Here is a 62,872-nt window from a genome sequence, read left to right on the forward strand (position 1 = left end):
TAGTGGAAGCCGTAGGAAGTGCAAACAGATCCATATCCTACTGTGCATTCAATAGGGACTGAGTTGAATATCGACCAACCTCAGATATCCCACTTCCGGGTTGGATTTTTCTCAGGTTTTCGCCTGCCATATGAGTTTTGTTATACTCACAGACATCATTCAAACTGTTTTAGAAACTTCAGAATGTTTTCTATCCAATAGTAATAATAATATGCATATATTAGCATCTGGGACAGAGTAGGAGGCAGTTCACTCTGGGCACGCTATTCATCCAAAAGTGAAAATGCTGCCCCCTATCCCAAAAAAAGATATATAAATACGGAAAAGTGGTGCGTGCATGTCTATTCACCCCCTTTGCTATGAAGCCCCTAAATAAGATCTGGTGCAACCAATTACCTTCAGAAGTCACATAATTCGTTAAATAAAGTCCACCTGTGTGCAATCTAAGTGTCACATGATCTGTCACATGATCTCAGTATATATACACCTGTTCTGAAAGGCCCCAGAGTCTGCAACACCACTAAGCAAGGGGCACCACCAAGCAAGTGGCACCATGAAGACCAAGGAGCTCTCCGAACAGGTCAGGGACAAAGTTATGGAGAAGTACAGATCAGGGTTGGGTTATAAAAAAATATCTGAAACTTTGAACATCCCACGGAGCACCATTAAATCCATTATTAAAATTGGAAAGAATATGGCACCACAACAAACCTACCAAGAGAGGTCCGCCCACCAAAACTCACGGACCAGGCAAGGAGGGCATTAATCAGAGAGGCAACAAAGAGACCAAAGATAACCATGAAGGACCTGCAAAGCTCCACAGCGGAGATTGGAGTATCTGTCCATAGGACCACTTTAAGCCGTACATTCCACAGAGCTGGGCTTTATGGAAGAGTGGCCAAAAAAAGTCATTGCCTAAATAAAGAAATAAGCTAACATGTTTGATGTTTGCCAAGAGGCATGTGGGAGACTCCCCAAACATATGGAAGGAGGTACTCTCGTCAGATGAGACTAAAATGTAGCTTTTTGTTCATCAAGGAAAATGTCTGGCACTAACCCAACACCTCTCATCACCCTGAGAACACCATCCCCACAGTGAAGCATGGTGGTGGCAGCATCATGCTGTGGGGATATTTTTAATCGGCAGGGACTGGGAAAATAGTAAGAATTGAAGGAATGATGTATGGCGCTAAATACAGGGAAATTCTTGAGGGAAACCTGTTTCAGACTTCCAGAGATTTGAGACTGGGATGGAGGTTCACCTTCCAGCAGGACAATGACCCTAAGCATTTTGCTAAAGCAACACTCAAGTGGGGAAACATTTAAATGTATTGGAATGGCCTAGTCAAAGCCCAGACCTAAATCCAGTTGAGAATCTGTGGTATGACTTAAAGATTGCTGTACACCAGCAGGAACCCATCCAACTTGACGGAGCTGGAGCAGTTTTGGCAAAAATCCCAGTGGCTAGATGTGCCAAGCTTATAGAGGCATATCCCAAGAGACTTGCAGCTGTAATTGCTGCAAAAGGTGGCTCTACAAAGTATTGACTCTAGGGGGGGGTGAATAGTTATGCACGCTCAAGTTTTACGTTTTTTTGTCTTATTTCTTTTTTGTTTTGTAAATATTTTGCATCTTCAAAGTGATAGACATGTTGTGTGAATCAAATGATACAAACCTCCCAAAAAATCTGTTTTAATTCCAGGTTGTGTCGGGTTCACCTAGGGGTCATAAAAAGGGTTTTACCCAAATGTTTGATGTATTAGAAAAAATGTATTATGCTTATGTTTTATTAATAGAAGGGGAGGGGTTAAAAGACCCCTCCCTCCTTACATTTATAGGGTTTTAGACTACTGATTAACAATAGATATATTCATTGTAGAAGTTTAGTATTGTTCTACAGTTGTATTTTAGTTCTCTCTCTCTCTGCCTCATTATAAAGAGGCCCTGAGACAGAACTCTGCAGGGGAGTGAAGGAGATAAGACTAGGTAAACATTCCACAATAGGTCAACTTTGGGGGAAGGGACATTTACTGCTAAGTGTTTAGCTAACAATAAAGGCCCTGTTAATACAGCTTTGTAGGCATGGTTTTGGTCCCAGGAGTAGAGGATGATGATATAGGCAGTGACATCACCAGGGCGCGACTTAGGGCAGTGACATCACCAGGGCGCGACAAAGGGTTTAACAATACCACTGGAGACCTTTTGGTGGGGGCAGAACTTACTCAGAAACATGCATGCTATGTTGCTGTTTGTCAACTTCTGTCTGCAATTGCATTAATAAAGGTTTTTGAATGATTTAATTAAATATATTGTCATAATGCTAATTTCACCAATGAACCAATGATTGACAAAGAAGGACGTAAGGAACGAACCCTAACAGTTGTAAGGCAACAAAATAGGAAAAATGCCAAGGGGGTGAATACTTTCGAAAGGCACTGTACATTTAAGAACTCTGATAAACCAGAGAACATAAAGGAAGAGGACCTTACAGCAGGGTATTCTAATGTTGATATTGTACAAGGCTGTGGGAGAGGTAAACCTGTTGTTTTATCTGAAGGTCTGTGTCTCAAATGAGCCCTTATTCCTAACTTTTGACAAGAGAACAAATGAGGCCCAAAACGTGTACACTGAATGTGGAGGACGTCATTTGAAATTTGCCTTGAGGCCTCTTTTTCTTCTGCTTATGTCCAGTTGTTTAGTTATCTGTTTCTGTTCCATAAGTAAAACATGTATATTCTCAGAGTCACAAGTACAATGCCATGTGTTACAGTTCTGGCCTTTGTTCATCCACCGTAGGAATAGAAGACAGTGCACAGAAAGAGTTGTTAAACATGATTTTACGGACAGTTCCACCAGTAACAAAATCCAAATTTAACATCTGTTTGCAGCTAATGAGGCCATACATAATTACTCACAAGAGAAGTAAACACATACACACAAACACCACCAATTACAGTTAAATACAGTAGCTAAATTACTTTTTATGATTAATATTCTGTAATGATGCAATTTACCTGGAGTTTAATGTAAACATACGTTGCATTGGAGTTCTCTTGTTTAATTAATCCAGGGAAAGTTCTTAATGAATGTAGTGTAGACGTACAAACTAGATAAATAACAAGTCCCTTCGGCCTCTCACATCGTCCTGTGGAAAAACAGGGACTATGGGATGCTGGTAAAATAATTGTATTTAAGAAGCTGCTCAGCTTCAAGATCACTGAGTGTGACCTGCACTCACTCAGGTAAGAGGTTAACCCTCCAATACTGCAAAATTATCATTTAGATTTTGTTTTTTAACAGTTGGATTTGTGGATTTGTCTGAAAATATTTCCGTAGGAAACACTATGTGAATTTGTATAGATAACTCATAGAGATATTATTTATAAATGAGCGTTAAGTGTAAATGTGTGTTTTGTTTACAAACTTTTATGTTATAGTAATCAGATTTCAACAGATTAGTGTTCAATCTTTTGGCTGGAATTGTTAAAGGCCGAATGCAGGCATTTTTATTTCAATATCAAATCATTTCTGGCTAACAAATAAGTACCTTACTGTAATATTTTTCCATAAAAATTGTCAAAAAGAAACAAAAATAGCTTTTCAGCAAAAAACTATTTCTCAAGCAATAATTTTTCTTGGACTGTCTGGGAGTGGTCTGAGTGGGGAGAGGGATGAATATGTAATCTGAACGGTAATCTGTTATTGGCAAAAAGGTTTGGAACTGTTTGTTATTGGTCTATATTAACAAATGTTACTATATATATATATATATATATATATATATATATATATATATATATATATATATATATATATATATATATATATATGTATATGTATATGTATGTATATTTGTGCATATGTGGCTATGTATGTATGTGTATATATATTTACAAAAAAATATATATGGGGGATTAGAAATTATGCAGACAATTACATTGATGGAAGTTACAATCTATCTGCAATATTAAAGCGGACCTTTAATAATGTAACTTTCAGGACAACTGGGAAATCGGGAAAAAAAACAAGGTAAAATCATGATGTCAGTGATCTCCAGGTGGCAAAGTCAGAGGGCTAGAAAGATGCCGGTTTCCAACTTGAAGATGGAAGTTGGAGTTCCAAGTTCCCAGTTGTATAGATCGAGGCATTATACTGCCTCGATCCATACAAATCTCCACCCATACAAAACCTCCCGATTAGAAGGTCTTGTGTAGATTGTATTTTCAACTAGCAACTATCAGGAAATAACACTGATCAAATTTCTTCAGACTTGTACAGTCTGCGTTTTATCAGCTGTTGTACAATATGATACAAAACACAGGAAAACAGAATTTTGACTGCATTGGGCCTGTAACGAAACATAATTGAGAGCCACTTGCTTTGAATTATTATACATGTTTGTGTTATATCACATTGAATATATCACAGATTTCCCCACTCTGACACCACCCAGGTTGAAAATCTGAAATAATAAGAGTTATATTTTTTGCTTCTATAGGCAACACTTTTCATAGAAATTATAGTTACACCATGGATTATTGTAGATACTTTCGTAACAAGAATATAACTGTACTAAGCCATGTTTGTTAAGAAAGAGCTTCTTCTATCTGTAGGCTACAAGGTATCAATGTATCTCTCTGTCTGCACCAGGTTTGTCTGAGGTCCTATCAGGCCCACTGGCCCAGAGGTATGAACAGCACCCAGTCCAGCCCTGTCGCCTTCTTCATCATCCAGGGCCTGGCCAGTCTGGGGGAGAAGAAGATGGTCCTGTTTATCATCTTCCTGCTGGCCTACACCATCATCCTAGGTGGAAACATCATGATCATCTACCTGGTACTGTACATTGTACACGCACAGCCAGAACCAGATCACAATAACATTAGATAGAGATTATGTTATAAGAGAGACCATGAGGTGTAGTTAGTGTAAGTAATCAAAAGGTTTTGTTCAGGTCCTCTCACTTAGAATTTGCTCTAAGTGCCCGTAGACTACACTATACTCCTCAGGAGTCAGGAGTTTTGTACTCTTGAGATTTATGGCTTGGGCCCAGAGTTTCCCCTGGTCAAGACATGTTGTCAGGAGAAAGTCTCTGCTGGGCCTATCTATGACATCACTGTCTAACCGCTTTCTTTATCTCGTCCTAAAGGTCCGGACTGACCCGAAGCTGGGCTCCCCCATGTACTTCTTCCTCCACAACCTGTCCATCGTGGACATGATTTACACAACGGTCACCATCCCCAACATGTTGTCAGGCTTCCTGACTGAGGTCAAGACTGTGTCCGTCCCCGGCTGCTTCCTCCAGATGTACTGTTTCATCCACATGTCTGTTACTGGCCGCGCCCTGCTGACCGTTATGGCCTATGACCGCTATGTGGCCATCTGTAATCCTCTCCGCTATGCCGCTGTGATGACCCACCCCGTCTGCCTGCTACTCATCATTGGGGCGTGGACCTTCGGCGCCATCTGCACCTTCCCAACCACTAGCATGGCATTGCAGCGTTCATACTGTGGACCCAACGTGGTGCGCCACTGCTGGTGCGACCCGTCCTCAGTGAGGCTGCTGGTGTGTGGGGACACTCAGGTGGACAGCATCGTGTCACTGTCTTCTGCTCTCGTAGCGCTGCTCACCACGGGTGTGCTCATCCTCACTTCCTACATCCTCATCGGTGTGAAGATAGCTAAAATGGGCGCCGCAGAGCGACTGAAGGCGTTTAGCACCTGTGCCGCCCACCTGACGGTTGTGTCCATTTCTTACAGCTCTGCCTCATTTGTCTACATCTCCTACCGTGTGGGAAACTTCTCTCCAGAGGTGACCCTCCTCTTCATCCTCCTTCTCCCCCTTTCTCTGTTCTATTGACTGTTTAACTCTACCATCAGTCACCTTCAGTCAACACTGTGAATCTTACATTCACCAGTTGAAGTTTGACTGATATTTGTGCCATTACTCTGGTTACCCATGTCCTCTCTGATTTGTCATTCACTGTTGATGTCTAATGGTACGCAAAAGGCATTCCCACCAGGAGATGGCACTGTTGTATTAATTGTGTGTAACATACTGATGCTCTTCAGTCATTGTAGATTTGTGTCATGGTGGCAGTACTGTGAAAATCCTAATAACAAAGTTGGGGTCTAATTCCATTTAAATTTCAGTCAACTAAGAAAGTATACGAAATTCCAATTGTAATTCCATTTTCCTAATTGAAAAGCATTGAGGATAATTGGAATTTCAGAGTACTTCCTGAATTGATTGGAATTTAAATGGAATCCAACCATCCCTAATAATCTTATGTATATGTTTATGGTTGAATATGATCAAGGTCATACTGTTAATAACGTTGTGATAAGGTTAGATAACGTTGTGTTGATGTTGTTAGTGCGTATCATTGTTGTTTAATAATGTGTAACTTTTTGTTTATTATATTGTGGTTGTGGGTATCATTGTTGCATTGCGGTTGTCTTAATGTTGTATTCATGTTGTGTTATTGTTGTAGGTGCGTATCATCGTGTCGGTGCTGTACTCGGCTCTGACTCCTTTCCTGAACCCGATGATCTACAGCCTGAGGAACAAGGAGCTGAGAGCGGCCATCAAGAGGGCCTTCTGCCGACACAGAGACGTCTCACCGCGGGGCCGCAAAACACTCAACACACTGTCCTGACAGCAAAACATTCAATACAATCTCCTTTAAAATAGTTTAGTATGGGCTAAAAAGTGTGATAATTTTCAGAGATTCCAAAATAATGCCAAGTCACTGTTTCCAATTATTGTTTGTTCTTTGGAAGGCAGAACAGCTAAATGTTTCATTATCATGCACTAAATAAACGAAACCGAACAATAACAGTGTTTACCATTTGGTTCATGGTGTAGGTTACACAACTGTATACAACTGTTTAATAGTTTTAAGTTTATTGATAAGAACCACAAAAATGAAATAACAACTATACAGTCCTGTTCAATCGCATTGTACAACTACCAGATACAATACTAAATGGTATGCGATTATACTTGTTTTTAAATCAATACCAAAGAAACAACAGTAATTGTTAGGTGATTATTGTGTAATTACAATCTCGCAATATTATTTCTAAATATCAGGGAAATAGCACACTGTCAAATAAAGTGTACCAACAGATTTTGGTTTTGTGCCTCTGCCTTCTCTGTAAGCATCACAAATTAAAATAAAACTTTGCACAATAAAATATTCTATGATGGTTTGCACGTGGAAATTAAATCTATAAATGATTAATGGAACACCCCCCAAAACGTTGCACCACCTAAAATAAATGTCAGTTTGAAAACATACAGTAGTGTTCTTCCTAGTTATGTATTTTACAGTAGATTTGCATTATGCCAGGAATTAAGATTTTTTTCCATCAGTACTAACCCAAACCGGGGCAGTTGTATATTTGAATTGTTACAACATGCTTTGAATATGCATAGCATCAATGAAATAATGGCTCTCAGCTAATGTTAGGGTCCAATTCAACAGAACCCTTACAGGTCCCTCAGGTGGTGGTTGAGAAGAAACTCCACCCTTGTTTTATGAACGCCACACACATACACTGCAGTTCTCATTATATTATATATTATTTATTTTCCCATCAGATTTAACACAAAATCCTGCATCTACCTTGGCTCTTTGAACACCCTAAATATCCTCTGTTTAATCTCTTTAGTCTGTAAACCATATATTATGTGGTTGACACAGGTAGGGACCACACTACCCAGCACACTATTCAGTTTGCGCAGGTCTGCATAGGCTAGGAAGCGATGTAGGATGATAATGGTAAACCCACATCCCAGCACAATATGGTAGACCAGTAAGCGTGTGCTACAGGTTGTCAGGACCTTGCTGTTTAAAGAGCTGTTCTACTACTCAGACAAACAATGGCAATCTTCAGATAGGCGAGACTGATGCAGCCTATGGACGAGACAAACAGCATAACAGTAAATGTTAAGACATATATGTTATTTATAAACCCGGTCTCGCAGGAGAGCTTGAAAAAGGAGGCGCTGTCGCAGTACGGGTTAAATATGTTAGACCTACCTACAGTGATAGGCGGATATGATGCCCAGCAGAATCCCCACTAAGACTATGGCCACCCCCCAGGCAGACACTGACAACCTGATTACCATTTTGCTGTTCATGATGGTAGCGTACGGCAGTGGGTTGCAGATGGCCACATACCTGTCAAAGGCAATGATCATGAGAACGGTGTGTGATGTCGTAGCATAAACATGAGCACAGAAAGCCTGAATGACACACTCTATGTAGGTGATATATTGCTCAGGAGCTGCGGTCAAAATGTCCCCTAACAGACGAGGTATCATTGCTGTAGCCCCGACTATGTTATTAAGAGACAAGTTTCAGAAAAGGATGTACATGAGATGATGCAGGCTCCTCTCCATGGAAATCAGTACTATGAGGCTGATGTTGGCCACGAGGTGAAGATGTAGATAATAAGGAAGAGGATTAGGTCAGGGTAGGAGGTCTGTTGAGTGACCTTTAAGTGATTGAAGGGAAGTTCAGGATTTTATAACTTGATAGAAGAACTGTAATCCATGATTTGTAATCCATAACCTTATCAGTCCCGAGACCCATCTGACTTTCATTTATCTGTGTCACGATCGTCTTCGTGAGAGAGAGTGGACCAAGGCGCAGCGTGTGCAAAATACATCTCTTTTATTTTAGAGAAGGAAAAAACACGTAACGAACACAATTACAAAACGAAACAACAAACGATCGTGAAGCTAAAGACGTAAGTGCAAACCCAAGCTACAAACGTACAACATAGACAACTACCCACAAAAGCCTACTGCCTATGGCTGCCTTAAATATGGCTCCCAATCAGAGACAATGAATGACAGCTGTCTCTGATTGAGAACCAATCTAGGCAGCCATAGACATAACTAGACAACTACACTCTTCTCTGCCCCATACACATACAACACCCCTAGACACTACAAAACATATACATTCCCCATGTCACACCCTGACCTAACTAAAAAACATAAAGAAAACAAAGAATACTAAGGCCAGGGCGTGACAGTACCCCCCCCCCCCCCCAAAGGTGCGGACTCCGACCGCACAACCTGAAATAGAAAGGGGAGGGTCCGGGGTGGGCCCCATCATGGCGGCGGCTCGGGTGCGGGACGTGGCCCCCACTCCACCATTGTCAATACCCGCTTTGGTAGCCTCCTCCAATTGGCCACCCTCCAAATTAACCCCACCGGACTAAGGGGCAGCACCGGACTAAGGGGCAGCACCGGAATGAAGGGCAACACCGGAATGAGGGGCAGCTCCGGACTGGCTGGCGGATCCTGGCTGGCTGGCGGATCCTGGCTGGCTGGCTCTGGCGGATCCTGGCTGGCTGGCTCTGGCGGATCCTGGCTGGCTGGCTCTGGCGGATCCTGGCTGGCTGGCTCTGACGGCTCATGGCTGGATGACGGCTCATGGCTGGATGACGGCTCTGGCTGGTCATGGCTGGATGACGGCTCTGGCTGGTCATGGCTGGATGACGGCTCTGGCTGGTCATGGCTCGCTGACGGCTCTGGCTGGTCATGGCTCGCTGACGGCTCTGGCTGGTCATGGCTCGCTGACGGCTCTGGCTGGTCATGGCTCGCTGACGGCTCTGGCTGGTCATGGCTCGCTGACGGCTCTGGCTGGTCATGGCTCGCTGACGGCTCTGGCTGATCCTGTCTGGCGGAAGGCTCTGGCTGATCCTGTCTGGCGGAAGGCTCTGGCTGATCCTGTCTGGCGGAAGGCTCTGGCTGATCCTGTCTGGCGGAAGGCTCTGGCTGATCCTGTCTGGCGGAAGGCTCTGGCTGCTCCTGTCTGGCGGAAGGCTTTGGCTGCTCCTGTCTGGCGGAAGGCTCTAGCGGCTCCTGTCTGGCGGAAGGCTCTAGCGGCTCCTGTCTGGCGGACGGCTCTGAAGGCTCATGGCAGACGGGCGGCTTTGCAGGCTCATGGCAGACGGGCGGCTTTGAAGGCTCAGTACAGACGGGCAGTTCATGCGGCGCTTGGCAGACGGACAGTTCAGACGGCGTTGGGCAGACGGGCAGTTCAGGCGCCGTTGGGCAGACGGGCAGTTCAGGCGCCGTTGGGCAGACGGGCAGTTCAGGCGCCGTTGGGCAGACGGGCAGTTCAGGCGCCGTTGGGCAGACGGCAGACTCTGGCCGGCTGAGACGCACTGTAGGCCTGGTGCGTGGTGCCGGAACTGGAGGTACCGGGCTAAGGACACGCACCTTCAGGCTAGTGCGGGGAACAACAACAGGGCACACTGGACTCTCAAGGCGTACTATAGGCCTGGTACGTGGTACCGGCACTGGTGTTACCGGGCTGAGGGCACGCACATCAGGGCGAGTACGGGGAGAAGGAACAGTGCGTACAGGGCTCTGGAGACGCACAGGAGGCTTGGTGCGTGGTGTAGGCACTGGTGGTACTGGGCTGGAGACACGCACCACAGGGCTAGTGCGTGGAGGAGGAACAGGGCTCTGGAGACGCACTGGAAGCCTGGTGCGTGGTGTAGGCACTGGTGGTACTGGGCTGGAGCGGGGAGGTGGCGCTGGAAATACCGGACCGTGCAGGCGTACTGGCTCCCTTGAGCACTGAGCCTGCCCAACCTTACCTGGTTGTATGCTCCCCGTCGCCCGACCAGTGCGGGGAGGTGGAATAACCCGCACCGGGCTATGTAGGCGAACCGGGGACACCATGCGTAAGGCTGGTGCCATGTAAGCCGGCCCGAGGAGACGCACTGGTGGCCAGATGCGTTGGGCCGGCTTCATGACATCCGGCTCAACGCTCAATCTAGCCCGGCCGATACGTGGAGCTGGAATGTACCGAACCGGGCTATGCACGCGTACAGGAGACACCATGCGCTCTACTGCGTAACACGGTGTCTGCCCGTACTCTCGCTCTCCACGGTAAGTACAGGGAGTGGGCGCAGGTCTCCTACCTGACTTCGCCACTCTCCCTTTTAGCCCCCCCCCCCCAAGAAATTTTTGGGGTTTACTCACAGGCTTTTCGGGTTTCCAGCCACGTCTCCTTGCTGCCTCCTCATACCACCGCTCCTGGGCTTTAGCTGCCTCCCTCTCTTCAACAGAGCGGCGATATTCCCCTGTCTGAGCCCAGGGTCCTTTTCCGTCCAATATTTCCTCCCATGTCCACGAGTCCTGGTTTCTTTGCCGCTGTTGTTGGTTCCTCTCACGCTGCTTGATCCATGGTTGGTGGGTAGTTCTGTCACGATCGTCTTCGTGAGAGAGAGTGGACCAAGGCGCAGCGTGTGCAAAATACATCTCTTTTATTTTAGAGAAGGAAAAAACACGTAACGAACACAATTACAAAACGAAACAAAACAACAAACGATCGTGAAGCTAAAGACGTAAGTGCAAACCCAAGCTACAAACGTACAACATAGACAACTACCCACAAAGGCCTACTGCCTATGGCTGCCTTAAATATGGCTCCCAATCAGAGACAATGAATGACAGCTGTCTCTGATTGAGAACCAATCTAGGCAGCCATAGACATAAAAAGACAACTACACTCTTCTCTGCCCCATACACATACAACACCCCTAGACACTACAAAACATATACATTCCCCATGTCACACCCTGACCTAACTAAAAAACATAAAGAAAACAAAGAATACTAAGGCCAGGGCGTGACAATCTGCATGTTTATATGTTTTTATTATTAAAAAACCTGATAAAAAGGAATTTATATGAATGCTGTAAGTACAGAAATTGTTTGCTCAGTGGGAAATAAATATCCAACTAGTCAGTGACAACTGTGTGAAGTTTGTGACAGCAACTATGTGAGCTTATTACAGTATTATAGACACTACGTCCTGGGATTTCCTATGATCTTCTATGAAGAACCCCACCCTTACCTTCTAACGACTATTGTGTAGCTTGTGAACGTCATATAGAGCACAACATGTCACATGAGAGTCTCAGCTTTTCATAGATAGCTTTTGATTGTTTGCAGCTCAAACCATTCGGACTCTACAGACATTTTTGTAAAAAGACTTGGCCCCGGGTCCCTTCAGGATCCGCCCTTGTCTCACAAACACGTTTCTAGCTCAGCCCCATTAAACACACAGACTAATGGTACCAACGGATGCAGAAGAAATAGACAAAACCAATGGTACAAGCCAGAAATGTCACAGTTTCTGTGTTATTTGATTGTTGTTTCCTTAGGTTACTGCTAGAGGGCACCCTTACCCTGTTTTCTAGTTGTCAGGTTACCCTGATTATTACTTATTGGATTTTCCTGTGTTTAATTGCCTTCTCTGTTCACCTGGTTGCCTTGTTATTTAGGTTCCTCAGTTGGTCTGTATCTTTGCTTAGGTCTCATGTTTTATTAGTGTGCTCTTGTGCGGTTGCCTTGTTTCTGTAAAGACTAAGTAAAAGTTCTGGATTTATCCTTACCCCTGCTTGCTGTGTTTCTCTGTGCCTGGATTCGAGTTTGTACTAGCATTATTGGTACAGTAGTCCTAAGCCTACAATGGACCCAGCAGAGATTTTTCAGTCGTCCGAGGAACACTCTGAATTCCACCATTTATGGTCGGCTCACACCCACCTATGGAACTGTGATTGGATGTGCATGTACATGCCTAGTTAAATAAAGGTTAAATAAAAAAATAAAAAACAGTGGTCGCAATGAGGCGCGGCTGCAGACATTGTCGGATGATTTTAGAACTCTTGTGTCCGCTCTGCAGACAGGACAGTCGGTAGCAACGGCTGCTGCACCTGTGGCTGTTCCTAATCCTCCTCTCCCTACCAGCTCAGCGTCTTCCTCCCTTTGGGAGCCTCATCTCCCGGCACAGGAGCGCTATGAGGGGCATCCTGGGAGGTGTCGTGGGTTACTGCTCCAATGCTCACTGGCCTTCGAGCTGCTGACAACAACGTTTCCTACCGAGCGTTCCAGAGTGGCATACGTTATCTCCTTGCTCTCAGGACAGGCTCTGGCCTGGGGTACGGCCATATGAGAGAAGCAATCAGACATTTGTTTTAATTGGCAAAGCTTCACCCAGGAGATGAAGAGGGTTTTTGATCACCCCATCAGTGGCAGGAACGCTGCTCAAAGACTCATTATGCTTCGACACGGAAGCCGGAGGGTAGCAGATTACACCATTGACTTTCGGACGCTTGCCGTTGAAAGCGGTTGGATACAGAGGCACTTCACTCAGCCTTTCTGAACGGACTCAGCGAGGTTCTCAAGGATGAACCGGCTTCCCGGGACAACCCTGACACTCTGGATGAGCTTATCATTCTGGCCATCCAGATTGACAACCGGCTTCGGGAACGTCGTCGTGAGAGGACGGAGGGGATCAGAGTTGTTTTAGGTTCCGCTGAGGGAGTCGATTCTTTGTTTGTTCCACTGCCTTATGCTGCGTCTGCTTGTCCTGTACCCCGTCAGAGTCCTCAATTCGGCTCTGGTTCTCCTTCATATACTTCAGAAGAGCCAATGCAATTGGGACGCACCAGGTTTCCGCTCTGGAGAGATGGTGCAGGATTAACAAGCAACGTTGTCTTTACTGTGGTCAGTCTGGACATGTCCATGCCTCCTGTCCCGAGCTGACGGGAAACGGGATGACTCGTCAGTAGACGGGAGAATACTGGCGAGTCAAATACAGTCTTCAGCTGCCGACACGGTACGCACCTTGCTTCCTTCCAACCTGTGGTGAGACAATGGGCAGTTGGACATTCCTGCTTTCATAGACTCTGGGGCTACCTGTTTTCTGGATCACACATTAGCTCGCCAACAGGGGCTGCCTCTCACTAAGCTGGAAGTTCAACCCCTTGGGTCTGGGAAGGTGAAGCAACTCACCATGCCTATTCAGCTACAAGTTCTGGATTACCATGTGGAGTTTATCCAGTTACATTTGTTGGACTCTCCTGAGCTTCCCCTGGTTCTTGGACATCCGTGGCTTTCTATCCATAATCCTCAAATTGACTGGCCCTTGGGAAGAGTTCTGTGATAGAATCCTTCATGCCAGTCCACCTACCAGCAACTCTCTCTACATCTTTCCAGCCTGCTCGTCTGGAGGCTTATGATTCTCCTGTTCCCCCGGCTAGGGATGACAAGCCTGATCTTTCCCGCGTACCTCGGGATTACTGGATTCTGGGTCAGGTCTTCAGTAAATGAAGGGCCAGCAAACTGCCTCCTCACAGGTCCTACGATTGTGCCATCGACCTCCTGCACGGCACCACTCCTCTGAGAGGAGGGCTGTATTCTCTCTCAGGTCCAGAGACTGCAGCCATAAACAGTTAAATTAAGGAGGCGCTGGCGGCTGGTTTTATTCGGCTGTCCACTTCACCTGCAGGAGCGGGTTTTTTCTTTGTTGGAAAGAGGGATGTGGGATTCCGTCCCTGTATCAATTACCGGGGTTTAAATAACATTACCATCAAGAACCGTTACCTTCTTCCTCTTATGTCGTCAGCCTTTGAGAGACTCCAGGGAGCTACGTTTTCTTCAAAATTTGATTTACGGAACGCATACAATGTGGTGCGCATCAGACAGGGATACGAGTGGAAGACAGCGTTCAACACTCCAAATGGACATTATGAGTACCGTGTCATGCCGTTTGGATTTACAAATGCTCCGGCCATTTTCCAGGCCCTGGTTAATGATGTGCTGCGCGACTTACTTCACCAGTTGTGATTGTGTACCTGGATGACATCCTCATCTTCTCCAGGTCCATGGTTGAACACATCCAACATGTTCGCCAGGTTCTTCAAAGACTCCTCTCATCTCGCTTTTTGCAAATGCATTCGAATGATCTAAAGTTGTGCTGTTGCAACTTCCTGTAAACACACCTTCCAATTCAAAAAAAGTAAAAGTTCTGGATTTATCCTTACCCCTGCTTGCTCATCTCGCTTTTTGCAAATGCATTCGAATGATCTAAAGTTGTGCTGTTGCAACTTCCTGTAAACACACCTTCCAATTCAAAGTGAATGGCAGGCCTGTGTGGCAAATTTCTTGTTGGCATGAAGGCCTACTGTAGCTCTGATTGGCTATGGTGCACCGGTCTGCGTAGACTCCGTTCCTGGACAAGACAGGTTTTATTTACTGCAGTGTCTATTAATTGTCCAAACGCACGGCTGCTTTTAGGTCAAAATGTTGTGGGATCATACCAAGAAAAACCTCTTAAAGTCAAATGGCAAGTCTATGCCACATCCTCAGATTATTCAAGAGTGGGAGGACGATATGAAAAAATGGCCACATATCACCAACGAAGACATCTTTAATGATTTATTCTTGTCTCTCAGTGTGGATGGGACAGAGATGAGGAGCTACAAAAGCACAGATAAATATTAATACCTCCACAGTGGCAAAGTTGGGTGCGGGCTTATTCACTGTCTTGAGGATGACAATCTGGTATACCTCAAAGCAGATGTCCAGCCCAGTCTGAGCTAAACACACCATCATTCTGCCTGGATTCTTGTATCATCTGTCGGCATGGTGGAGACTGCAGGATGTTCTTCTGTTGCAGGGCAGGTCGAAGACTTGCAGTCATGCAGCTGCAATACTATGGAAGGTAGCTAGCTCACTGGCTTTTTATTTATCATAACTTGCCTAACTTGCCTTTCTATGACTGATACGTTACTTAGCTAGCTAGCTGATTGTGATGATACCATATCACTGACCAGAACTGACAACGTTAACTATTACAACATGCAGACATGGTTCTTGGTTTCAATGGCTCATTGGTAAGTATATCAGTCTAATCTCGAATGGCAATGAGGTATGTACAGAATCAAGGTGAGTTTTACAATTAAATAGGAAATTACCAACATAAAACCTAAACTTTTTACCCCCTATTTCGTGGTATCCAATTGGTAATAGTTACAATCTTGTCTCATCGCTGCAACTCCCATACGGACTCGGGAGAGACAAAGGTCGAGAGCCATGCGTCCTCCAAAACACAACCAGCACTGATTCCTGACACAATGCCCATCGAACCCAGAAGCACCAATGGAAACACCATACACCTGGTCAGCGTGCACCAGCCCGCCACAGGAGTCACTAGTGCACGATGAGACAAGGATATCCCTGCCGGCCAAACCCTCCCTAACCCGGACGACGCTGGGCCAATTGTGAGCCACCCCATGTGCCTCCCGGTCACGGCCGGCTGCGACAGAGCCTGGAATCAAACCCAGAATCTCTGGTGGCACAGATAGCACTGCAATACAGTGCCTTAGACCACTGCGCCACCCAGGAGGCCAACATAACCTAAACTTACTAGTTAAAAGGGAACTGTGTAAACTAGTCAACTGTGAACACCATGTTAACGAGTGTTCCATACTGTAATTTACTATTCTAACAATAGGTGCAATGCTGGGTATGGATGATTGACAGGGGTGTCCTGTACAGATGAGCAATGCCAGTGGAACTCGGGGACGCAGCGGAATTTCACTCACAAAAGGTTGAGCGGGATCTGTTTTAAAGTTCACAAACCAAATGACGAGTTCTCTGACAGCACCCCAGCTGCTTCTCCATCTCTACCTTCAACTCCTGTGTACCACTCCCACAACGCACTTAGGAAGAGTTTGGAAGGGGCCAATGTTCTGCACGAGTGCATCAAAGCTAAACCAGTCATCAAGTTCCAGCAGCAGCCACATAGCTACAGCAGCCTAATGGTTTACATATCATCAACATGCAGTGTCAGAAATGCTTGTCATTTTATTATGTTTTTGCTAAGCTGAAGGAGTGTAAACGTGCCAGCTTGGAGGAGGTCACTAAAGGACAGAGTTCCTCCCGTGAGTATGCATGTAAACTTTGCATCACTGCTAGCTCAGCAAAGAAAGTTCCTGTGCGCACCTCAACAAATCCTTACAACTTTGTGCAGGAGCATCTCTTCCCCAGGTTCCATGGGAACTCAGCAACCACATATGGCAAAGAAAACGAGCAGGTGGCCTACACATGGATGGGAGAGCTGTGGGTTTAGTCTGGAGAGTAGAGGCACAGTAGTGTGTCAAGGAGCCATGGCTTTCTGCAAGCCCAGATGGAGTGTTAAACTCTCAAGAACTTCTAGAAATCAAATGTCCTGTTCTGAGTAAGTCTCGGACTGAACTGTTTTCTGGCAAACTCACCGATGTGAAGCTGGTGGATGGGGTTCCTCAGCTGCAACCTAATGGAGCCTGTGGGTACTACATGCAGAGGCGGATGGGCATGTTCTGCACAGGACTGGAGAGATGCAAACTACTGTCTGGGCTCCATCTGGGCAGGTTGTTATTGTTGATGTGAATGTCAGTGCTGATGTTATCCCTGAACTGAAGACATTCTATTTCATACATATGCTGCCAAGGACAGTATATGAGTTCCAGTCAGGCAGACTAACTCTGTGCTCCAAATATGTTAAACTATGTGGTATTTAGGCTCAGGGTGTAACGCCGGGAGAGTGATGGTTGTGGAGTCAGACGCAGAGAGCGGAAGGTAGACGGGAAAAAACACTTTAATGTCCTCAAGCACAGTAACAGGTACAAACATGGGTGAAGCACAAAACACAGGCGCAACAAACCCAAAACAACTGATACCAAAATACCGGACAGCGAAAACCCAAAAGTCAGTAAACACCACAAACGTCAAAAATAACCACAAGCCCGCACAAACACCAGCGGGCTAAATGAACTTAAATAACACCCATCCCAAAACCCCAACAAGGAACAGGTGAAAACAATTAGACCAAAACAAACGAAAAGGAAAAAGGGATCGGTGGCAGCTAGTAGACCGGTGACGACGACCGCCGAGCGCCACTCGAACAGGAAGGGGAGCCACCTTCAGTGGTATTCGTGACACAGGGCCTAATACTTTGTGTTTTTAAATAGTTCTCATATTTTGTGCCTTCTACAGCTCTCTCTGTCAGCTCTACCTTATTATCTAAGCATAACACTTGATTTTTTTGTCTTGCACAGTTCTCTTCATATGCATATTTACATGATTATATTTGCATAATTGTTTCATGGCTTGCCTTGTACAGCTCTCTTCATACATGTTTATCTAATGCCTAAGGATAACTCCTTATGATTTATGAATATTTTTATTGTTTAGCTCTTTTCATATGGCACTTCATGAACTAAGCATACCGTAACTCATCTTGCACTTGGCAAATTATGGTGTTAATAAAAACACTATGAAATTCCACTTTGTTGACATTTTCTTTAATACTTAACATTTTGAAATGAAGGAATAGGAGAGTTTCAAATGTGTTTTCAGTTTGATTCTGGGTTTGGTTTTCAAGTGGCACAAATGATGAAAAACAATGTGGCACTTGATAAACAGTTGTCTTCCCTCTTGGTCTGTTAGAGACATTTTGGTATGATTGCAGCACCATGCAGGGGTGGGCAACTCCACTCCTCGAGGGCCTGATTGGTGTCAGACTTTTTCTCCATCCCTAGCAAACACAGCTGATTAATCAAATTGCATTCTAAACTGAAGATCATAATTAGGTGATTATTGGAGTCAGGTGTGTTAGCTGGGGCTGGGGCAAAATTGTGACACCAATCAGGCCCTCGAGGACTGGAATTTGCCCACCCCTGATCCTAGTGGATCCCTGTAATGATCAGGAACAGGTAAAGGTACAGTACATGTAGGAGCATTAAAATGAATCAGATTAAACAGGAAACTATAATACAGTATATATTTAAGCAATAAGGCCCGTGGGGGTGTGGTATATGACCAACATAAATCAAATCAAATTTTATTTGTCACATGCGCTGAATACAACAGGTATAAACCTTACAGTGAAATGCTTACTTGCAAGCCCTTAACCAACAATGCTTTAAGAAGTTAAGAATCCTTTTGGACCTAGACTTGGCGCTCCGCTACCTCTTGCTTTACCGCAACAGCACTCCCTCCTCTAAAAAGTTTGGTGGTCAAAACACTCCTGCTCCATGAACAGCTTCCTTTTCTGTCAGTTATTGTGGCATCCCTTACTGAACATAAAAGGCACATTTTGCGTGAATCCATGTTTGGGAAGTTGTGATAGCGATAGCGAGTTAGTTAGCTAAATGCAAACTATTGTCCGGAAGTGTTTTAACGGTAAGGCCCCCACAAAAAAAAACAGAGACCCTGCCCATATTTCCATTGAAAATGAGGCGAATAGAATTTTCACAACTGCTTTAGTATACGTAATTCCCAAACATTCTACGAATTTATGAAAACATGAAAATTACCATATCTAAGTGCTCGCTTGTCAGAGAAAAAAAATAAAAAGATTTCATGTTGATAAAATGCTGCCAGTTCCACTTTAACTAAACAATGGAAGTTGCACAATCCATGACTACTCTGTAAACTAGCTTGACGTGCTAAAAAATAATAGAAACAAGTTGAGAAAAAAAGTAACTAAAATAAATGTTTTATCTTCTGATCCAGATCATTATCTTCTGAATCAATTCTCCTGTCTTGAATGTAGAAGTTCTATTTTGCAATCTCCCCAAATAAATGTGATATCTTTGATGAGAAGTTCAGTCAGTGAAGGTCATCTCCATGGTAACCAGAAACTCATTCTTCTGTACATGCCTTCAAACTACCGTACAACCCCTTAAGTATGCCCTAACCTAAGAACAACTTTGAGGGTATTGACCTTAATGTAATGACCTTAAATAATTCCCTCAGGTAAGGGAAATTCTTCCTTTCAGTAAAACTATTTTTGCATGCACCAAATTTCGCCCCCAGCTTTGGTTCCATTGAAAATGAGTGGGCCACCAACTTGCCGTTTTCTGTCTTTATTTTATTCAGACGGTTGATTAGAATCAAGCTTTCAGAACATTCCCATCTGGCATATTGATCATTCAGCAGACAGCAGTGGTCTCCTTTTCATATCCGAAACAATGCAACTGGTAGCCTCGAGCAATGGCCCCCCCATCCTGCAAAAAAAAGAGGAACTGAGTCCATCTTTAAACTTACTCTTGAATGTTGTAATACAATAGTCTAAACTGAAATTGGGTAGTGCATCATCAGTTCCTCTATACATTGTAACATTGCAAAATGTACAGAATTGTATGAAAATTAGCTTAAAAACTGCAACAGTTTGTGTCATGAACAGTGCTTGTGCCCATAGAAATAGATGTTGCACAGGTGATGTTCCTCCGAGTGAAAATGTGAACCCCTGGCCTAGAGGGTGCAACAACTCAACACCAATGTCAGTTGGCTTTTCATAACGAGAGAGAGAGAGAGAGAGAGAGAGAGAGAGAGAGAGAGAGAGAGAGAGAGAGAGAGAGAGAGAGAGAGAGAGAGAGAGAGAGAGAGAGAGAGAGAGAGAGAGAGAGAGAGAGAGAGAGAGAGAGAGAGAGAGAGAGAGAGAGAGAGAGAGAGAGAGAGAGAGAGAGAGAGAGAGAGAGAGAGAAGAATTAATACACATTCATCATACAGTCACTTTATTATTATGAAACTTGTTGAAGATTTTCTGTCTGATCTCTTTGGTCTGCAGACCGTAGATAATAGGATTGAGCCAAGGAGGAACCACATGAAACAAAATGGCTGACAGTTTCCTGTGGTCGGCCCACTGAGGGAAGCGATGGAGAAAGATGATGGTGAAACCGGATACCAGCATGATGATGTACACAGACAGGTGTGTGGAGCAGGTCTGCAAGGCCCTGCTATTCAGAACCCTGTTTTTGTTTCTCACACACACAATAGCTATCTTAAGGTATGTTAGTGTCACACTCCCTATGGAGGACCCCAGGAGTAGGACGGTAAAAGTGAGTCCATAGATATTGTTAATAATAACGCTTTCACAGGAGAGCTTGAATAACGAGGCATTGTCACAGAAGGGGTTGAAGATTTCAGATCTGCATCGTGACAGGCTGAGTGTGAGGCCCAGGAGGACCCCCACAAGCAGAAAGGCAGACCCCCAGGCAAAAGCAGTCAGTTTTGCGATCATCCTTTTGGTCATGATGGTGGCGTATCGCAGGGGGTTGCAGATGGCCACATATCTATCAAAGGCCATGATAATCAGTATTGTATGTGATGTTGTGCCAAACATGTGGGCGCAAAATGCTTGGACGGCACACGCAACGTCGTTAATGTAGCGGTCTGTGCTTGCCACGAATATGTCACTCAGCAAACGAGGGACGATAACCGTGGCTCCAAGAGCGTCATTGAGAGGTAGGTTGCAGAAGAGGATGTACATGGGCTGGTGCAGGCTCCTCTCCATGGAGATCAGTAGTATGAGGCCGATGTTGGACACCATCGTGAAGATGTAGATGATGAGGAGAAGGATGAAGGCAGGGTAGGAGGACTGTTGAGTGACCTTTAACCCCTCCAGGAGGAACATGTTCTTAGGGTAGGTGTGGTTCTCCATTTGCCACCCAGAGTGAATGTCACAACCTGGAGGAGAATGCAATACAGTTATTTAATAATAAATACAAAATAAATAGCAGTGGTATTATGACTTTAAAAAAAGGTCTACCAAGCAACAAATACAATTTGATAATCCTTGTTCATTACCTTGCCTCTCATTAATATCGCTCATTAAATACTTACTGTTTTAGAACAATTACTGTCAATATATTTAACCAAATGATTTCATGAAAAAGTGAAAAAAGTAACCAAAAACAAACCAACATAATATATTTCACAAAAGAGAACAACAACTGACTATAATTCAATGTTGTATAATTCAATAGATGTAGATACAATGGACACAATAACACTTTCAACTCTAACAGATATAAAACATCAGCATCACAACAAGCACATTAGATAACATAAGAAGGATTGTACCTGACATAAATTGTTGAAGTATAACACTAACAAAAAGGGTGAGATGATCTTCCACCCCTCAAGACTGAAACAGCATCACAGCCTTTTATCCAAAACTCTGAACATGGTAATACTCCCAACCCAAACTCCCAAACTCCCATGGTTACAAGGTTGGAGGCCTCTGGTGAAATCAAACTCCAGGAAAAATAATTGGCAACTGCTTCAGATTGTAACTTGAGTGATGTAAGCTAGTCCATTTTGGCATTGTGTGTGCAGTCAATTTTTCATGTTAGTTTTTAAAGGCAAAATGGAATTAAATTGCCCTTTTCAGGATGAATAGTGGGTGATTGGCATAGGTGGACAAAACATAAACAGGATTTGAACCTCAGTCTCCAGTAAGGGATATGTGTTCTCTAGACTTGACGGTTTTACCACTCAACCAACCTCTGTCACCTCATGTTTCTTTTTGACAGTTATGTATATAAATGATGACTGACAGGGTGCACTGTTTTGAAGCCACTGCACCACAATGTTTGTTATCCTCCACTATTGTTTGAAAGGTTTTGGAAGATATAGAAATGCATTTATTAATGTCTACATTCATTTTTGCCAACTATTATATATTACAGACTCCTAATTAATGCATACTTTTAAATTATATTCCGTGAACAAACACATTTTTGTGAAAACCTTTTCCTTAATCCTTTACTGAAAATACTTTGGATTGTCACGTTCACTGTCTTCAAACTCCCTGTCATAGATGAGCCAAGGCGCAGCGTGCATGTAATTCCACATTTCTTTTAATCGTAGTGAAACCTTCACAAAAAGAACAGGTAAACAGAAACAAACGTGGCGCACACAAACACACAGAGAAAATAAATAATTACCCACAACATAGGTGGGAAAAAGGCTGCCTAAGTATGATTCCCAATCAGAGACAACGATAGACAGCTGCCTCTGATTGGGAACCACACTCGGCCAAAAACAAAGAAATAGAAAACATAGAATGCCCACCCAAATCCCACCCTGACCTAACCAAATAGAGAAATAAAACGGCTCTCTAAGGTCAGGGCGTGACATGGATACTGTACATTCAGTAACATAATAACAATATTTATGGAAAATGTCAGGTAGGTGCAACATAAGACAAAAAAATGACAAGGGTTTGCGTAAAAGGACTAACTGGCGTCTCCAAGTGGTCACACACCTCTCCAAAGTTTGCACTATTACTAAATTCACGAGGTTCAGCTTTCCACCATTTGACAAACATGTTGGCAGGGGTGGTAGTTGTTAGAGTTTTGTTTGAGGGTTTTGGCGTGGATGGTGGTCGGGGAGGCCAGCCCTCAGTCATAAACTGTTGTTGTGCTGAGCATGCTGGCAGGATGTGAACGTGTAGCAAACCAAACCTCATTAATCACACATTTTCAGTATTAATTATACGGTGCCTTCGGAAAGTATTCAGACCCCTTGACATTTTCCACATGTTATATTAATGACTAAATAAAACAATTTCCTCATCAATCTACACACAATACCCCATAATGACAAAGCGAAAACAGGTTTTCAGAATTTTCTGCAAATGTATTAAAAACAGGAATACTGTCACGCCCTGGCCTTAGTATTCTTTGTTTTCTTTATTATTTTAGTTAGGTCAGGGTGTGACATGGGGAATGTTTGTGTTTTGTCGTTTTGGGTGGTTATATGGTAAAGGGGGTGTTGGGTGTAGTGTATGAGTTTGTGTTGAGTGAATGTTTCTAGGTATGTCTATGGTTGAGTTAATGTTTCTAGGTATGTCTATGGTTGAGTGAATGTGTCTAGGTATGTCTATGGTTGCCTTAGTGGTTCTCAATCAGAGACAGATGTCTTTCATTTGTCTCTGATTGGGAGCCATATTTAAGGCAGCCATGGGCATCATGCATTTGTGGGTAATTGTCTGTGTCTATGTTCTATGTTGCATGTGTGCACTTAGTTCATTTATATAGCTTCACGTTCGTCTATTTGTTGTTTTGTTTCATTTTTCTTCTTAATAATAAAGAGAAGATGTATTTTTCACACGCTGCGCCTTGGTCCACTCTCTCACCCTTAGACAGCCGTGACAGAATTACCCACCCATGCGGAATCAATCAGCGTGATAAGCGGCAACAGGAGCAGCGCAAGGAGGAATGGCAATGGGAGCGTAATCTGGACTACACTACGTGGGAGGAGATCGACAGGTGGGCGATCGACCCAGGGCGAGTGCCGGAGCCCGCCTGGGATTCTCTGGCGCAGTGCGAGGAGGGATACCGGCGAATGGAGGCAGCACGACGACGCGGTAGGAAGCCTGTGAGTCAGCCCAAAAAATTTCTTGGGGGGGGGCTTAGAGGTAGTGGGCCGAGGGCAGGTAGGAGACCTGCGCCCATTTCCCAGGCTAACCGTGGAGAGCGGGAGTACGGGCGAACACCGTGTTACGCAGTAGAGCGCACGGTGTCTCCTGTACGTGTTCATAGCCCGGTGCGGGTTATTCCACCTCCCCGCACTGGTAGGGCTAGATTGGGCATTGAGCCAGGTGCCATGAAGCCGGCTCAACGCGTCTGGTCTCCAGTGCGTCTCCTCGGGCCGGCATACATGGCACCAGCCTTACGCATGGTGTCCCCGGTTCGCCTACATAGCCCGGTGCGGGTTATTCCACCTCCCCGCACTGGTCGGGCGACGGGGAGCATTCAACCAGGTAAGGTTGGGCAGGCTCGGTGCTCAAGGGAGCCAGTACGCCTGCACGGTCCGGTATTTCCGGCGCCACCTCCCCGCCCCAGTCCAGTTCCACCAGTGCCTACACCACGCAACAGGCTTCCAGTGTGTCTCCAGAGCCCTGTTCCTCCTCCACGCACTCGCCCTATGGTGCGTGTCTCCAGCCCGGTACCACCAATTCCGGCACCACGCACCAAGCCTCCTGTGCGTCTCCAGAGTCCTGTGCATCCTGTTGCTGCTCCCCGCACTAGCCCTGAGATGCGTGTCCCCAGCCCGGTACCACCAGTTCCGGCACCACGCACTAGGCCTAATGTGCGTCCCCAGGGTCCAGTATGCCCTGTTCCTTCTCCCCGCACTAGCCTGAAGGTGCGTGTCCTTAGCCCGGTGTCTCCAGTTCCGGCACCACGCACCAGGCCTACAGTGCGCCTCATCCGGCCAGAGCCATCCGTCTGCCCAGCGCCATCTGAGCCATCCGTCTCCCCAGCGCCATCTGAGCCATCCGTCTCCCCAGCGCCATCTGAGCCATCCGTCTCCCCAGCGCCATCTGAGCCATCCGTCTCCCCAGCGCCATCTGAGCCATCCATCTCCCCAGCGCCGTCTGAGCCATCCGTCTGCCCCGAGCCATTAGAGCCGCCCGTCTGTCCCGAGCCGTCAGAGCCGTTAGTCAGTCAGGAGCCGCTAGAGCCGTTAGTCAGTCAGGAGCCGCTAGAGCCATTCGTAAGTCAGGATCTGCCAGAGCCGCCAACCAGACAGGATCTGCCAGAGCCGCCAACCAGACAGGATCTGCCAGAGCCGCCAACCAGACAGGATCTGCCAGAGCCGTCAGCCAGCCATGAGCGTCCAGAGCCGTCAGCAAGCCATGAGCGTCCAGAGCCGTCAGCCAGCCATGAGCAGCCAGAGTCGCCAGCCAGCCATGAGCAGCCAGAGTCGCCAGCCAGCCATGAGCAGCCAGAGTCGCCAGCCAGCCATGAACAGCTAGAGTCGCCAGCCAGCCATGAGCAGCCAGAGTCGCCAGCCATCCATGAGCAGCCAGAGTCGCCAGCCAGCCATGAGCAGCCAGAGTCGCCAGCCAGCCATGAGCAGCCAGAGTCGCCAGCCAGCCATGAGCAGCCAGAGTCGCCAGCCAGCCATGAGCAGCCAGAGTCGCCAGCCAGCCAGGATCTTCCAGAGCCGCCAGCCAGCCAGGATCTTCCAGAGCCGCCAGTCAGCCAGGATCTACCAGAGACACCGAAGCGGATATTGACAATGGTGGAGTGGGGGCCACGTCCCGCACCCGAGCCGCCGCCATATTAAGGCCCACCCCGGACCCTCCCTTTATGTGTCAGGTTTTGCGGCCGGAGTCCGCACCTTTTGGGGGGGGTACTGTCACGCCCTGGCCTTAGTATTCTTTGTTTTCTTTATTATTTTAGTTAGGTCAGGGTGTGACATGGGGAATGTTTGTGTTTTGTCGTTTTGGGTGGTTATATGGTAAAGGGGGTGTTGGGTGTAGTGTATGAGTTTGTGTTGAGTGAATGTTTCTAGGTATGTCTATGGTTGAGTGAATGTGTCTAGGTATGTCTATGGTTGCCTGAGTGGTTCTCAATCAGAGACAGATGTCTTTCATTTGTCTCTGATTGGGAGCCATATTTAAGGCAGCCATGGGCATCATGCATTTGTGGGTAATTGTCTGTGTCTATGTTCTATGTTGCATGTGTGCACTTAGTTCATTTATATAGCTTCACGTTCGTCTATTTGTTGTTTTGTTTCGTTTTTCTTCTTAATAATAAGGAGAAGATGTATTTTTCACACGCTGCGCCTTGGTCCACTCTCTCACCCTTAGACAGCCGTGACAAATACCTTATTTACATAGGTATTCAGACCCTTTGCAATGAGACTCGAAATTGAGCTCAAGTGCATCCTGTTTCCATTGATCATCCTTGATTGGAGTCCACCTGTGGTAAATTCAATTGATTGGACATGATTTGGAAAGGCACACACCTGTCTATATAAAGTCCCACAGTTGACAGTGCAAGTCAGAGCAAAAGCCAAGCCATGAGGTCGAAGGAATTGTACGTAGAGCTCAGAGACAGGATTGTGTTGAGGCACAGATCTGGGGAAGGGTACCAAAAATGTTCTGCAGCATTGAATGTCCCCAAGAACACAGTGGCCTCCATCATTCTTAAATGTATGAAGTTTGGAAGCACTTCCTAGAGCTGGCTGTCCGGCCAAACTGAGCAATCAGGGGAGAAGGGCCCTGACAGCGCTCCAGACTTCCTCTGTGGAGATGGGAGAACCTTCCAGAAGGACAACCTCTCTGCAGCACTACACCAATTAGACCTTTATGGTAGAGTGGCCAGACGGAAGCCACTCCTCAGTAAAAGGCACATGACAGCCCGCTTGGAGTTTGCCAAAAGTCACCTAAAGGACTCTCAGAACATGAGAAACAAGATTCTTTGGTCAGATGAAACCAAGATTGAACTCTTTGGCCTGAATGCCAAGCGTCAGTTCTGGCGGCAACATGGCACCATCCCTACGGTGAAGCATGGTGGTGGCAGCCTCATGCTGTGAGGATGTTTTTCAGTGGCAGGGACTGGGAGACTAGTCAGGATTGAGGCAAAGATGAACAGAGCAAAGTACAGAGAGATCCTTGATGAACACCTGCTCCAGAGTGCTCAGGATCTCAGACTGGGGTGAAGGTTCACCTTCCAACAGGAGAGCGACACTAAGCAGACAGCCAAGACAATGCAGGAGTGGCTTCGGGACAAGTCTCTGAATGTCATTGAGTGGCCCAGCCAGAGCCCGGACTTGAACTCGATCGAACATCTCTGGAAAGACCTGAAAATAACTGTGCAGCAATTCTCCCCATCCAACCTGACAGAGCTTGAGAGGATCTGCAGAGAAGAATGGGAGAAACTCCCCAAATACAGGTGTGCCAAGCTTGTAGCATCATACCCAGGAAGACTTGAGGTTGTATTCGCTGCCGAAGGTGTTACAACAAAGTACTGAGTAAAGGGTCTGAATACTTATGTAAATGTGATATTTCAGTATTTTAGATTTTTATAAATTAAATTAGTAACCTTTCTAAAAAAGCAGTTTTTGCTTTGTCATTATGTGGTATTGTGTTAATATTGATGCAGGGGGGGGGGAATATTTAATCAATTTTAGAATAAGGCTGTAACGTAACAAAATGTGGAGAAAAATCGAAGGATCAGAATACTTTCCGAAGGCACTGTATATAAAATTGGAAATTTTGACTGTAAAATGTTGTTGACCTCTAAAACATAATTTTGGAATGATGAATTTATTCAAATGTTGTTTTTATCATTTTAGGAACTCTAGAAAAATGTTGTCTACCAGGTGGTTGAGATGCCCATTAAATGAATGTTATTTGGACAATGGAGAAATATTGTTATGGAATTTTTTGGTCTGTGTAAATAGAATAATATTTTCATATTCATTTCAGTATTTACTGTTTGCCTGTTATCTTCAATATGTTTCACAATATTATTCAATACATTTAATTTTACAGGTATTATGGGCACCATTATTAACAGTTAATGCATTCATTTACATACATACCAGTCAAAAGTTTGGACAAAAGTTTGGCCTGATTCACGCAGTCTCCTCTGAACAGTTAATGTTGAGATGTGTCTGTTACTGGGACTGCAATCTGAAGTGCAGTTAATTGCAGATTTCTGAGGCTGGTAACTCTAATGAACTTATCCTCTGCAGCAGAGGTAACTCTGGTTCTTCCTTTCCTGTGGTGGTCCTCATGAGAGCCAATTTCATCATAGCGCTTGATGGTTTTTGCGACTGCACTTGAAGAAACTTTCAGAGTTCTTGACTGACCTTCATGTCTTAAAGTAATGATGGACTGTCATTTCTCTTTGCTTATTCTTGCCATAATATGAACTTAGTCTTTCACCAAATAGAGCTATCTCTGTATACCACCCCTAACTTGTCACAACACAACTGATTGGCTCAAATGCATTAGGAAAGGAAAGAAATTCCACAATTAACTTTTACCAAGGCACACCTGTTAATTGAAATGCATTCCAGGTGACTACCTCATGATGCTGGTTGAGAGAATGCCAAGAGTGTGCAAAGCTGTCATCAAGGCAAAGGCTGGCTACTTTGAAGAATCTAAAATCTGAAATATATTTTGATTTCTTTAACACTTTTTTTGGTTGCTACATGATACCATATGTGTTATTTCATAGTTTTGTGTTATTCCACCAGTTATAGAGGTCTTGGATGGCAGGAAGCTTGGCCCCTGTGATGTACTGGGCCGTACGCACTACCCTCTGTAGTGCCTTGCAGTTGGAGGCTGAGCAGTTGCCATACCAGGCAGTGATGCAACCAGTCAGGATGCTCTCGATGGTGCAGCTGTAGAACGTTTTGAGGATCTGAGGACCCATACCAAATCTTTTCAGTCTCCTGAAGGGGAATAGGTTTTGTTGTGCCCTCTTTACGACTGTCTTGGTGTATTTGGACCATGACAGTTCGTTGGTGATGTGGACACCAAGGAACTTGAAGCTCTCAACCTGCTCCACTACGGCCCCGTCGATGAGAATGGGGGCGTGCTCGGCCCTCCTTTTCCTGTAGTCCACGATCATCTCCTTTTGTCTTGATCAAATCAAATCAAATGTATTTATATATCTCTTCTCATATCAGCTGATATCTCAAAGTGCTGTACAGAAACCCAGCCTAAAATCCCAAACAGCAAGCAATGCAGGTGTAGAAGCACAGTGGCTAGGAAGCACGGTGGCTTGATCACGTTGAGGGAGAGGTTGTTATCCTGGCACCACACGGCCAGGTCTCTGACCTCCTCCTCCTCCTCCCCTGTCTCATCGTTGTCGGTGCTCAGGCCTACAACTGTCTTGACGTCGGTAAAGTTAACGATGGTGTTGGAGTCGTGCTTGGCCATGCAGTCATGAGTGAACAGGACGTACAGCAGGGGACTGAGCATGCACCCCTGAGGGGCCTCCGTGTTGAGGATCAATGTGGCAGATGTGTTGTTACCTACCCTTACCACCTGGTGGCGGCCCATCAGGAAGTCCAGGATTCAGTTGTAGAGAGAGGTGTTCAGTCCCGGGGTCCTTAGCTTAGTGATGAGCTTGGAGGGCACTATGGTGTTGAACGCTGACCTGTAATCAATGAATAGCATTCTCACATAGGTGTTCATTTTGTCCAGGTGGGAAAAGGCAGTGTGGAGTGCAATAGAGATTACATCATCTGTGGATCTGTTGGGGCGGTATGCAAATTGGAGTTGGTCTAGGGTTTCTAGGATAATGGTGTTGATGTATGCCATGACCAGCCTTTCAAATCACTTCATGACTACAGACGTTAGTGCTACGGGTCGGTAGTCATTTAGGCAGGTTACCTTGGTGTTCTTGGGTCTGCTTGGAACATGTTGGTATTACAGACTCGGTCAGGGACAGGTTGAAAATGTCAGTGAAGACACTTGCCAGTTGGTCAGCGCATGCTCGGCGTACACGTCCTGGTAATCTGTCTGGCCCTGCGGCCTTGTGAATGTTGACCTGTTTAAAAACTCACATCGGCTACGGAGAGCATGATCACACAGTCGTCCTGAACAGCTGGTGCTCTCATGCATGCTTCAGTGTTGCTTACCTCGAAGCGCGCAGAGAAGTAATTTAGTTTGTTTGGTAGGCTCATGTCACCGGGCAGCTCACAGCTGTGCTTCCTTTTGTAGTCCATAATAGTTTGCAAGCCCTGCCATATCCGACGAGCGTTGGAACCGGTATAGTAGGATTCAATCTTAGTCCTGTATTGACGCTTTGCCTGTTTGATGGTTTGTCGGAAGGCATAGCGGGATTTCTTATAAGCGTCCGGGTTAGAGTCCTGCTCCTTGAAAGTGGCAGCTCTACACTTTAGCTTAGTGTGGAAGTTGCCTGTATTCCATGGCTTCTGGTTGGGGTATGTATGTGCGGTCACTGTGGGGATGACGTCATCGATGCACTTATTGATGAAGCCATTGACTGTACTCCTCAATGCCATCGGAAGAATCCCAGAACATATTCCAGTCTGTGCTAGCAAAACAGTCCTGTAGCTTAGCATCTGCGTCATCTGACCACTTCCTTATTGAGTGATTCACTGGTACAATTTCTTGTTTGCTTATGGCCTTATACAGCTAGTTGTGTGCGGTCTTAGTGCCAGCATCGGTTTGTGGTAGTAAATAGACAGCTATGAAAAATATAGATGAAAATCCTCTTGGTAGATTAAAAAAATATATATTTCACCTTTATTTAACCAGGTAGGCAAGTTGAGAACAAGTTCTCATTTACAACTGCAACCTGGCCAAGATAAAGCAAAGCAGTTCGACACATACAACAACACAGAGTTACACATGGAGTAAAACAAACATACAGTCAATAATACAGTAGAAAAATAAGTCTATATACAATGTGAGCAAATGAGGTGAGATAAGGGAGGTAAAAAGCAAAAAAAAGGCCATGGTGGCGAAGTAAATACAATATAGCAAGTAAAACACTGGAATGGTAGTGTCACGCCCTGACCTGAGATATCTCTGTTTTCTTTCATTTTTGGTTAGGTCAGGGTGTGACTAGGGTGGGTACGTTAGTTTTTGTATTGTTTAGGGTTTTTGTATGTCTAGGGTTTTTGTAGGTCTAGGGGATTTGTATGTCTATGGTGGCCTGATATGGTTCCCTTGCAGTGGAAGAATGTGCAAAGTAGAGATAGAAATAATGGGGTGCAAAGGAGCAAAATAAATAAATAAATAAATACAGTAGGGGTTAGAGGTAGTTGTTTGGGCTAAATTATAGATGGGCTATGTACAGGTGCAGTAATCTGTGAGCTGCTCGATAGTGTAGATAGTGTGGTCTACAGCTTATCATGAGATACTCTACCTCAGGTGAGCAAAACCTTGAGTCTTCATTAATGTTAGATTTCGTGCACAGTTATTAACAAATAGACACAGACCGCCACCCATTGTCTTACCGGAGGCAGCTGTTCTATCTTGTCGATGTACGGAAAACCCAGCCAGCTGTATGTTATCCATGTCGTTGTTCAGCTACGACTTGGTGAAACATAAGATATTACACTTTTTAATGTTCCATTGGTACGATAGTCTTGATCGGAGCTCAGCCAGTTTATTATCCAATGATTGCACGTTGGCTAATAGGATTGATGGTAGAGGCGGGTTACCCACTCGCCGTTGGATTCTTACATGGCACCCCGACCTACGACCCCTATATCTCTGTCTCTTCTTCATGCGAATGGCGGGGATTTGGGCCTTGTCCGGTGTCTGAAGTAAATCCTTTGCGCCCGACTCGTTAAAGAAAAAATCTTTGTCCTGTACGAGGTGAGTAATAGCTGTTCTAATATCCAGAAGCTCTTTTCGGGTCATAAGTGACGGTGGCAGAAACATTATGTACAAAATAAGCTACAAATAATGCAAAAAAACTCCCACAATAGCACAATTTGTTATAAGCCCGTAAAACAACAACCACCTCCTCCAGCGCCATTATAGGATGTTATAGGATGTAACATGTTGTAAGTTTGTAATTTTAGGAAAATACCCCTTCCATGGAGGTTTTCATATTGATATAAAAAAAATAGCAATGCCTCTCCAATGGGCCTTTCATTTAATATGTTCTAAGACACCTGTATTTATTTGTTTTTACCAGAAAAAGCTTAAGTTATGGCCATTCTTCTGAAAAAGTGGTGGAAAAAATTGGAGTAATTGCAAATGAGGACCAGAACCAATGCTATGAATAATCAAGGACTTGGGACTATAAGGTTCTATCTGGAAAATGTATAGTTTTGAGATATTTAGTACTTTTCAAGTCCCAGATCTCTGAACTATTTTGTGATGTCTTCCTCTTTCATGACTCAATAAGTACATCACCTTATATTATAGTATTAGAACCTTATAGAAGCAAGTTCAAAGATGTTTGCGCAGATGGAAAAAAAAATCTGACATACAGTATCTCACATGTGAAGGACCACCTAAAGAGCAATTCTACGTGAATAGAATTTTTGACCAAAATGCCAGATAGAACCTTATAGTCCCAAGGTCTCAATATTATAGATTCTGCCTATTATTTAATTCTATCATCTACCAAATCAAAAGTGGTAATTTCAGATGATGTAGATTCAGTTATAAATTATATTTCATAAACCTCATGGCGCGAGGCAGGACTGACCACTGTCCACTCGTGTTTTCTGGATTCAGTTGGGTCAAATACTTTCTCAATATTTTCATTTACAGCGTGGCACTAGGAAGGGCTGACCACTCTCCACTCCTCTCTTCAGCATAATCGTCGAGCCACTTGCCATAGCTTTACACAATGATCATGTGTGTGATGTGTCAACATTCATCAATTAGCCAGCTAGCTATCCCATGCAAGATTTGGTCCTGAAATTACTATCAATGTGGCTTTCACATGTACACCCATATTTGACATGTGTTTATTTGAAAAGATTAGATGATGGGGTACTAAATGATTCACAGAATACCCCTGAATACTTCTGCGTTGTTCAATAGTCAACAGCAGAGGGCAACTCAACCTAAATAGTGACAATGCTGGGATAGAATAAATAACTCATTCAGATTTTGGAAAGACCCTTTATTTTAATATAAAAATATAAATGATATGCTATAATTCATATATTACATTCAATTATTGCTATATTGACATCGATTATACATACACTGTATATATATTTATATATAGATGTGGGGTTGAGGATAGGGAGATTAGGAGAGGATAGATACTTTGTTGTGGACAATTAAAAAGTGCTGCTGCTTCTACATAGAATACATAATCATACTACATAGAATACATCATCATACACCCCCCTCCCCACCCACACAAAAAAATGTTATGCCATGGAAAGGTTGTCACTTGTTGGCAGTTCTACATTATTAAAGCCTGCTAGCCAGATATATGTCATGCCTATGAGCTTCCCTGCTGTCTAGGTCAGTCTCAGGATTTGGGCTTTGAGCTGCACTTTCAGGATGCCAAACCAAGTAAAAATGCTGTAGCGTAGGATCGACTCCAATGGTTGTTCTATAGAAGAGAAGCATTATGTTCTCGTTTACTCCATAGACCCTGAGTCGATACAGGAAGTACAGGCGCTGTTGGATGCGTGAGCACATGTTCTCCACATGGTGCACCAACACAGCATGCTGTCAATGTGAAACCCAGGATACCTGTATGAGCTCACCTACTTGGTGTCAAGGACGCAAAGGGAACAGTTCCTCCTATTCACCCTTAGCCTCAGTAAACCACACTGGTGCTTGAGGTCGAGGATTGAGGATGAGGATTGAGGATGAAGATTGAGGATGATAATGACAAATTATGAGTAATAATGTAAATGTTTCTCTCCTCTTGGCATACGATTTAATTTATACATACAGTACATACATACATATACGTATGTTTGTACGTATGTGAACAATATAATGTGTGTTAAACTAATGGAGAAACTTTCTTGCAATGGGAGATATTTACAACTAGTTTGCGAATGTCTTTGGACTGCAGCCCATAGATAATGGGGTTCAGTGCAGGAGGAACCACATAAAACATAATTGATGCAAGTTTCCTGTGGTCTGACCACTGTGGGTACCGATGAAGAAAGACAATGATGAAACCTGTCATCAGCATAATGAGGTATACAGCCAGGTGTGTGAAACAGGTGTGCAGAGCTTTGCTGTTCAGTGACTTGCTCTTACTCCTCACACACACCATGGTGATTCTAATGTATGTCAGAGCCACACTCCCCATGGAGGTGATGAAGAAGATAGTGGTGAAAAATAGTCCATAAATGTTGTTTATAAGCACACTCTCACAGGAGAGCTTGAATAATGAGGCATTGTCACACCAAGGGTTGATGATTTCCGACCTGCAGCGTGACAAGCGGAGGGTGAGGCCCAGGAGGACAGCCACAAAGACAAGGGACACCACCCAGGCAAACACACACAGCTTAACCAGCATTTTGTTGTTCATGATGGTGGCGTATCGCAGAGGATTACAGATGGCCACATACCTGTCAAAAGCCATGATCATCAGTATCGTATGGAAGTTTGAACCAAACCAGTGACCCAAGAATGCTTGGGTGAAACACTCATTGTAGGTAATATATCTGTCTGATCTAGGTGTTAAAATGTCGAACAGCACTCGAGGTATGATGGTTGTGATACTGAGAGCATCGTTGAAAGACATGTTGCAAAGGAGGATGTACATGGGCTGGTGCAGGCTCCTCTCCATGCAGATGAGCACTGTGAGGCCGATGTTGGCCAACATTGTGAAGATGTAGATGATAAGGAGGAGGATGAAGGCAGGGTAGGTGGACTGATAAATGACTTTAACCCCCTCTAGCTTGAGAAGGTCCATGCTGAATGTGTGGTTCTCCATCTGTGGGGCGGAGAGCCGAGACTGAAATACCAACTGAAATGTGCTCCGTTACACTATTGTTTCACCTCAATGATTCCGTCCATGCATACCTTCACTGAAACAGTTGGGGTTTTGTGCTTGTTTCTGAAGTAATGCTAATTGGACCTGCAATTCTTTTGCTGATTCCAAGTCCTTCTCAATTGGAACAGGAACAGTAGTGAACAGTAGCAATATTTAGCGTGTATTCCAGGCTATGGAGAGCCTAGAGAAAATACGACAATATGAATCCGTCAACCACACAGTCAACAACACACCAGATACAGCACCAATAAATCAAATATCCTTATTTGATCATACTGTAATACTATTTTAACATCTCTTACCATTGACAAAGAAAGAGACAGTTGGACTGTCTGTGTGTCCTGTTCACCCGGTCTGACACACAACCCCACAACTGAGGCCAGTCAAATAACATCACCACCTTTTATTAGGTTAGGTGTTGAATCTCTAACATTGGGGCACATCCTGTGCACTCTGTGAGGCAAACCGTTTCCAAGCAACAAGCTCTCAGTTTGTCTCATCTCTCAGGTACTGTAACTCATCTGTTGTCTGTTTACAGTACCTCCCATTACAGTCAGTCCAATGTGGGTTTTATGGTGTTGACTGAATCTATAACCAACAGAAAGGCTATGACATTATTTAGGGCAGGTTGAAAGACGATCAATTTGTTGTTATCTTGCTAAGAAAAGGCCAGTCTAGGATTGTTATGTTTGTTCCTTATATAATGACAAAGCGGGGTGTAGGTTTAACTACTTTTAATGAACATATACTTCAGCTAGAAACACTCCATGTTTAGCCATGCAAGACATTCTTCAACCCCCTGCCCCCCTCATAGCTTGCTGGGTAACGTAGTCTAAATGTTATTAACACATAACAACACAAGGATGAAGCTATTGTAATGTATGGGAGGTGGTACCATACGTAACAATTTATGCACGCTTGACTGTAAGTCGCTTTGGATAAAAGTTTTATAAGTAACATTAAAGTAATGAAATGTAATGGGGGTTTTCACATCAAATCAAATCAAATTTTATTTGTCACATACACATGGTTAGCAGATGTTAATGCGAGTGTAGCGAAATGCTTGTGCTTCTAGTTCCGACAATGCAGTAATAACCAACGAGTAATCTAACCTAACAATTCCACAACTACTACCTTATACACACAAGTGTAAAGGGATAAAGAATTTGTACATAAAGATATATGAATGAGTGATGGTACAGAACCCCATAGGCAAGATGCAGTAGATGGTATAGAGTACAGTATATACATATGAGATGAGTAATGTAGGGTATATAAACATAAAGTGGCATAGTTTAAAGTGGCTAGTGATACATGTATTACATAAAGATGGCAAGATGCAGTAGATGATATAGAGTACAGTATATACATATACATATGAGATGAGTAATGTAGGGTATGTAAACATTATATTAAGTGGCATTGTTTAAAGTGGCTAGTGATACATTTTTACATACATTTCCATCAATTCTCATTATTAAAGTGGCTGGAGTTGAGTCAGTATGTTGGCAGCGGCCACTAAATGTTAGTGGTGGCTGTTTAACAGTCTGATGGCCTTGAGATAGAAGCTGTTTTTCAGTCTCTCGGTCCCTGCTTTGATGCACCTGTACTGACCTCGCCTTCTGGATGATAACGGGGTGAACAGGCAGTGGCTCGGGTGGTTGTTGTCCTTGATGATCTTTATGGCCTTCCTGTGACATCGGGTGGTGTAGGTGTCCTGGAGGGCAGGTAGTTTGCCCCCGGTGATGCGTTGTGCAGACCTCACTACCCTCTGGAGAGCCTTACGGTTGTGGGAGGAGCAGTTGCCGTACCAGGCGGTGATACAGCCCGACAGGATGCTCTCGATTGTGCATCTGTAGAAGTTTGTGAGTGCTTTTGGTGACAAGCCGAATTTCTTCAGCCTCCTGAGGTTGAAGAGGCGCTGCTGCGCCTTCTTCACAACGCTGTCTGTGTGGGTGGACCAATTCAGTTTGTCCGTGATGTGTACACCGAGGAACTTAAAACTTACTACCCTCTCCACTACTGTCCCGTCGATGTGGATAGGGGGGTGCTCCCTCTGCTGTTTCCTGAAGTCCACAATCATCTCCTTTGTTTTGTTGACGTTGAGTGTGAGGTTATTTTCCTGACACCACACTCCGAGGGCCCTCACCTCCTCCCTGTAGGCCGTCTCGTCGTTGTTGGTAATCAAGCCAACCACTGTAGTGTCGTCCGCAAACTTGATGATTGAGTTGGAGGCGTGCATGGCCACGCAGTCGTGGGTGAACAGGGAGTACAGGAGAGGGCTCAGAACACACCCTTGTGGGGCCCCAGTGTTGAGGATCAGCGGGGTGGAGATGTTGTTACCTACCCTCACCACCTGGGGGCGGCCCGTCAGGAAGTCCAGTACTCAGTTGCACAGGGCGGGATCGAGACCCAGGGTCTCGAGCTTGATGACGAGTTTGGATGGTACTATGGTGTTTAATGCTGAGCTGTAGTCGATGAACAGCATTCTCACATAGGTATTCCTCTTGTCCAGATGGGTTAGGGCAGTGTGCAGTGTGGTTGCGATTGCGTCGTCTGTGGACCTATTGGGTCGGTAAGCAAATTGGAGTGGGTCTAGGGTGTCAGGTAGGGTGGAGGTGATATGGTCCTTGACTAGTCTCTCAAAGCACTTCATGATGACGGAAGTGAGTGCTACGGGGCGATAGTCGTTTAGCTCAGTTACCTTAGCTTTCTTGGGAACGGGAACAATGGTGGCCCTCTTGAAGCATGTGGGAACAGCAGACTGGGATAAGGATTGATTGAATATGTCCTTAAACACACCAGCCAGCTGGTCTGCGCATGCTCTGAGGACGCGGCTGGGAATGCCGTCTGGGCCTGCAGCCTTGCGAGGGTTAACATGTTTAAATGTTTTACTCACCTCGGCTGCAGTGAAGGAGAGCCCGCAGGTTTTGGTAGCGGGCCGTGTCAGTGGCACTGTATTGTCCTCAAAGCGAGCAAAAAAGTTATTTAGTCTGTCTTGGGAGCAAGACATCCTGGTCCGCGACGGGGCTGGTTTTCTTTTTGTAATCCGTGATTGACTGTAGACCCTGCCACATACCTCTTGTGTCTGAGCTGTTGAATTGCGACTCTACTTTGTCTCTATACTGGCACTTAGCTTGTTTGATTGCCTTGGAGGGAATAGCTACACTGTTAGTATTCGGTCATGTTTCCGGTCACCTTGCCCTGGTTAAAAGCAGTGGTTCGCGCTTTCAGTTTCACGCGAATGCTGCCATCAATCCACGGTTTCTGGTTTGGGAATGTTTTAATCGTTGCTGTGGGTATTACGTTGCCGATGCACTTAAGGTAAGTGGGACATTATTCAGCTAAAGTTGTGTAAAAACATAATGGGGATGTATTCTAATCAGTTTTTGTATGCTTTAAGGAGCTACAAATTTGCATGCTAAAATGTTGTGGTAATATGTATTATGTATTTCTTACATTGTTAGCCCAGAAAATGTTATGTGTTATTACATACAGCCGGGAATAACTATTGGGTATCAGAACAGCGGTAACTCACCAGTATTATCAGCATTACGACCAGGAAAACGACTTCCCCGAAGCGGAGCCTTTGTTTCAGTGCAATTGAACTTATTCCAGAGGCCGACCCAAAACAACGCCGGCAGAGATGAGGTAGTCGGAGCAGTCTTCTAGTCACTTAGGAGGCGCGCTCACCACCCACCACTTCCAAGTATATTACTCGCTAATGTTCAGCCCCTGGATAACAAGGTTTATGAGATCAGGGCAAGAGTTTCTTTCCAGAGAAACATCAGGGATTGTAACATACTCTGTTTCACGGAAACCTGGCTCTCTCGGGATATACTGTCGGAGTTGGACCAGCCATCTGGATTCTCTGTCCATCGCGCCGACAGGATTAAACATCTCTCCTTGAAGAAGAAGAAGGGGGTGTATGTTTCATGATTAACAACTCATGGTGTAATTGTAATAGCATACAGGAACTCAAGTCCTTTTGTTCACCCGAACTTGAATACCTCACAATCAAATGCTGACCGTATTATCTCCCAAGAGAATTCTCTTCGGTTATTGTCACAATGTATATACCCCCTCAAGCTGATACCACAACGGCCCTCAAGGAACTTCACTGGACTTTATGCAAACTGGAAACCATATATCCTGAGGCTGCATTTATTGTAGCAAGGGATTTTAACAAAGCAAATTTGAGGAAAAGGCTTCCTAAATTCTATCAACATATCGATTGTAGCACTCGCGCTAGAAAAACATTCAACCATTGCTACTCCAACTTCCAGGATGCATACAAGGCCCTCCCCGCCCTCTTTTCGGCAAATCTGACCACGACTCCATTTTGCTCCTCCCTTCCTACAGGCAGAAACTTTAACAGGAAGTAAGGACTATTCAACGCTGGTCTGACCAATCAGAATCCATGCTTCAATGTTGTTTTGATCAAGCGGACTGGGATATGTTCCGGGTAGCTTCGGAGAATAATATTGACATATACACCAAGACGGTTACTGAGTTTATCAAGCAGTGCATAGGATATCTTCTACCTACTGTGACTATTAGAAACTATCTTAATTTCTCAATAGGGGGGGGGGCGCTATTTCCACTTTGTAAAAAATCGTTCCCAAATTAAACTGCCTCGTACTCAATTCTTGCTCGTACAATATGCATATTATTATTACTATTGGATAGAAAACACTCTCTAGTTTCTAAAACCGTTTGAATTATATCTGTGAGTAAAACAGAACTCATTTTGCAGCAAACTTCCTGTCAGGAAGTGAGAAATCTGAAATCGAGGGCTCTGTTCCAGGGTCAGTTTATTAATTTGCATGGAATCTATGGGTCTACATGCACTGCATACGCCTTCCCCTAGATGTCAGTAGGCAGTGAGAATTGGAATGGGGTGTATAGCTCTATCTGAGGCCGAATAAGACCTGTTGGAATGACGCGACCACTCTTTCCTTTCTTCACCATGGCGCGAAAGGGTCACCTGGATTGCGTTCTGAAAAGCTTTCGTTATCGACGTTAGATATCTCCGGCTCTGATTTTATTTGATATATGTGTTAAAAACATCATAAACTAGTTATATTAAACCGACTTATATCAGTTTATATCAGTTGATTGCGATTTTCGGTATTTTGTTTGTTATGCGTTCTGGTGAGTTGGACACTTCCGTGCCGCATGGCCAGCTTTGTTAGCTAAATCGACAGATGAAGACGACATTCTACAACCGAACAACGATTATTCTGGAAAAAGGACACCTTGTACAAGATTCTGATGGAAGCTCATCAAATAGTAGGAACCATTTATGATATTATTTCGTATTTCTGTCGAAAATGTTTAGACTATATTCCGCCCAGATTTCGGGCGCTGTCTCGCTATAACGTAAGCTGTATGTCATACTAAGGTTATTTTTAAAAATCTAACACAGCGGTTGCATTAACCTGTTTGGGCTGCAGGGGCAGTATTGAGTAGCCAGATAAAAGGTGCCCATTTCAAACGGCCTCGTACTCAATTCTTGCTCGTACAATATGCATATTATTATTACTATTGGATAGAAAACACTCTCTAGTTTCTAAAACCGTTTGAATTATATCTGTGAGTCAAACAGAACTCATTTGGCACAAACTTCCTGACCAGGAAGTGGAAAGTCTGAAATCGATGCTCTGTTCTACTTCCTACCTATAAATGGGCATGATACGTATGAGTATACATGCACTTCATAGACCTTCCCCTGGATGTCAAGAGGCGGTGAGAGAAGAAATTTAGTGTTTATCTTGGTCTGAAGTGGAATACAAGCTCTTTGTATGACGTGTCCCCCATTTCCGGTTTTCTGGAGAGCGCGAGGTGGTACCTGGATTTGCCTTCTGTTTAGCTGCCGTTATAGGCGACTACTATCTCCGGCTTTGATTTTATTTGATACATGTGACCATATCATTGTAAAGTATGTTTTTTCAATATAGTTTAATCAGATTATTGAAATTTTTTCGGGAGTTTTGCCGTGTTCCGTTCTCTGACTTTGTTGACGATGGAGAGATTCGTGCCACTTGGCTAGTGTGCTTGCTAATTCAAGAGGGAAAATGGACGTTCTAAATCCAAACAACGATTGTTCTGGACAAAGGACCCCTTGTCCAACATTCTGATGGAAGATCAGCAAAAGTAAGAAACATTTTATGATGCTATTTCATATATCTGTCGTAGATGTGAACTAGTCGTCGGCGCCCAAGTTTTGGGTACTCTAGCTATACCGAAGCTGGATGTCGTAATGAAGTTATTTTTTAGAATTCTAACACGGCGATTTCATTAAGAACTAATGGATCTATCATTTCCTATACAACATGTATTTTTTAGTTATGTTTATGAATAGCTATTTGGTCAGAATATGTGTGTCATAAAAAGTGTCCGAAAAATATCCGGACGTTGTGGGAAATAGTAGCTACGTTAGCACATTGTATAACCACTGATTTCAGCTCTAAATATGCACATTTTCGAACAAAACATAAGTGTATGTATAACCTGATGTTATAGGACTGTCATCTGATGAAGAATATCAAGGTTAGTCAAAAATTATATATCTTTTACTGGTTTGTCACGATCGCTAACTTTTACTGCTGGGAAATGGCTTGTATTTTTGGCTATTGTGGTAAGCTAATATAACGCTATATTGTGTTTTCGCTGTAAAACACTTAATAAAGCGGAAATATTGGCTGGAATCACAAGATGCCTGTCTTTCATTTGCTGTACACTATGTATTTTTCAGAAATGTTTTATGATGAGTAATTAGGTATTTGACGTTGGTGTCTGTAATTATTATGGCTGCTTTCGGTGCAATTTCTGATTGTAGCTGCAATGTAAACTATGATTTATACCTGAAATATGCACATTTTTCGAACAAAACATAGATTTATTGTATAACATGTTATAAGACTGTCATCTGATGAAGTTGTTTGTTGGTTAGTTTGGTTGGTTGGTTCTTGGTTAGTTAGGTTGGCTTTGTGCATGCTACCTGTGCTGTGAAAAATGTCTGTCCTTTTTTGTATTTGGTGGTGAGCTAACATAAATATACGTGCTGTTTTCGCTGTAAAACATTTTAAAAATCGGACATGTTGGCTGGATTCACAAGATTTGTACCTTTCATTTGCTGTATTGGACTTGTTAATGTGTGAAAGTTAAATATTTAAAAAAAATATATTTTGAATTTCGCGCCCTGCACTTGAAGTGGCTGTTGTCATAAGTGTACCGACGCCGGGCTGCAGCCATAAGAAGTTTTAAGAACTAGTGTATCTTTCATTTGCTGTCCAACCTGTATTTTTTAGTAAAGTATATGATTAGTTATTTGATTAGATGATGTGAGTGTCAGAAATATATCCGGATTATTTTGTGCAGTTTGGCTAGTATTCACATTGTTCAACCACGAATTGTACCGCTAAATATGCACATTTTCGAACAAACCATATATGTATTGTGTAATATGATGTTATAGGACTGTCATCTGATGAAGTTTGAGAAGGTTGGTGAAAAAATTAATATCTTTTGCTGGTTTATTCGCTATCGCTAACGTGCCTTGAATGAATGCGGTTGTGTGGTAGGCTATTGTAGTAAGCTAATATAATGCTATATTGTGTTTTCGCTGTAAAACACTTAAAAAATCTGTGAGAATGTGCCTGAGGTTGGCTGGCATGGAACAGAGGGCACAGTCCGGATCTTCACCATACCATTGGTGAAGATTAACTGGTGTTGGAAGGACGTCATATGTTGCTCTGATGGAAAAGCTCAACCGCTCGCTTCCATGGCCCACAGATCCTTCCAGCTGATCTTCCTCTTCTCCACACTGTCCCATCGAGTCCACTGTCCCTGTTTGGCAAGAGAGACTGCCTTGGCCCACCTTGCAGCCTCCTCCTGATGGCGTACTTCCTGCACTACCATCTTCCGCCGCTCTGGTGCAGTGGCCTTACTCCAAGCAGCACGGGTAGTTAGCCCAAGGCCTCCTCTCCCTTGCTGAACATGACCCACAATGTCAGCATGTCTGAGGGCTGCTGTTGCCTCCTGGACTGCTTTTCCTGGCCTCCATTTGCGCCCAGTTGCCAAGGTCGGCGCGTTGTTGCTTACCACTGGGTCTCGAGATTCATTCAGTGTCATCTGGAGCCTGGTTTTTGCACACTTGAATTCCTCTGTTAGACTGGTGAGGGGCAGCTTGAGGACACCATCTCCATAGAGGCCTATGGTGGTAAGGCATCGTGGAACTCCGAGCCACTTCTTTAAGTAGCCTGTGACTCCTCTTTCCATCTTCTCCACTGTTGAGATTGGAACCTCATACACTGCTAGGGGCCACAACACCCGGGGTAGGAGACCAAACTGCAGACACCAGGCCTTTAACTTTCCAGGTAGCTGGGTGTTGTCGATGGACTGTAGGCTACTACTGATGTCTTTGCGCAGCTGTTGCACCTGGTCTTTGTCCTTCAGGCTTGCATCATACCACCTTCCAAGGCTTTTTACCGGCTGCTCAGACACTGTTGGGATTTGGTCATCTCCGATGAAGAATTTCAGGTCAGAGAGTACTCCCTTCACAATCGAGATGCTGCGTGACTTGGATGGTTTAATCTTCATACGGGCCCAGCTGATGTTCTCCTCAAGTTTTCTGAGCAGTCTCCTGGTGAATGGGACAGTGGTGGTCAATGTTGTAATGTCGTCCATGTAGGCTCTGAGTGGAGGGAGGCGGAAACCAGAGTCGACTCGCTGTCCACCAGCAACCCATTTTGAGGATCTGATGATAACCTCCATTGCCATTATGAATGCCAACGGAGAAATGGTACATCCCGCCATTATACCTACATTCAGGCACTGCCATGAGGTGGTGAACTCTGAGGTGGTGAAGCGGTGGTGAATAAATAATATACTTGGCAAATAAATGAATAAAAAATGTAAAGAAATTATGCAATCAAACAGTTTTTATGTAATCCCACATTGTTTTTATGTAATCCCACATTTGTTTACTGAATATGTGTGCAACAAAAAAAATCTACATTCATATTTTGCTACTATCTGTCAAGTCTACACATACAATTTGATGCATATGTTCGATAAATGCACCACACAGAACGCACTGCAACTGCCTCTGCAACGCAATGCTGCAAGGCAAACGCAGCGTTCCATTGGAAATGAATGTACTTCTGGTGTATCAAAACGCAATGACGCAGTCTGTGTGTTTGAAACGTAACTGTACCTCACCGTGATTTGATTGAGACCTCGATAGTCAATGCACGGGCGCAGACCTCCATCCTTCTTCTTCACAAAAAAGAAACTTGAGGAGGCATGTGAAGTGGAGGACCGAATGTACCCCTGACGCAGGGATTCAGAGACATATGTCTCCATAGTAGCCGTCTCCGCTTGCGACAGGGGATACACGTAACTCCTGGGAAGTGCAGCGTCTACCAGGAGATTTATCGCACAATCCCCCCGTCGATGGGGTGGTAATTGAGTCGCTTTCTTTTTACAGAAGGCGAGAGCCAAATCGGCATATTCTGGGGGGATACGCACAGTGGAGACCTGGTCTGGACTTTCCACCATGGTAGCACCAACAGAAACACCTACACACCTCCCCGAACACTCTCGCGACCACCCCGTGAGAGCCCTCTGTTGCCATGAAATGGTGGGGTCATGACCAGCTAACCAGGGAAGGCCTAGTACCACGGGAAACGCAGGAGAGTCAATGAGGAAGAGACTGATTCTTTCCTCGTGATCCCCCTGCGTCACCATGGCCAGGGAGATGGTGGCTTCCCTGATTAGCCCGGACCCCAATAGTCGACTATCCAGAGCGTGTACCGGGAAAGGTCTAACCACAGAAATAATGGGGATCCCTAAACTAAGGGCGAGCGCTCTGTCGATAAAATTCCCAGCCGCGCCTGAATCGACAAACGCCTTATGCTGGGAATGTGGGGAAAACTCAGGAAAACAAACAGGTACAAACAGTTGGACAACAGAGGACTCTGGATGAGAATAGTGCAGACTCACCTGGGATGATGCCAGAGTGCCCTGCCTGCTGCCTCGACTCCCAGAGGGACCAACCCTGCACCGACCGGCAGTGTGCCCTCTGCGGCCACAGATGGTGCACGTGAAGGCCCCTCCTCCAGCCTCACTACGCGCAGCCCCTCCCAGCTCCATGGGCACCAGAGCGGGGGTGCTGGAAGATGGAACCGACAGAGCCCTCTGTGGACGTCCGCGGGTGACCAGTAGGTTATCCAACCGGCTGGACAGATCCACCAGTTGGTCAAAAGTGATGGTGGCATCCCTGCAGGCCAACTCCCGTCGGACGTCCTCGGTAGTGCATCGGTAGTGGTCGATAAGGGCCCTGTCGTTCCATCCTGCTCAGGCGGCCAAGTTCCGGAATTCCAGGGCGAACTCCTGGGCGCTCCTCATCCCCTGCCTCAAGTGTAAGAGCCATTCTTGGTGGTCCAACGTCGCTTCTCCTTCTCCCCACACGGCGTTTGCCCACTCCAGAGCTGTCCCCGAGAGGCATGAGATGAGGGCGGACACCCTCTCCCTTCCCGAGGGAGCTGGGTGAACGGGGCCAGGTATAGGTCCAGCTGTAATAGGAACCCCTGGCACCGTGCTGCAGTCCCATCATACTCCCTGGGAAAGGAGAGACACATGCCACTGGGACTGGATCCAGGAGGGACGGGTAGAGGTAACCCCGGTTGCTCTGGTCGAGGCACTGGAGAGACTTCCTGTCTCTCCCAGCGGTCCATGGTCTGGACAACGCGATCCATCATGGCACCGAGATGTTGAAGCATTGCCGAGTGTTCCCGACGCGCTCCTCGAATCCTCTGACCAGGTTACCTGCTACTGCTGACTCCATGGGTGGTGTGATATTCTGTCAAGGGTGTGCGTACTGGTAGTGAAGTCAGGTGCAGGAGATCAGAGGGTTGTGAACAGGCGCACACTTCATTGAGGCAGGAGAAACCAACAGACGGACACAACTGCGTCAAAACCTCCAGCCAATTGGCAAAAGTGCAAAAACGCGCAAACAGTCACAAAATGTATGTTTAACAAATAAACATACCTCATGAACAACACGGAATATAAGAATACCAGTCAGGCGCGTCACAAAGGAAGAGAGGAGCCGAACAAGGAGCCCGAACAAGGAGAGGAGAGGAGCCGACTTCGGTGGAAGTGCAAGTCCCTGCCGCTGAAAAACATCCCGACAGCATGATGCTGCCACCACCATGGTTCACTGTAAGGATGGTGCCAGGTTTCCTCCAGACATGACGCTTGGCATTCAGGCCAAAGAGTTCAATCTTGGTTTCATCAGACCAGAGCATCTTGTTTCTCATGGTCTGAGAGTCCTTTAGGAGCCTTTTTCGCAAACTCCAAGCGGCTGTCATGTGCCTTTAACTGAGGAGTGGCTTCCATCTGCCGACTCTACCATAAAGGCCTAATTGGTGTAGTGCTGCAGAGATTGTTGTCCTTCTGGAAGGTTTTCCCACCTCCACAGAGGAACTCTGGAGCTCTGTCAGAGTGACCATCGGGTTCTTGGTCACCTCCCTGCCCAAGGTCCTTCTCCACCGATTGCTCAGTTTGGCCGGGCAACCAGCTCTAGGAAGAGTCTTGGAGGTTCCAAACTTCTTCCATTGAAGAATGATGGAGGCCACTGTGTTCTTGGGGACCTTCAATGCTGCAGAACATTTTTTTGTACCCTTCCCCAGATCTATGCCTCAACACAAACGTGTCTCGGAGCACTGCGGACCATTCCTTCTACCTCATGGCTTGGTTTTAGCTCTGACATGACCTGTCAGCTGTGGGACCTTATCAAATAATGTCCAATCAATTGAATTGACCACAGGTTAACTCCAGTCAAATTGTAAAAACATCTCAAGGATGATCAATGGAAACAGGATGCACCTGAGCTCAATTTCGAGTCTCATAGCAAAGGGTCTGAATACTTATGTAAATAAGGTATTTATGTTTTTGTTTTTTGCTTCATTTGCAAAAAAATCTTAAAACCTGTTTTCACTTTGTCATTATGGGGTATTGTGTGTAGATTGATGAATAACATTTTGTATTAAATCCATTTTAAAATAAGGATGTAACGTAACAAAATGTGGAAAAAGCGAGGGGTCTGAATACTTTCAGAATGCACGGAACTCACCTCTTTACCCCACACATACAATTACCTGTAAGGTCCCTCAGTCAAGTAGTCGATTTCAAACACAGATTCAACCACAACGACCAGGAAGGTTTTCCAATGCCATGCAAAGAAGGGCACCTATTGCTCGATGACAAAAAAAAATCAAAAGCAGACATTGAATATCACTTTGAGCATGGTGAAGTTATTAATTACACTGTATGGTGTATCAATACACCCAGTCACTACAAATATATAGGCCTCCTTTATAACTCAGTTGCCGGAGAGGAAGGAAACCACTCAGGGATTTCAGCATGAGGCCAATGATGACTCAAAAACAGATACAGAGTACAATATCTGTGATATGAGAAAACTGAGGATGATCAACAATATTGTAATTGCTCCACATTACTAACCTAATTGACAGAGTGAAAAGAATGAACCATGTACAGAATACAAATATTCCAAAATTGGCATCCTGTTTTCAACAAGGCACTAAAGTAATACTGCAAAGAATGTGACAAAGCAATTAACTTTTTGTCCTAAATACCAAGTGTTATGTTTGGGGCAAATCCAATCAACACATTATTAAATTCATTAAAAATCCTACAATGTGACTTTCTGGATTCTTTTTTCTCATTTTGTCTGTCATAGTTGAAGTGTACCTATGATGAAAATTACAGGCCTCTCTCATCTTTTTAAGTGGGAGAACTTGCACATTTGGTGGCTGACTAAATTCTTTTTTGCCCCACTGTATACAGTATTCATACCCATTGACTTTTTCCACATTTTGTTGTGTTACAAATTGGGATAAAAATGTATTGAATTGTCTTTTTTTAATGAATGAAAATTAAACTGTAATATATTTTCATTTGATAAGTATTCAACCCCCTGAGTCAATACATGTTAGAATCACCTTTGGTAGCAATTACAGCTGTGAGTCTTTCTGGGTAAATCTCTAAGAGCTTTGCACACTTCGATTGTACAATATTTGCCGATTATTCTTTTTTAAACTCCTCAAGCTCTGTCAAGTCGGTTGTTGATCATTGCTAGACAGCCATTTTCAAGCTGATTTAAGTAAAAACTCTAACTAATTAATAACTTCACCATGTTCAAAGGGATATTCAGTGTCTGCTTTTTTTACCAATCTGCCAATAGGTGCCAGTCTTTGCAGGGCATTGGAAAACCTCCCTGGTCTTTGTGGTTGAATCTGTGTTTGAAATTCACTGCTCGACTGAGGGACCTTACAGATGATTATATGTGTGGGGTACAAAGATGAGGTTGTCATTAAAATATAATGTTAAACAGTATTATTGCACACAGAGTGAGTCCAAATGTTTACTCCTGAACTTATTTAGGCTTGCAATAACAAAGAGGTTGAATACTTATTGACTCAAGATATTTCACTTTTTCATTTGTAAAAAAATATTGAAAAACATTACTCCGCTTTGACATTATGGGGTATTGTGTGTAGGCCATTGACCCAAAAATCTTAATTCAATATCATTTTAATTCAGGCTGTAACACAACAACATTTGGGAAAAGTGGTGTGAATACTTTCAGAAGGCACTGTACTTACGTAACCGCAGTTCTATGAACTAAGTAGCTCATTCAGTGGATTGAAAATCTGGCTAGAATATCACTTATATGCCGATGCGCCTATGCTTTTCAGCTGTCTTCCAATGATGATTCTCATCCGACTACTGATTGGATTTGTCAAAGTGTATATATCAATATACAGGAGTGAGGTTGTGGGCAGGCTGAATTGATAGATTAGTGTTAATGGCAAGGAGGAGAAAATTTGGCCTCAGCAAATCCCACTGCTGCTTTGACAGATTTTATTTGCTAACCCTTATTAAACCTCTATGGGATTGGTGTTCCTCCACCGGGATGGTTGAGCTAACGTGCGCTAATGTGATTAGCGTGACATTGTAAGTAACAAGAACATTTCCCAGGACATAGACATGTCTTATATGGGCAGAAAGCTTAAATTCTTGTTAATCTAACTGCACTGTCCAATTTATAGTAGCTATTACTGTCACTGGTGTAGAGAGGAGTAGGCAGGAGGCAGTCGCAGGTTTAGAACTACTGAATTTATTTAAGCACCAGAGATCAAAGAGGGACGAAACCCAAACGCTGTTGTGCTCAAAATATATCTTCATAAAGAAAAGGCACAGGGCGAACCCAAAGTGGAAAATATAAAGTGCACAGGAAATAATAGGAGAGATTCCTCTCAGGAAATCAAGTAACATTTACAATGACCAACAAAGACAAATGGCAGAGGGAGTATGTATACATATACAGTGATAGAGTGGGGATTGGAACCAGGTGTGTGTAATGATGACGAGAGTCCGGGGTTGATGAGTGAAGGGCGTTTGCCAGCAGTAGGTTCGGCAGCAGCTAGAAGGCCGGCGACCCCGAAAACCTGAGCTGGACTAGAGGGGGAGCCAAAGTGAAGGCTGATGTGACAATTACAGTGAAAAAATAGCATGCTATTGTTTGAGGAGAGTGCACATCAACAACAAAAAATGTATCACGGCAACTGGTTTGATACATTCACCTCTGAAGGTAAATAATGTACTCACATTCAATAATCTTGCTCTGATTGGTCATCCTGAGTGTCCCAGAGATAAAATGTAGCATAGTTTTGTTTGATTAAATAAATGTTTATATTCAAATGTAGGAAATGGGTTTCAAAGTTTGAACCCCTTGTTACGAGGTGAGGAGCAGGTGAACCCAAATGCAGACTCAGATGAGGAGACAAGGACAGGTAACCAATGTATTTATTGAAAAGTGGGAGAGGAGATGGGGTGCAGTCCAGGAGAATCTCGGGCAGGTAGTAGGGAATCCGGACTGAGGCTGAGGGAAAGGAGATTAGGAACCGGGTAAGCAGGTCTGGAGCGGAATCCAATGAAGCAGTAGAGCGGGGATCCAGGGCAGGGAAGCAGGACTGAGAAGACGAGGGACTGGAGACAGGTACCAGAATCAGAGTAGACGGGACTGTACGTGAGGCTAGGGAAAACAGGCACAACAGGATAACAAAATCTATGCAGGAACCAACAGCTAGAAATGCAGACTGACTGAGTAGAGGCTATGATCTGGCAGCGTGGAAGTGGCAGGGCTGAGTATTTGTAGGGTTCTTGATTATGGAACAGGTTGCAGTTGGTGGGAATCTGCTCTGCTTCCAGCACACCTGTCTCCACTCACACAATCACATATACACAGAGAGAGAGAGAGAGAGAGAGAGAGAGAGCACTGGAGGAGTGGTGGCAGGTTAGGGGGTCCAGGATGAGAAGTAGAGGGCGTGGCAGGAGCAGATGTAACACCCCTGCTGTTTCTGGCCCCACACCCACCCCGTGTGAAGATTAGTGTCTTTTTTGTAGGGAAGCAAATTTTCCATCATGTAGAACCTTCCTGGGAGTGTGTAAACTGAAAATTTTTTATTACCATATCATTTTTGTATGTTCTCTATAGATATGTACTTTAAAATGTATCAATTGACCAATTCGGCACATTTGCGCAGACTTGTTACAACATTTTCTGATGTATTGCAACGCTTCACTGGATCAGTCTGAAACTTTGCACATACACTGCTGACATCTAGTGGCCAAAATCTAAATTGTGCCTAAAGTGAACATTTTTATTATGGCCTTTCTCTTGCATTTCAAAAATGATGGAACAAAAAATGTATTTAAAGAAATCTTGTTTTTTTGTTTGTATTATCTTTTACCAGATCTAATGTGTGATATTCTCCTACATTAATTTATATTCCCACAAACATCAAAGTGTTTCCTTTCAAATGGTATCAAGAATATGCATATCCTTGCTTCAGGTCCTGAGCTACAGGCAGTTAGATTTGGGTATGTCATTTTAGGCGAAAATTGAAAAAAAGGTGATCCTTATTAACATTGTGCCTGGTTTACAAAGACAGCATTACAATTGGGGCATTTCAATTTTATTCACCTTTACACATTAAAAAGTATATTACAATCGAAGAGACATAATCTTGGACTGGAACATATTCTTTCCCACTTTGTAAATCTCTTTGGACTGCAGCCCATAGATAATTGGGTTAAGACAAGGAGCAACCAGAGGAAATATAATGGACGCCATTTTCCTGTGGTTTGACCACTGTGGGTACCGATGAAGAAAGACAATGATGAAACCTGTCATCAGCATAATGAGGTATACAGCCAGGTGTGTGAAACAGGTGTGCAGAGCTTTGCTGTTCAGCGACTTGCTCTTACTCCTCACACACACCATGGCGATTCTAATGTATGTCAGAGCCACACTCCCCATGGAGGTGATGAAGAAGATAGTGGTGAAAAATAGTCCATAAATGTTATTTATAAGCACACTCTCACAGGAGAGCTTGAATAACGAAGCGTTGTCGCAGAAAGGGTTGAAAATGTTTGACCGGCAGCGTGATAAGCGGACAGAGAGACCTATAAGGACCGCCACAAAGAGAAAGGCCACACCCCAGGCAAACACACACAGTTTTACCAGCATTGTGTTGTTCATGATGGTGGCGTATCGCAAAGGGTTGCAGATGGCCATATACCTGTCAAAAGCCATGATCATTAGTATTGTATGTCCGGTCGTAGCAAACATGTGACCGCAGAATGCTTGTATGGCACACTCAACATAGGTAATATATCTTTCTGCACTTGCTTTGAAAATATCACTCAGCACTCGAGGTATGAAGGTTGTGATACTGAGAGCATCGTTGAAAGACATGTTGCAAAGGAGGATGTACATGGGCTGGTGCAGGCTCCTCTCCATGCAGATGAGCACTGTGAGGCCGATGTTGGCCACCATTGTGAAGATGTAGATGACAAGGAGGATGATGAAGGCAGGGTAGGAGGACTGGTGGGTGACGTTTAACCCTTCTAGGAGGAGAACATGCTCATTGTATGTATGGTTCTCCATCTGAGGGGTGGAGAGACCTGAAAGAGAGAAGATAATTAATAGAAAAACACATAAGATACAGTTCCAATCAATCAAAAAAGTAATGATAGTATAATCAAATCCCGACACTGCCACGATTTAATGTGAAATTTAAAGAAAATTTAAATGGCTAATGAAAAATGTGTATACATAGACGCCACTCACTTAATTTAGTGAACGGCCCCTGCTACATAAACATACAGGCTATGTTCTACATCTCATACCATTGACAGAGAGAGTGAGAAGTTATTCACTAGATTCCTCTGTGTCCAGTTCACCCTATCTGAAACACCAGCCAGAAAAAGTAACACCACCACCTTTTATTAGGTAAGGGGTGGTATCTCTAATGCTGGGGTATGTACCGTCGGTTCGGTCACAGTACTCTGTGGGGAAACCGTTGCCAAGCAACAGGCTCTAAGTTTGTCTCAACTCACCTACAGTCTATAACCCTAACCCGCCAGGGTTCAACATTGACACTCTGGCCCAGTGCCAGTATACACTGCATTCGGAAAGTATTCAAACCCTTTAGATTTTTCCACATTTTGTTAGGTTACAGCCTTATTCTAAAATGTATTACATTGTTTTTCCCCCTCATCAATCTGCACGCATTACCCCATAATGACAAAGCAAAAACTGGTTTCGAAATTTTTGCTAATTTATACAAATAACACAACTGAAATATTACATTTACAGTACTTTGTTGAAACACCTTTGGCAGCAATTACAGCCTCAAGTCTTCTTAGGTACAACGCTACAAGCTTGGCACACCTGTATTTGGGGAGTTTCTCCCATTCTTCTCTGCAGATCCTTTCAAGCTCTGTCAGGTTGGATGGGGAGAGTATAGCCGGCATCAATTGTACCGGAACTTTAACACACTTCGCACGGTGAGTACAAGGAGTTGGCACAGGACGTACTGGGCTGTGAAGGCGTACTGGAGACTTGGTGCGCAGAGCTGGCACAGATGGTGCCGGGCTGAAAAGGCACTTTAACGGGCTTGTGCTGAAGCATACTCCTTTCCACAACCTCTCTCCGGTATCTCTCATTACCTTCTTCTATCGACTCCCACACAGGCTCTGGCTCACTCCCCGGTTCCGCCGACAACCCCATGTGCCTCCCCCCAAAAAATACATTTGGGCTTCCTTTTGGGCTTTCTCTGTGGCCGCGAACCCTGGCGTCGTCGCTGTCCTCCCTTCTCTCCTTGCGTCTCCCGCCAAGGAAGGCGATCCTGTCCTACCAGGATTTCCTCCCAAGTCCAGGATCCCTTCCCGTCCAGAATCTCCTCCCATGTCCATGTTACCCTCTCCTCCTGGGAACGCTGCTTGGTCCTGTTGTGGTGGGATATTCTGTCACGCTCGTCGTACGAACTGGAAGCATACTCGGACCAACGTGCAGCGTGATCTGGGTTCCACATCTTTATTTTGTGAAACGCACAAAACAATAAAGCAAGAACGAAACATGATAACAATGGAGTGCTGACATATAACTACCCATAAACAATATCCCACAAAACACAGGTGGAAAAAATGCTACTTAAATATGATCCCCAATTAGAGATAACGATTACCAGCTGCCTCTAATTGGGAATCATACAAATCACCAACATAGAAAAAATAAAACTAGAACCCCACATAGAAAATATAAACTAGACTAACCCCCCAGTCACGCCCTGACCTACTCCACCATAGAAAATAAGCACTCTCTATGGTCAGGACGTGACAACAATGCATACTGGGTTTCACGTAATCATCTGTCGGACTAATGATGTTATAACAAAATGAGTTGAGTAAGGGTTCACTCATTTTTCGAGAACTTCCGGAAGTGAACGATGGTAGACGACACACCCCCTTCAACATGCATACTATAAATAGACCAAACTCATCTAGTCTCCTCTTATTATCTTTGCTTTCTGTGAAAAAACAAACATCGTCGGATTACTTTCTATTCCTAGAAAGTGTTTTACTCAATTATTTCAATCAATGGTGAGCTCACACATGATGGGATTAATTATACATAGTAATTGCTATTAGCTAATTCATATTGTAGTTTATGTCAGCCGAGAGTTAGAAAAATATGACCGCTTGTGTTACCTCAATCTTTCCTCAGTTAGCGCTATGACAAATGTAGCCTACATTTTTCTGATTTGGATGATTGTGTTATGTTGTAGCTACTTCTGTGAATGTCTGAACATTGCATCAAAAAATAAACTAATCACATTTTGGACATAACTTTGTAAGGACTGTGTTTGTGCAAAATATTTCGGAGGATGTGTCGGAGGAAACACAGTAACCCTGGTGACCTGGTCAGTGTGCACTGCGCCCGGCCCGCCACAGGAGTTACCAGTGCACTATGAGACAAGGATATCCCTGCCGGCCAAACCCTCCCTAACCCAGACGACGCTGGGCCAATTGCACGTCGCCTCATGGTCCTCCCGGTCGCGGCTGGCTGCGACAGAGCCTGGGCTCGAACTCAGAATCTCTGGTGGCACAGCTAGCACTGCGATACAGTTCCTTAGACCACTGCACCACCCAGGAGGCCAACATAACCTAAACTTACTAGTTAAAAGGGAACTGTGTAAACTAGTCAACTGTGAACACCATGTTAACGAGTGTTCCATACTGTAATTTACTATTCTAACAATAGGTGCAATGCTGGGTATGGATGATTGACAGGGGTGTCCTGTACAGATGAGCAATGCCAGTGGAACTCGGGGACGCAGCGGAATTTCACTCACAAAAGGTTGAGCGGGATCTGTTTTAAAGTTCACAAACCAAATGACGAGTTCTCTGACAGCACCCCAGCTGCTTCTCCATCTCTACCTCCAACTCCTGTGTACCACTCCCACAACGCACTTAAGAAGAGTTTGGAAGGGGCCAATATCCAGTGGGGAGCCTTCTGCACGAGTGCATCAAAGCTAAACCAGTCATCAAGTTCCAGCAGCAGCCACACAGCTACAGCAGCCTAATGGTTTACATGGCATACCTCATCCCCATACAGTATTTATTTATTTATCTTGCTCCTTTGCACCCCAGTATCTCTACTTGCACATTCATCTTCTGCACATCTACCATTCCAGTGTTTAATTGCTATATTGTAATTACTTCGCCACCATGGCCTATTTATTGCCTTAACTCCCTTATCTTACCTAATTTGCACTCACTGTATATAGACTTTCTTTTCTTTTCTTCTACTGTATTATTGACTATGTTTTGTTTATTTCATGTGTAACTCTGTGTTGTTGTATGTGTCGAATTGCTATGCTTTATCTTGGCCAGGTCGCAGTTGCAAATGAGAACTTGTTCTCAACTAGCCTACCTGGTTAAATAAAGGTGAAATTAAATAAAAATTAAAAACAACATAGAGAATAAAAGCTCTCTATGGTCAGGGAGTGACAGTATGTTCAATGTCCACGGACATCTGAGTCAGACAGGGCTCACTGGGACAGTGTTTGTTTACATTGACAGTGTTTGCAGTGTTTAAACATTGGAGTAAAACAAGCTTATATTTTGGCTTCTGGTGGAGCTCATGGAGCTTATATATCATTAATTTCTAAGTCCAAAAATGTATGTAGAAACTGCGGATCCCAGTTTTAATAACTGAAACCACATTGTGTCTGGATTTGCAAATACATATCAGAAATGTCTGTGTGTACAGTATGTCAAATACATATCAGAAATGTCTGTGTGTACAGTATGTCAAATACATATCAGAAATGTCTGTGTGTACAGTATGTCAAATACATATCAGAAATGTCTGTGTGTACAGTATGTCAAATACATATCAGAAATGTCTGTGTATGCAACTCTGTGTGTTTCTTACTATGCTTGTTGTTTGAAGCAGGGTAGGGGTCAATTTAAATTAAGTTCACTCAATTCAGGAAGAGATTTTAATTTAAAAAAGGAAAAACTTGAAATAATAGATTCCCTTTTCAGTCTATTGAGAAGTAGATTATGGAGTGATATTAATGCCAACAGAAATTTGAATTTCAGTTTACTTGATTGGTTATATCGGAATTAACTCTAACCCTGTGTAGGCATATTGGTGTGTAAGAGTGACTCTGCTGTTTCATCACACATCTTTGTTTGTTTGTCAGTGCAACTTTTTGCTGCAGTAGAGAGGCCATGTCTGACTAATGAGTACCCCAATCACAGTCACAAAGCCACTAATCACACCATGTAACACCAGGGGGTTAATGATGCCTCTATAGGGACACAGCCTCAAGAAAATATTCTGAGTATGTAACATCTAGCACTCTGAATCAGGTGATTCAATCTTTGGTTCTATGAGACAGAGTACTGTCCAGTCATATGGTCATCTGCAGCAAAACAATATACAAAAAGCTCCAACTCACTCAAAACAGGGCGGCCAGATTGGCTCTTCATTCTTCTATGAATGTCAACCAAATGCATCATAATCTCTTATGGCTTCCTGTTGAAAACATTTTACAATCCAGTCTTTGGGTTTTCTTTAGAAATGCTATATTTTTCAAGGAAACATAGTATTTTTCAGACCAATAAGTGTATACGAGCAAAAAACATAACCATTAAACCAAACAGGCAAATTCTGGGCATCTGATACCCCCCAGGCCAAGGACAAATCTCCTCAAATCTACAATTTTATACAGAGCGATCACTGAATGGAATTCTTTACCAACTCAATAGTAAATCCACCTTCAAGAAAACAATAAGAGAACATCTAATGTGATCGACCGTATGACTGGACAGATTCTGTTCCCAAAGAGCATTTACTGAATTTTAAATTACCTGTCAGGTATTTTAATTGTTTGAAATGTTTTTTAGTTCTGTGTTGGATCCCAGGAAAAAGTATAATTAATCCCCTCCATACAGTCAGTAGTGACAGCACTGTGCAGAGACTCAGTCAATGTCCAGTCAATTAGACTAACAAACTAAAGTTTTACTTCACAAATTGACTGCACTGTACCAATTTAGGAACTATGGTTGATGTGGTCAGTGTGAGTGTGTGTGCTTCTGTATGTATGTGTGAAGGAGGTGGTGTGTGTGGTTTTGCAGGCAGTGAGCAGTCCCTTTGGCCTCAGAGGTGTTGCAGATGGCCCAGAGATAATTGAATTAGAGGAGGTGAAGTGATGCACCCTGGGATGACCCTCCAGGGCTTGGGACAGGGAATAGATTGGCCCCTCTGGACGGACTGTTCAGTTTGGCCTGTCCCTCTCCCCCTCTCTCATTGTTCCCCTGCACACACCCCTTTCTCGCCCTCTCTCAGCCTGGATATCCACTGGACACTTCTGCAGGGTTATACAGCATACTAATGAGGGCACAGACAATAGTGTCACACAGAAACCTACAGACAAAAAATGAAAACAGGAAATGCAGGTCAGTTTACATAATGCAACTTTATGTAGGCCTATTATTGTCGGAAATAGGAGTAGGATTCATTATGAAAACATATAATACTGACTGAGCAAAAATCAAAGTTTGAACTATTGTCTAAACTATGTCACCTTAGTAGGTTATACAGAAAAACCCAATGCCCAAAAGCCAAACAGCAAGCAGTCTTGTGACTGTGAGGTAGAGGTGGAGATGTTGGGCCTCAAATACCAGGAGACATCATTATGGCCTCATCTCATTAGTGTGAACATAGCCATCAGATAAACACAAATTACCTGGTGAATCTCTGGCTCCCAAAGGACTAATTACAATCAGACACTGTTAATAGGTTTTGCTGAAGCCATCCCGCAGTGGAGCTCATTAACGACAGTGCAACAGTCTCATTATGGATCATCCAGTCGCTCCTAGGGCTATTAAAATGGGTGGTGTTGCGACTGGGTCAGGGGTGATGAAACGGCATTAGGCATTAGGGGAGCCAGCTGTTTCCGTGAGCCCATTGTGAATAACAAAGTGTTCGTGATGCTTAGTTGTCATAGAAACTGAAACACATGAGAATAAGAATTTAACAACATAACATAATAAATTCATTAAAAATCCTACAATGTGATTTTCTGGATTTTTTTCCCTCATTTTGTCTGTCATAGTTGAAGTGTACCTATGATGAAAATTACAGGCCTCTCTCATCTTTTTAAGTGGGAGAACTTGCACAATTGGTGGCTGACTAAATACTTTTTTGCCCCACTGTACCTGTGTGAAAGAGAAGCTGTGATAGTGTAGCAGAGGCACATAAGGTCTTATCTGATGCCATGGAGTCTGAGCTTGCTAAACATATCAAGAATCTCGTGGAGCCTCAAATGCAGAGAACTTGCCAACGAATTGGCAAATCAAAACAACATCCCTGTCCCAGACAACTGGTCAACAAATGGAAGGGTAAGTGATATTGTAGGCATACATTTAAGATATACAATATACCACACCCTCATTCCATGAATTAAACCCACTGTCACAGGACACTAACACCCACTTACCCCAAGGGGGCTCAACTTTCCCAGTCCATATGCTCAACTGACCCCATACCCGGGATAAGTTGAGTCAAGAGATCACTTTTAGATAAGCTGTGTTTTCAAAACTGTTATGTTTACATGAATTCTGATTATTTCCAGAGATACACAACATCCTGAAATATATGTAGATATCTTTGTCAGAAAGAATACTATATTTCCCTTGACCTAGTGACGCTGAATGTAAAAAATGGCATACCCCACTATCCCCTACACAGGTAAATGTACTGTATGGTTATCTTATAACATTCTTCCTTTTTTCCCTCTTCTTCCACTGCTTCACTCTCTCAATTGTCTATGCTGCTGTGGGCTGGAAACATCAACAAATGTGATGCTAATAGAATAAACAAGCTGATGAGTAGAGCTGGTTCCACTATAGGGTTAGAGTGGAGGTCGTAGTGGTGAATAGGAAATGCAGTCAGTATCACATGCAATGTCTTTGTTCTGGTAGCAAAAACTAGAAATGTTTGTCAGCAGTGTGTGGCAGCCTCTTCTCTTTGCTAGGGAATCTGCAGACCATATTGGAATTAGAATGTCACCTTTTACCCTGGATTTTGCAGAAGGAATTTTTGAAAGAAGTTATACTAAGGGGGGTCCAGTGGTATATTTTTGGGGGTATCTGTACTTTTACTATTTATATTTTTGACAGCTTTTACTCCACTACATTCCTAAAGAAAATATTAACTATTTACACCCAGTATTAACCTTTTTACATTTTCCCTGACACTCAAATGTAGTATCTAAATTTTGAATGCTTGCGGGACAGGAACATTTTCCAATTCAGAAAAACACGTGGTTGGAGTGGTTGGAGGTGTGGCCCTGGCTATCTGTAAATTTGAAAAACAAGAAAATTGTGCCATCTGGTTTTCTTAATATAAAGAATTTGAAAGTATTTTATAGCATTTACTTTTCATACTTCCAAATATTTTTTACTTTTACTCATGTATTATTTTACTGAGTGACTTTCACCTTTACTTGAGTTATACTGTATTAAAGGTAGACTCAACAAAATGATGTTGCCATGAGCAGCACTTGAGACATTGAGATAAGCGAGATGTAACACTTCGCTCTCACACAATAAACTGCGCATGTGAACGGGTTCACTTCACACTCTGTACAGCATGGTAACCAGGGCACCAAAACAGCAGAGAAGTTGAGCCTTGCACGTCAGCGCAGAAATTGACCCACTATGCTGTTTACTTTCTGCATCTACATCATATTTATGAGTCTACCTTTAATGTATCTTTACTTTAACTCAAGTATGACAATATTGGGTACTTTTTCTATGACTGCGGGGATGGAAAGTAACTCAAGTACTAAATAGATGACCATACAGTTTGGTTTGGGTATAATTAGAGCAGTAGGCATGTGATTCAGACCAAGAGTATCCTCTTTGTTTCTCAAAGCCTGAAATGTCATATTTGAAGACTGCTGACAAATTAGTTTTGTCTTGCTGTTGTTTGTTTAGTACAGGTTCTCTCTGGGATTTTCTGTAGTGTGCTCCCCTTCAGAAAATATTTGTTGTGGGTCCTCAGATCCTCAAAAAGTTCTACAGCTGCACCATCGAGAGCATCCTGACCATTTGCATCACCGCCTTGTATGGAAACAGAGGGTAGTGCGTACGGCCCAGTACATCACTGGGGCCAAGCTTCCTGCCATCCAGGACCTCTATACCAGGCGGTGGCGGAGGGAGGCCCTAAAAATTGCCAGACTCCAGCCACCCTAGTCATAGACTGTTCTCTCTGCTACCGCACAGCACTGTATCCCCACCTGCTGGAGATATGATGCCATTGTAGCCTAGAGTCCTGGGGATATTCAATGAAACCACTAGAGGCCAATATCAGACAAGTGCTATTAATTACAAGGTCTATTATCTCTTATTAAGGGAACACATATCACACCGAATTAACCATCTAATGGTTGTGCTCAGTCTTTACTGTAAGCCAGATAAACAATGTGCATAGCTGTCTAACAACCAGTACGGGATGTTATGTTTAGACACTCACCCACATCCCACACAAACAAAATACTACAGTATTCACTGTATTGCTTTTGTAGACTTTACTGTGGTATTCACTGTAGTGTTTTTCCGGGACTACAGTATGTACTGTGGTATTGACTGTAGTATACTGTAGTATTTACACTTAACTATAGAATAAATACCATAGTAAAATTCAACTGTAGTATATACTATTAGATGGTACCCTCCAAGCTCACCCTGGGTCTCGACCCCGCCCTGTGCAACTGGGCCCTGGACTTTCTGACGGACCGCCCCCAGGTGGTGATGGTAGGAAACAACATCTCCACTTTGTTGATCCTCAACACTGGGGCCCCACAAGGGTGCGTGCTCAGCCCCCTCCTGTTCTCCCTGTTCACCCATGACTGCGTGGCCATGCACGCCTTCAACTCAATCATCAAGTTTACAGATGACACAACAATAGTGGGCTTGATTACCAACAGTGACGAGACAGCCTACAGGGAGGAGGTGAAGGAACTCGGAGTGTGGTATCAGGAAAACAACCTCTTACTCAATGTCAACAAAACAAAAGAGATGATCGTGGACTTCAGGAAACAGCAGAGGGAGCAGTCCCCTATCCACGGACAAACTGAAATGGTCGACCCACACAGACGTGGTGGTGAAGAAAACAGGCGGTTGCATTTTCTTCACCACCACCTATTCAACCTCAGGAGGTTGAGGAAATGTGGATTGTCACCTAAAACCCTCACAAACTTTTACAAATGCACAATAGAGAGCATCCTGCCGGGCTGTATCACCGCCTGGTACGGCTACTGCACCGGCCTCAACCGCAAGGCTCTCCAGAGGGTAGCGCGGTCTGCACAACGCATCACCGGGGGCAAACTACCTGCCCTCCAAGACACCTACAGCACCCGATGTCACAGGAAGGCCAAAAAGATCATCAAGGACAACAACCACCCGAGCCACTACCTGTTCACCCCGCTACCATCCAGAAGGCGAGGTCAGTACAGGTGCATCAAAGCTGGTACCAAGAGACTGAAAAACAGCTTCTTATCTCAAGGCCATCAGACTGCTAAACAGCCATCACTGATACAGAGGCTGCTGCCTACATACAGACTCGAATCATTGGCCACTTTAATAAATGGATCCCTAATCACTTTACATAATGCCACTCAATGCTCTCAATAGGGGGTGCTGTTTGCACTTTGTAAAAATTTCGTTCCCAAATTAAACTGCCTCGTACTCAATTCTTGCTCGTACAATATGCATATTATTATTACTATTGGATAGAAAACACTCTCTAGTTTCTAAAACCGTTTGAATTATATCTGTGAGTAAAAAAGAACTCGAGTTGGAGCAATTTTCCTATGAGGAAGTGAGAAATCTGAAATCATGCAGGCTGTTCTGAGGTCAGTTTATTAATTTGCATGTCTTCTATTGGTTGAGATGCACTGCATACGCCTTCCCCTGGATGTCAGCAAATAGTGAGAATTGGAATGGAGTTGCTAGGCAGATCTGAGGCCATATAAATGGGCTCGGAACGTGGGGTCCTCTCTTTCCTTCATTCGCCATGACGCAAGACAGACCTCAGGATGGCGTTCTAGAAAGCTCCCGTTATAGCCCTTAGATATATCCGGCTCTGATTTTATTCGATATAGGTGTTAAAGACATCATAATGTTGTTATTTTAAACCAAGTTATATCAGTTTATATCAGTATATTGCGATTTTCGGATATTTATTTGTGCTGCGTTCTAGTGAGTTGGGCACGTCTGGGCCACATGGCTAATGTTTACTGCTAATTCCAAAGTTGAAGGCGACAATCTACAACCGAGCAACGATTCTTTTGGACAAAGGACAACTTGCCCAAGATTCTGATGGGAGCTCATCAAAAAGTAAGAACTATTTATGATGTTAATTCGTTGTTCTGTTGAAAAATGTAAAACTCATATTCCGCCATTAATTTCGGTGCGGTCTCGCTTTAACGCACGCTGTATGTCGTAGTAACGTTAATTTTAAAAATCTAACACAGCGGTTGCATTAAGAACTAATGTATCTTTCATTTGCTGTCCAACCTGTATTTTTTAGTCAAGTTTATGATTAGTTACTGATTAGATTAGGTGCCTCTCCCAAGATTTCTCCCGACATATTGTTGGCAGCTTGGCTACTATTCTCATTGTATAACCACGATTTGTGCCGCTAAATATGCACATTTTCGAACAAACTCTATATGTATTGTGTAATATGATGTTATAGGACTGTCATCTGAAGAAGTTTGAGAAGGTTAGTGAAAAAATTAATATATTTTGCTGGTTTATTCGTTATCGCTATTGTTGGCTTGAATCAATGCTGTTGTGTGGTTGGCTATTGTAGTAAGCTAATATAATTCTATATTGTGTTTTCGCTGTAAAACACTTAAAGAATCTGAAATATTGGCTGGATTCACAAGATCTTTGTCTTTCATTTGCTGTATGCTGTGTATTTTTCATAAATGTTTTATGATGAGTATTTAGGTAATTCACGTTGGTCTCT

General features: G+C 43.9%; 4 protein-coding genes and 1 pseudogene across 4 annotated transcripts; 1 reads left to right on the forward strand and 4 right to left on the reverse strand.

Moving 5' to 3' along the window:
* Window positions 1-4,689: 4,689 nt before the first annotated feature.
* On the forward strand, window positions 4,690-6,656 carry LOC120057473 (olfactory receptor 1052-like). Its single transcript, XM_039006081.1, has 3 exons — window positions 4,690-4,833; window positions 5,147-5,809; window positions 6,492-6,656. The coding sequence occupies exons 1-3, from the start codon at window positions 4,690-4,692 to the stop codon at window positions 6,654-6,656; spliced, it is 972 nt and encodes a 323-aa protein (XP_038862009.1).
* A 968-nt stretch (window positions 6,657-7,624) lies between these two features.
* On the reverse strand, window positions 7,625-14,727 carry LOC120057474 (annotated as a pseudogene).
* Window positions 14,728-20,372: 5,645 nt separating this feature from the next.
* LOC120057475 (olfactory receptor 52N5-like) lies at window positions 20,373-21,317 on the reverse strand. Its single transcript, XM_039006082.1, has one exon. It carries the CDS (start codon window positions 21,309-21,311, stop codon window positions 20,373-20,375), a length of 939 nt encoding a protein of 312 aa, XP_038862010.1. The 5' UTR covers window positions 21,312-21,317.
* Window positions 21,318-33,870: 12,553 nt separating this feature from the next.
* LOC120057476 (olfactory receptor 146-like) lies at window positions 33,871-34,815 on the reverse strand. The gene has a single exon (XM_039006083.1). The coding sequence runs from the start codon at window positions 34,813-34,815 to the stop codon at window positions 33,871-33,873; it is 945 nt and encodes a 314-aa protein (XP_038862011.1).
* A 16,162-nt stretch (window positions 34,816-50,977) lies between these two features.
* LOC120057477 (olfactory receptor-like protein COR4) lies at window positions 50,978-51,922 on the reverse strand. Its single transcript, XM_039006084.1, has one exon. The coding sequence runs from the start codon at window positions 51,920-51,922 to the stop codon at window positions 50,978-50,980; it is 945 nt and encodes a 314-aa protein (XP_038862012.1).
* Between the last annotated feature and the right edge of the window lie 10,950 nt (window positions 51,923-62,872).

Source organism: Salvelinus namaycush, chromosome 12 (genome assembly GCF_016432855.1).
Source record: "Salvelinus namaycush isolate Seneca chromosome 12, SaNama_1.0, whole genome shotgun sequence".
NCBI classification, from domain to species: Eukaryota; Metazoa; Chordata; class Actinopteri; order Salmoniformes; family Salmonidae; genus Salvelinus; species Salvelinus namaycush.

Coding starts and splice junctions, on each gene's coding strand:
- LOC120057473 (XM_039006081.1), top strand. CDS start 4,690: ATGAACAGCACCCAGTCCAGCCCTGTCGCCTTCTTCATCATCCAGGGC. Junction 4,834..5,146: donor ACATCATGATCATCTACCTG/GTACTGTACATT, acceptor CTCGTCCTAAAG/GTCCGGACTGACCCGAAGCT. Junction 5,810..6,491: donor TGGGAAACTTCTCTCCAGAG/GTGACCCTCCTC, acceptor TTATTGTTGTAG/GTGCGTATCATCGTGTCGGT.
- LOC120057475 (XM_039006082.1), bottom strand. CDS start 21,311: ATGGAGAACCACACCTACCCTAAGAACATGTTCCTCCTGGAGGGGTTA.
- LOC120057476 (XM_039006083.1), bottom strand. CDS start 34,815: ATGGAGAACCACACATTCAGCATGGACCTTCTCAAGCTAGAGGGGGTT.
- LOC120057477 (XM_039006084.1), bottom strand. CDS start 51,922: ATGGAGAACCATACATACAATGAGCATGTTCTCCTCCTAGAAGGGTTA.